The sequence below is a fragment of the Oncorhynchus clarkii genome, chromosome 14 (genome assembly GCF_045791955.1).
Source record: "Oncorhynchus clarkii lewisi isolate Uvic-CL-2024 chromosome 14, UVic_Ocla_1.0, whole genome shotgun sequence".
Taxonomy (NCBI): Eukaryota; Metazoa; Chordata; class Actinopteri; order Salmoniformes; family Salmonidae; genus Oncorhynchus; species Oncorhynchus clarkii.
The window spans coordinates 15686572-15758660 of record NC_092160.1 but is presented as its reverse complement, the minus strand read 5'-3'; the positions used below and the strand labels follow the sequence as shown (position 1 = coordinate 15758660).

The following is a 72089-nucleotide window of genomic DNA, read 5'->3' as shown; positions in this document are numbered from 1 at the left end:
TCTTGATGATGAGGCCTGAGGCAATTGCCTCTGGTAATAGTAAGTCTGTCAGTGCTGGTATAGAGCACTAACAGTAACAAACACCAACCAAATTCACTAAAAAAGTCAACCTTTCAAGCACAATAGGTGGCATTACATGCCAAGATATCACTACAAATCACATACCACCCTAAGTCTGTGCAAATCAGTAGAGCAAAATGTAAAATGATGCTAAATATAACGGTCGTCGGTGGAAGAAGGTGAGGACCAAAGCGCAGCGTGGTACGTGTTCATGTTATTTATTTAAACTGAACACTAAATACAACAAGGAACATAAGAAACAACCGGAACAGCTCCATCAGGTGCAAAACACACTAAACAGAAAATAACTACCCACAACTCAAGGGTGAAAACAGGCTGCCTAAGTATGGTTCTCAATCAGGGACAACGATTGACAGCTGCCTCTGATTGAGAACCATACCAGGCCAAACACAGAAATACCAAATCATTGAAAAAAGAACAAAGACTGCACACCCAACTCACGCCATGACCATACTAAAACAAAGACATCACAAAGGAACTAAGGTCAGAACGTGACACTAAAGGGATGTACTATGATCGTATAACTCAGCATAATTAAATCATGTTTCATATCCTTAGCTTTGCAAACTTTGCACTAGTGCAATAACGTTATCAATTTAGCCTTGACACTTCATTCTTCTGAGCAGTGTAATTCAAAAGAATATGCGATCCATTGTGATGCATGAGGAATAAACAATAACATTTCATGCTGGGTTGTTTTGGACTTTGGGAATGGATAAAAAAAGAAGTAGTAATCAGCAGTTGCTCCTTGACCCCTAGATGACAGAGAGTCAATGGGCATTATAAACTGGGTGAAAGATATGGTATATCAGACCGTATACCACGGGCATGACAAAACATTTAGTTTTACTGCTCTAATGACATTCGTAACCAGTTTATAATGGCAATAAGGCTCCTCAGGTGTTTGTGATGGATGGCCAATATACCACGGCTAAGGGGTGTGTCCAGGCACTCCGCCCCTTAGCCATTGTATATTGGCTACAGAGGTCATGCTCATGATTATATGACTGTTGCTTGACAGCAGAGAATGTTACCTTTCCGATCTCCGGCTATTATGGCCACATTCCTACAGGCCTGAATGCTGCTTAGCTTTAGTGGACATCTGCGCTCTGGCATTATCTTCCATTACAACCGTGAGAGATGAAACACCTCCAATGTATTGTGTGACCAGGGATTGTGCCCAAACATAATTGGTAGTTCTCTCCTAGATGGTGATTACTCAAAGGATCTACATAAGGGATACAATGTGCTGTGTGGCTCAATGAAAACAAGTTCTCTCCCGGCTCACTCTCGAACTTGATTACAAGTTTTTTCTGTGAACCGAGCAGTGCACCTGTCTTCTGTCTACACAGTTAAGTATATTGGAGGAAAGCAAAAGCTCACTTGAAAGAAAAACGGTTTTATATACAGTGCCTTGCGAAAGTATTCGGCCCCCTTGAACTTTGCGACCTTTTGCCACATTTCAGGCTTCAAACATAAAGATATACAACTGTATTTTTTTGTGAAGAATCAGCAACAAGTGGGACACAATCATGAAGTGGAACGACATTTATTGGATATTTCAAACTTTTTTAACAAATCAAAAACTGAAAAATTGGGCATGCAAAATTATTCAGCCCCTTTACTTTCAGTGCAGCAAACTCTCTCCAGAAGTTCAGTGAGGATCTCTGAATGATCCAATGTTGACCTAAATGACTAATGATGATAAATACAATCCACCTGTGTGTAATCAAGTTTCCGTATAAATGCACCTGCACTGTGATAGTCTCAGAGGTCCATTAAAAGCGCAGAGAGCATCATGAAGAACAAGGAACACACCAGGCAGGTCCGAGATACTGTTGTGAAGAAGTTTAAAGCCGGATTTGGATACAAAAATATTTCCCAAGCTTTAAACATCCCAAGGAGCACTGTGCAAGCGATAATATTGAAATGGAAGGAGTATCAGACCACTGCAAATCTACCAAGACCTGGCCGTCCCTCTAAACTTTCAGCTCATACAAGGAGAAGACTGATCAGAGATGCAGCCAAGAGGCCCATGATCACTCTGGATGAACTGCAGAGATCTACAGCTGAGGTGGGAGACTCTGTCCATAGGACAACAATCAGTCGTATATTGCACAAATCTGGCCTTTATGGACGAGTGGCAAGAAGAAAGCCATTTCTTAAAGATATCCATAAAAAGTGTTGTTTAAAGTTTGCCACAAGACACCTGGGAGACACACCAAACATGTGGAAGAAGGTGCTCTGGTCAGATGAAACCAAAATTGAACTTTTTGGCAACAATGCAAAACGTTATGTTTGGCGTAAAAGCAACACAGCTGAACACACCATCCCCACTGTCAAACATGGTGGTGGCAGCATCATGGTTTGGGCCTGCTTTTCTTCAGCAGGGACAGGGAAGATGGTTAAAATTGATGGGAAGATGGATGGAGCCAAATACAGGACCATTCTGGAAGAAAACCTGATGGAGTCTGCAAAAGACCTGAGACTGGGACGGAGATTTGTCTTCCAACAAGACAATGATCCAAAACATAAAGCAAAATATACAATGGAATGGTTCAAAAATAAACATATCCAGGTGTTAGAATGGCCAAGTCAAAGTCCAGACCTGAATCCAATCGAGAATCTGTGGAAAGAACTGAAAACTGCTGTTCACAAATGCTCTCCATCCAACCTCACTGAGCTCGAGCTGTTTTGCAAGGAGGAATGGGAAAAAAATTCAGTCTCTCGATGAGCAAAACTGATAGAGACATACCCCAAGCGACTTACAGCTGTAATCGCAGCAAAAGGTGGCGCTACAAAGTATTAACTTAAGGGGGCTGAATAATTTTGCACGCCCAATTTTTCCGTTTTTGATTTGTTAAAAAAGTTTGAAATATCCAATAAATGTCGTTCCACTTCATGATTGTGTCCCACTTGTTGTTGATTCTTCACAAAAAAATACAGTTTTATATCTTTATGTTTGAAGCCTGAAATGTGGCAAAAGGTCGCAAAGTTCAAGGGGGTCGAATACTTTCGCAAGGCACTGTATGTCGCACTAACACAAGCTTCTATTTAATAACTTGATGGAACCTTGAACCTTTGATGGCAAGAATAGATAACACCAAGAGAGTGTTGATTTGTTTTGCTCCTGTTGTGGGGAGACTGTCTTCCAGAAGAATTCTCTGCATTGATTTTCTGCAGGATGCCTTGAAGACCAAATGATTGGCTGGCTTGGATAGAGGATGGGAACAGTGTTTTTTAAATATTTTTTACGTGTTGGCCCCTGAAGGGACGATTCACAAACCGCAGGAATGTGACAAGTCTCCCGAAAATACATTTTTGCAGTGTACTATTTTGTGTCTATAAGTGCAATACTTGATCTTATACGGCTTTATCACATTATACATGTTCAACTATTGTGATCACAATATTGGTATAGCAATGCTCATTTTCAATTGAGCCTTTTTGAGTGGACTGTCATCATAGTGCTGGGTCTAAACAACACAATTCCTCCTAGAATACAAAAAGGAGGGTTTCCCTCATTAACTTTCTCTATGCAACTCCAAGATAGGAAGTTGACGCTGTCATAACGTCGCCATTAGGTTATGAACCCTAAAAGGACTTGCTCTAAATGCATATTCTCACTCTTTAATTGAATGTAGTTAAAGGGGACAGTTCACCCAAATTACAAAATAACATATTGGTTTCGGTTTCCTAAGCAGTCGAAGGGCAAGATATGACAGCGATCCATGCTTGGGTTTAGTTTCCATTGCACTGTTTCCACATGCCTGCGTTTTAGCATTTGAAGCACAAAAGTCAAGGGACACAGATTAGCTTTTTTTCGTGCATCATGTTCAAAACACCTATAGTGACTTTGTTTAGCTTCACAATCGATTTAAGATACGTTTGGATGATACAGTATGCAGATACAGTAATGGGAAAATAAAACTAATACTGGTCTTGAGCCGCAAATGCTAAACGTTAGCATAATAGAAAGCGTACCAGGGAAACTAAACCGAAGCGTGGGTCGTTGTCATACCTTACTCTGTAAGCAGTCTATGGTGTCAGGAAACCAATGAGTCATTTTGTAATTTGTGTGAACTATCCCATCAAACAGCGTAGAGATTATAAAGGACTAGCTAGTAGCTTGGATGTTTGAAATAAAAATGTTATGCAGCCTTGTCTGCTGTGTGGCGCCAACACATCTAGTGTCTGATTAATCTGTTGTAGTGCACTTTGTACTATGCATTAATTAATGCAAAATAAGCAAGACGTATTGAATTCATGAATAATAATCACAATAGAGGAAATGGTAGTCTTCCCTAACAATCTATTCCGGCTATCCGGTAACAGTTTTTTTTCAGGGTATGTCAATAATAATAATAATATTCATTTTCCACTGTATTTTTGTTTTGATCTTATTCTGGAAACGTTGTTATGTTTTAATTGAACACAGCCCACATTTTCAAACGTGGGGCAAGACCAATCATTTCCATAATGTATTCTTGATTAGCCAATGTACTAGTAGCTGAAATCACAAGTCTCTTATTTCCCGCTATTTTCCCCTGCTCTGGTCTCCTCTCCATTGGTACCTCCAAAGTTGTTTTTTTAAAAACAGGGTAGGTTTAAAAAAAAACATTACGCCATGCTAACACACAAGGCTAATAGAATGTTGGCAAATCGACTGTTTACGCTTTCAGTCCTTGTACGAAGCCCGTCTCGTTCGATTTCTTCCTGAGTAAGCGTAACAGGAAAAGGCCCGAGTCAAATGGCAAGATAAGTCGATGCCATGTTTGTTTTGGTTTTTCACAGGCCCTCTTGTACAAAGTCAGTAAAACTCTTTCCAGCCGTACAGTCGATGTGTGGACGTGCTGTGGTGCACTGTGCAGAGGAATAGCCTCTCTGATGTGTGGACGTGCTGTGGGGCACTGTGCAGAGGGATAGCCTCTGATGTGTGGACGTGCTGCGGAACCCTGTGCAGAGGGACAGCCTCTCTGATGAACACAATAGGGATTATCCTCACCAGTCTGTGCTAATTGCTGGACTGGGCTGAGAGAAACAGGCTGATCCCTGAACTGGGCTGAGGGATGAGGGAGAAACTAAAGATGCTGCACCAAGATAAAGGGCTGCTGGGTGGTGGTTGGTTGTTTTCAATGAAATCTGATATACTGCCGATTATCTAGCTCAGGGAATGGGCAACTTTATTTGTATTTTTTTATATACATATCTCTAAAAAAAATGTTACCCCTTTTTCGACCTTGTCTCATTGCTGCAACTCCCCAATGGGCTCGGGAGGCAAAGGTCGAGTCATGCGTCCTCCAAAGTATGACCCGCCAAACCACGCTTTTTAACACCCGCCCGCCCGCAGGGTTGGGGAGTAACGGATTACATGTAATCTGTTACATGTAAGGGATTACAAAAAAACGGGTAACTGTAATCCGTTACGTTATCAGCAAAAATATTGTATTCAGATTACAGATCATTTTGAAAAACTAGATGATTACTTCAAGATTACGTTTAAATTCTGAAAGGATGTTTGCTAAAAAGAACTTGGGACAATTCTCTCTTGTTTTCTTAATGACATTCAAATCAGCATTGAAAAAGGCACAAGTTTAAGTGTGTTCTATCTGAGTGAGTCTGACCACAAGTCAGAGACACTATGATGACACAGCAAATGTGTTTGATGGACGGCGGGAAAAGAGCAGGAATAGGCTTTTGTAAGCTATAGTACAAGCTATGTCTTCCAATGGTGCGACTGCTGTCGGCATCCAAAGATTATCCAACTTGAATAAATGCTTGGAGGTAAGGATGACAGCAGTGGTGTACTCTACAGTGATATGGATATCACTTATTATTGATAACTACATAGTGCATTATTGTGAATCACACTGCTGCTCTCTCTTTTAGCTATTTGTGGCTTACAGATTGTGGTTGTTGTGGATGCCTGTTCACAAATCTAAATGTGTATTTGAACCCAATAATGGTGGAATTCAAGAAGTTTAAGCTGCCTATCAATCATTGTTTTTGAATCCAGTGGACAGCCAGTGAAAAATGCGCTCTTGCAACTGGCCACCCGGCCAAAATGAGCAATCGGGGGCAAAGGGACTTGGTCAGGGACGTGACCAAGAACCTGATGGTCGCTCTGACAGAGCTCCAGAGTTCCTCTGTGGCGACGGGAGAACCTTCCAGAAGGACAACCATCTATGCAGCACTCCACCAATCAGGCCTTTACGGTTGTGTGGCCAGACAGAACCACTCCTCAATAAAAGGCACTCAACAGCCAGCTTGGAGTTCTGAATGCCAGGAGTCACGCCTGGAGGAAACCTGGCACCATCCCTACAGTAAAGCATGGAGGTAGCAGCATCATGCTTTTGGGATGTTTATCAAGTCTCTGAATGTCCTTGAGTGGCCTAGCCAGAGCCCGGACTTGAACCCGATCTAACATCTCTGGAGAGACCTGAAAATAGCTGTGCAGCGACGCTCCCCCCATCCAACCTGACAGAGCTTGAGAGGATCTGCAGAGAAGAATGGAAGAAACTCCCCAAATACATGTGTGCAGAGCTTATAGCTCATATCCAAGAAGACGCAAGGCTGTAAATGCTGCCACAAGTGATTTAACAAAGTACTGAGTAAAGGGTCTGAATACTGAATACTTGGTGTCATTGGGGACCATCATCACACATTGACTCTTTTCTATTATCTGAACTCTTAAAACCTCTTAGATGTAAAGTCCCCTGTTTCGGTTCCGACCAACATTTTCACTTATCAAAATTGCATTGAGTGATAGCCCTGGTTCCCGCAGACATAATAGTTTTGAGCCTGTGTGATGTAAGATGTGAAATCTGAACCACCTAAAATTCTGGGATGTCCCTCCTACCATTTCATTCACTCTCCCGACTGTCCATCAACTCCTGGCTGAACACTATGTCACAGCCACTGACAAAGCACATGCCTGCAATCCTTACATCGTAGCGCAGTAGGACAGAGTGGTTTAATCACTATAGAACATTCAGCGGTCAATGTATAGCCAGTAATCTAAACAAAATCACAGATTTTAAACAAACACTTCTGTTTTTAATACACTAGATAGATATACAAAAGTATGTGAGCACCCCTTCAGATTAGTGGGATTGGCTATTTCAGCGACACCTGTTGCTGACAGGTGTATAAAATATAGCACACAGCCGTGCAATCTCCATAGACAAACATTGGCAGTAGAATGGCCCTACTGAAGAGCTCAGAGACTTTCAACGGGACATCGTCATAAGATGCCACCTTTCTAACAAGTCAGTGTGTCAAATTTCTGTCCTGCTAGAGCTACCCGGTCAACTGTATGTGCTGTTTTTGTGAAGTGTAAACGTCTAGGAGCAACAATGGCTCAGCCACGAAGTGACAAGTCACACAAGCTCACAGAAAAGGACCCCGCTGAGTGCTGAAGCGCGTAACGTGTAAAAATTGTCTGTCCTCGGTGGCAACACTCATCGCCGAGTTCCAAACTGCCGTTGGAAGCATCAGCAGCACAAGAACTGTTCGCTGGGAGCTTCATGAAATGGGTTTCCGTGGCGGAGCAGCTGCACACAAGCTTAAGATCACCATGCGCAATGCCATGTGTTGGCTGGAGTGGTGTAAAGTTTGCCGCCGTTGGACTCTGGAGCAGTGGAAATGCATTCTTTGGAGTGATGAATCACGCTTCCCCACCTGGAAGAATCTACGTTTGGCGGATGCCAGGAGAACGCTACCTGCCCCAATGCATAGTGCCAACTGTAAAGTTTGGTGGAGGAGGAATAATGGGTTGGGGCTGTTTTTCATGGTTTGGGGTAGGCCCCTTAAAGGGAAATCTTAACACTACAGCATATAATGACTTTCTAGACGATTCTGTGCTTCCAACTTTGTAGCAACAGTTTGGGGAAGTTGATTTCCTGTTTCAGCATGACAATGCTCCATGCACAAAGTGAGGTTTGTCGAGATCAGTGTGGAAAAACTTTACGGGCCTGCACAGAGCCCTGACCTCAACCCCTTCGAACACGTTTGGGATGAATTGAAAAGCCGACTGCGAGCCAGGCCTAATCGGCCAACATCAGTGTCTGACCTCACTAATGCTCGTAGCTGAATGGAAGTAAGTCCCCCAACCAGAAGAGTATAGGCTGTTATAGCAACAAAGGGGGGACCAACCTCCTATTAATGCCCAAGATTTTGGAATGAGATGTTCGACAAGCATACTTTTGGTCATGTAGTGTAGATTTACATAATTACTGTGAAATGAAAGGCGAGTTCCTAACAAGTTCAGGAAGCCAAGCTAGAGCTCTGTGTGGCGTTCACAGTGATGGGGGCAGACTTTTGTTCAAGACAGAACTTTAGAAAATATGCACTTTCTCTAGCACTAAAACATACAAATACTGTATGTATTTTATAGGTATAAGGAAGGTGAAATCTTATAGTGGTTCTATAAATTGGATTATACTATTTTTAGATAATGTAATTTCAAGCCTTATTCATACAGTTTTATTTAATAGGAAATATGTCAAAATATTTCATATTTTTAACATATTTGTACTGTGTACTTAAGCTTGTGTTCTCAAAAGTGACTACACCTCAGCAACTTATAACTATTTCTACCAGAACTGTGAGATTTGAACCTTTCTTGGATTATGCAGCGCAATTAGTTATTGTTTCCTCTCATGATGAATAATTACTTCTGTAGATTACATGAAGTTACATTTAAGAGGTGAAATGACCTTGGTTTTCACGATGCAAGTACGATCTGTCCTTGAGCAAGACAGCTAACCCACTGTTCCCTGGGCCCCCGAAGACATGGATGTTGATTAAGGCAGCCCCCCCCCCCCCCCGAACCTCTCTGATTTCAGAGGAGTTGGGTCAAATGCGGAAGACACATTTCAGTTGAAAGCATTCAGTTGTACAACTGACTAGGTATCCCCATTTCCCTTTCCTTTCTATATTGAAATAATATTGAAAAAGACCACTTGCGCGATCACACATCGCAGTGTTACCTCATCGGTTGTATGCACATGCAGAGAATTGGAACTGAAAGTTTGGCCTTTGACTGTATGTGTATGTCTTAAATGATCAACCTGATTATCATGTATGATGCCAGTCTCCTTACCCCTCTACATATCTACTTCTAAAGAGGCTGGTTAAAGACAGTATAATGCTCATTTAAAGTGCTTTGATGTGAAGAAACAAACTGTCTGACGTTCATTTTATACCTGCCCACACATCTCATTTGAACTCAAGTAGTGATTTCCCAAGGGTTAGACGGATGTCTCGAAGCTCAACAATATAGCACGTGACGGAGCTATTGTCGAGGAGTCACATCATCTCAACGTTTGTGTCGGCGAACATTGTAGAATACCATGTTGTAGAATACCAATTGGGATATCATGATTTAGTTTACATGGGCTGAGAACGTGTCAGATTGAACTCGAAACAGCTCTTACATAACTTATTCTTTAAGATTTGATGAATTGATACAGGGAGGAGATAAATCTATCAAATACTATTAAAGCGGATTTAAAAAGCAGCCTTTTTGCCTTAAAGATTTAACACCAACTGATTTACCCTGACACAAAGCACTCTTTCTTTGGCCTTTCCTGTTTCTCTTTGTAACCAGTTCATAGAAGGAAGATGCTGCCAGATTAAAACTGAATTGCTCTTTGTAGGCGATTCTGAAAAGGACCGGGAGCAGTGGCACCCCCAGTACCGGAGGAGTCCATAGACGCCTCCATGCAGTGATTTGCCAGCAAACCAAGTCGGTGTGCACTTGTACTTTTAATTTGTTTGTGGCAGGAGAAAAACACTGACGCTGCCCCCATAGCTCCATAGGATGATCTCTGGTACTCCCTTAGACCCAGCTGCACGCTGACACAGACAACTCCCTGGTAAGTATGTGAGCAGAGAATACAGCAAAACCTTTGCCCAAGTCTGTCCACGCACACCGCTACGCTAGCATCTGTGAATTAAGCCTCTGGGAAGATCTGACACTTCATAATTTATCTCCCTCATGGCCTACATGGGAAGAGATGCAAGAAATACAAGAGTGCCCCCACCTGGTTTTTGAAAGCTACTACACTTCGGGTTGTTTTCCCTCTTTTCGGGCTCAGGGAACAAGAAAAAGGGGTGAAAAAGCTTGTGTCAGGTTTCACATGCTAATATGGGAGCGAGTGACATTTTCTCAATTGGATTTGCACAAATCCAGCATCCTCTCTCCTCTGTCCTCTCTGGCCTCCCTTTGAAAAAGGTCAAAGGTAATCCAGGAGAGGCGGCGAGGAGAGGGAAAGTGGACAAATGCACTTCTATGAAATGAGACTCCATCTCAAATTGTTCGTTATCAGTTAAATGGCGGTGGAATCCCAAAATAAATGTATAAGGTGATAAAAAAACAATGTAGCTAGTTGCGCAAGACATTTTATAGATACATATATAAGTGGCATATAGTTGTAAATGCTTTTCTCCTTCGAGAAAACAACTGCTTCAAAGGGGGTGTGGCATTTTTCAAAACTCTTCCGCAAAGGACTCGGGTAGGATACACATGTTTCCTCGCCAAAAGGAGCCAACGAGGCTCCTTTTGTCTACTAATGAATTACATACTCCTTGACCACTCAACCACTTATTGGTTTCCAGGTCACTGAGGAGAGGACTGAGGAGAGACCAAATGAGAAAAGGCCAGTGTCAGAACATACTGGAGGTGATTTTCAAGGATTATCATACGGCTAGAGTGTGGACGACATTTGTTGCAAGGTCTGCATAACACTAAAGTTACAATCAAGGTGTTCTGGGCTCTGAAGGAATTGGATCTGTCCCTTTGAATTCCAGTAGGAATTGGCTTGTCTATTTCAGGGCTCATCGGACTAGACTCGGATGAGCACTTTCACATTATTTGCATGTCCAGTGGGTGGGTTAGGCTTACATAAAGTAAGGATGGATGAAAATTGTGTTTTTAAATACAGTATTAATATATGGTGTGATATGACATACAGTAAATTACATTTTCCAAAACAGGCAATTCATCGGACAATGCTGTTCTCTGTTGTTGTGGATGACATTTTCCCCAGACCACATGACTGAGTCACCTTTTTCTATCGCCTAAAAGCTATCACTTTTCTCTCAACAGGATGTGGCAAAACAGGATGTGACTAGGGTGGGTGTTCTTTTTTCTATGGTTTTGTATTTCTTTGTTTTTGGCCGGGTATGGTTCTCAATCAGGGACAACTGTCTGTCGTTGTCTCTGATTGAGAACCATACTTAGGTAGCTCTTTCCCACATGGGTTTTGTGGGTAGTTATTTTCTGTTTAGTGTGTTTTGCACCTGACGGAGCCGTTTCGGTTGTTTATTTTGTTCCTTGTTGTATTTAGTGTTCAGTTAATTAAAATAAGGATGAACACTTACCACGCTGCATCTTGGTAAGATCCTTCCTACTCCTCCTCAGAAGAGGAGAATTGTTACAGAACTACCCACCACCAAAGTACCAAGCAGCGTGGTGAGGAGCAGCAGAGCTATCTGGAGAAATGGACATGGGAGGAGATACTGGAAGGCAAGGGACCCTTGGCATAGGCTGGGGAGTATCGCCGTCCACAGGAGGAACTGGAGGCAGCTAAGGCTGAGCGGAAACACTATGAGGAGTTGGCACGGCTGGCAAGGAAGCCCGAGAGGCATCCCCAAAAATGTATTGGGGGGGCGGCACACGGGAAGTGTGGCAGAGTCAGGAGTCAGACCTGAGCCAACTCCCCATGCTTATCGTAAGGAGCCAAGGACGGTGAAATTTGAGGTGAGCGACAGAAGCGAAGCAGAGACAGTGAAGGAGTTAATGGGGAGATTGGAGGAGAGAGTAATGAGGGAGTTGCTGTGTTGGTGCATGAGGCACGACATCCGCCCGACGGAGCGTGTCTGGGATTTGATGTCACCTGAGTCAGCTCTCCATACTCGTCCTGAGGTGCGTGCTAGCCGTCTGGTGAAGACTGTACCAGACCCACGCACCAGGCCTCCTGTGCGCCTCCCTAGCCCTGCTACAGCTCTCCAAGACGTGCTTACCATGGCGGGCATCGTACTGGTCAGGCACCGTGTTATAAGGTGGAGCACACAGTGTCTCCAGGACGTGTTCTTAGCCCGGTGCGCTACATCCCAGCTCCCCGCATCTGCCGGGCTAGGGTGAGGATCCAGCCAGGACGGATGGTGCCAGCCCTGCTCTCCAGACCTCCAGTGCGTCTCCTCGGGCCAGGAAATCCTGCGCTGCGCACTGTCTCCCGTGTGTCTGCACAGCCCAGTGCGTCCTGTACCTGCGCCCCACACATGCCAGGCTAAAATCACCATCCAGCCAGGTTGGGTTGTGCAGGCCCTTAGTTTGAGACCTCCAGTGCACCTCCACGTCCCGGTCTATCCTGTGCCTCCTCCAAGGACCAGGCTGTCTCCCCGTCTCCTTCCTCCAGAGTCTCCCTCCAGCCCGGAGCTGCCAGAGTCTCCCTCCAGCCCGGAGCTGCCAGAGTCTCCCTCCAGCCCGGAGCTGCCAGAGTCTCCCTCCACTCCGGCGCTGCCAGAGCCTCCCTCCACTCCGGCGCTGCCAGAGCCTCCCTCCACTCCGGCGCTGCCAGAGCCTCCCTTCACTCCGGCGCTGCCAGAGCCGCCCTTCACTCCGGCGCTGCCAGAGCCGCCCTTCACTCCGGAGCTGCCAGAGCCGCCCTTCACCCCGGAGGTGCCCCTCAGTCCAGAGGCGCCCCTCAGTCCAGTGGCTCCCTCTACGAGGGTCTTCAGTCCGGGGCCCGCTGCGAGGGTCCACGCTCCAGAGGCGCCACCTAAGTGGGCCAAGACTGAGGTGGAGCGGGGTCCACGTCCCGCACCCGAGCCGCCGCCGTAAGAAGGCCTACCCGGACCCTCCCCTTTAGAGTCAGGTTTTGGGGGGGTACTGTCCCGCCCTGGCCATAGAGAGGCTTTTTATTCTCTATTTTGGTTAGGCCAGGGTGTGACTAGGGTGGGCGTTCTATGTTCTTTTTTCTATGTTTTTGTATTTCTTTGTTTTTGGCCGGGTATGGTTCTCAATCAGGGACAGCTGTCTGTCGTTGTCTCTGATTGAGAACCATACTTAGGTAAGCTCTTTCCCACATGGGTTTTGTGGGTAGTTATTTTCTGTTTAGTGTGTTTTGCACCTGACGGAGCTGTTTCAGTTGTTTATTTTGTTCCTTGTTGTATTTAGTGTTCAGTTTATTAAAATAATGATGAACACTTACCACGCTGCATCTTGGTCCTCACCTTCTTCCACCAACAGCCATTTCAAAAGCAAAACATTTTCCTCCAGAAAACAAAAATTAGTGATTCTTATTGGAAGAGTTCAAATAGGACCTCAGAGTTTCACTCCATTTCAGTGTTTTTTTCCCCATTTCGTGCTTACTGATGGCGACCCTGAATGGATCCTTCCCAGCCAACCCAGAACCGAAACAATCAGCACGTCAATACCATGCCATGTGTGTCCACAGAGCTTTAATTCTCTTGTGATTGTTTCTCTCGTCACCTTTCAAGACTTAACACAGTATCTTGCTGACAGCATTTCGAAAGTGTTGAGCACCTATGTTGAGACCAGCTGAAATCTCAACCCCAAACTCCCTTGTGATTTAGTTGTTAGGTCTGGTCACTCACGGCTCTCACTCTTTGTGGCACCCAAATTACCTCCCTCGTTTCTCTCTCTATCCCTCTTCATGTTCTGTCAGTCTCTTCTAAGCCGTTTGATACTGAGCTCTCTGCTCCATTTGATAATCCAACACCGTCTACCTCGCCTCCAGTTTCCCTCTGGCACTGTGTGGCAGGTGTGCCATGCACAGAGAAAGTGTTGACACAAGACTCCAGCCAGGAGCGCTCTAAACTCCCAGTCGCTTAGAATAACTTGGAGAGAGCTAATTGTATTACCTGCATCACAGGGGTTGAAGAAAACCAGGAGTCTGTTGATAGTGGCGTTGCTCAGAAGTGCAATCCACAAGGCATAGGTTTATCTACTTTATATATGTGGAGGATGGATGGATGGATGGGTGGATGGAGGAAAAGTATGAAAATGTATGCACTCAGTACTTAAAGTCACTCTGGATAAGAGTGTCTGCTAAATGACTAAAATGCAAATGTAATATGGCTGGATGGATAGATGAGTGGCTGAATCAATCGATCAACACCTACCTGCTTAACTGTGAGAGATGCTGCCCCCCCCCTTTCTTTAAGAGAAGGATGATCTATTTGGCATCACATAGTAAAGATGAAGGCATAAAACGAAGGCTGGGTATGAGCTTGACATACAGTAACTGTCAAACTGCCAGCTCTGAACTCAGTCCTCTTATCTCGCAGCATCACTGTTTATGGTGCCTTCAGAAAGTATTCATACCCCTTGACATATTCCACATTCTGTGGTGTTACAGCCTGAAATCAAAATGTATTAAATAGATTTTTTTCTAACCCATCTACACACAATACTCCATTGCAGCAATTACAGCTCTGAGTATTTCTTGAAGCTCTTTGCACACCTGGATTATTCTAAATTATTCAAGCTTTGTCAAATTTGGTTGTTGGATCATTGCTAGACAACCATTTTCCATTTCCATACAGATTTAAGTCAAAACACTAATTTGACTGCTCAGGAACATTCACTGTCTTCTTGGTAAGCAACTCCAGTGTAGATTTGGCCTTGTTTTAGGTTATTGCCCTATGAAAGGTGAATTAATTTCCCAGTCTATGGTGGAAAGCAGAATGAACCAGGTTTAGGATTTTACCTGTACCATTTAGTTGATTTTTTTATCCAGAAAAAACTCCCCAGTCCTTAATGATTACAAGCATATCCTTAACATGATGCAGCCACCTATATGTTGAAAATATGGAGAGTGGTACTCAGTAAAGTATTGGATTTGCCTGAAACATAACACTTTATATTCAGGACAAAAAGTGAATTGCTTTGCCAAATGTTTTTTGCAGTATTACTATACTGCCTTGTTGCAAATAGGATCCTTTTCACTCAGTCAATTAGGTTAGTGGAGTAACTACAATGTTGTTGAGCCATCCTCAGATTTCTCCTATCACAGACTTTAAACTCTTTAAAATTGTTTTAAAGTCAACATTGACCTCATGGTGAAATCCCTGAGCGGTTTCCTTCCTCTCCGGCAACTGAGTTAGGAAGGACGCTTGTATCTCTGTAGTGACTGGGTGTATTGATACACCATCCAAAGTCCATTACAGTGATAAGCAACGGAAATGTCACATTTAGTCTCCATTTAATGTCATGCTACCCAGAGGTGTTTAATCACTTAGAAATGTCACATAATTTGCTCAATTGGCCCAGCATCATCTAGTAGTTAGGGTTTGGCTGGGTAAGGCCGTCATTGAAAATAAGATTTTGTTCTTAAAAAAATAAATATTTAACCTTTATTTAACTAGGCAAGACGGTTAAGAACAATTTCTTATTTACAATGACGGCCTACACCAGCCAAACCCGGGTGTCTGTGGTGACACCTCAGCACCGAGATGCAGTGCCTTAGACTGCTGCGCCACTCGGGAGCAAAGTCAGTTCTTAACTGACTTGCCTAGTTAAATAAAGGTTAAATTAAAAATGAATTTCGGGGTCAACTAAATTCATATCAAGTCAAACCAAGTATATTTTAAAGTGCATTTCTTATGAGTTTCAGTCCATTACAGTGATAAGCAACGGAATTGTCACATTTAGTCTCCATTTAATGTCATGCTACCTAGAGGTGTTTAATCACTTAGAAATGTCACATAATTTTCTTCTTTCCTTTAAGTTAAAAGCACACATATCGCCACTCCATAATCCTTAGAATTCCCTACGGCGGTACATTCATAATATACATTTTCCCCCACGTTTTTTCCCCCACATTTTTCCACACACTTTTTTCCAGGATTAGCTGCAAGGTGACTTGAATGTGAATCATCAGAAATCAACAATAGATTGCACTCTCAAACCCACAGGATTTTTAAATATTACAAAGTATGCTTTCATCAAAGATTTGAAGCATGCATGAGTGAATATGCTAAATATATAACGTAGATTTTACAAGTAGGCCTCTTTGTGAACTGTAACTACACCAACCTAGTGACATGATTCATCCTTCTGTATATTTATAAATTTATTAAAGTGGTTGAAGTGACAACCACATTTCAAAGACCACTAACATGTTTGGCTAATTTTGTCCACGAATGCAGATTATGCATATTTCATGACACTCAGGATAGGTTGAGTCATCCGAGTTTCTCAATTATCAATCTTACGTGCACATCCATACATGCAACAGCCTCAGGTCAATCCAACAACCCTCTCATTGACCCGAACGTCCAGCAAATCCTAATATATATTTAACAGAAATATAAACGCAACATGTAAAGTGTTTGTCACATGTTTCATGAGCTGAAATAAAATATTTATTTAAAATTGTTTACATCCCTGTTAGTGAGCATTTCTCCTTTGCTAAGATAATCCATCCACCTGACAGGTGTGGCATATCATGATGATCATGCTGTGTAATGATCATGCTGATTAAACTGCATGATCATTACACAGGTGCACCTTGTGCTGTGGAAAATAAAAGGCCACTAAAATGTGCCGTTTTGTGACACACCGCAATGCCACAGATGTCTCAAGTTTAGCGGGAGCGTGCAATTGGCATTCTGACTGCAGGAATGTCCACCAGAGGTGTTGCCAGATAATCAAATGTTCATTTCTAACATAAGACACCTCCTATGTAATTTTAGAGAATTTGGCAGTACGTCACACCGTCCTCACAACCTCAGACTACGTGTATGGCATTGTTTGGGCAAGCAGTTTGCTGATGTTAACGTAGTGAACAGAGTGCCCAATGGTGGTGGTGGGTTTATGGAATGGGCAGGCATAGGCTATGGACAACGAACACAATTGCATTTTATCGATTGGCAATTTGAATGCACAGAGATACCATGATGAAACCCTGAGGCCCATTGCCGTGCCATTCATCACCTCATGTTTTAGCATGACAATGCACGGCCCCATGACGCAAGGATCTGTACACAATTCTCGGAAGCTGAAAATGTCCCAGTTCCTCCATGACCTGCATACTCACCAGAAATGTCACCCATTGAGCATGTTTGACATGCTCTGGATCTACAGATGAAGTCGGAAGTTTACATACACTTAGGTTGGAGTCATTAAAACTCGTTTTTCAACCACTTCACAAATTTCTTGTTAACAAACTATAGATATGCCAAGTCGTTTAGGACATCTACTTTGTGCATGACACAAGTAATGTTTAAACAATTGTTTACAGACAGATTATTTCACTTATAACTCACTGTATCACAATTCCAGTGGGTCAGAAGTTTACATACACTAAGTTGACTGTGCCTTTAATGCCTTTAAACAGCTTGGAAAAATCCAGAAAATTATGTCATGGCTTTAGAAGCTTCTGAAATGCTAATTGACATCATTTGAGTCAATTGGAGGTGTACCTGTGGATGTATTTCAAGGCCTGTCTTCAAACTCAGTGTCTCTTTGCTTGACATCATGGGAAAATCAAAATAAATCAGCCAAGACCTCAGAAAGAAAATTGTAGACCTCCACAAGTCTGGTTCATCCTTGGGAGCAAATTCCAAATGTCTGAAGGTACCACGTTCATCTGTACAAACAATAGTATGTAAGTATAAACACCATGGGACCACGCAGTCGTCATACCGCTCAGGAAGGAGTCACATTCTGTCTCCTAGAGATGAACATACTTTGGTGCGAAAAGTGCAAATCAATCCCAGAACAGCAGCAAAGGACCTTGTGAAGATGTTGGATGAAACAGGTACAATAGTATCTCTATCCACAGTAAAGCGAGTCCTACATCGACATAACCTGAAAGACCGCTCCGCAAGGAAGAAGTCAATGCACAGTACCAGTGGAGGCTGGTGACTTGAAACATTGAGGAGGATGGGAGACCCACGACATAGGCGCTGAATGCACAGATGTCAAAGTGTGTTTCAAAAATTGTCAAGGAGTAATTATTTTAACCTAAAGCATTTAATAAAGACTTTTATAGTTCAATATTATTGGGAATGGGAATGAGAGGGCTACTTGCAGTGTTGGGAAGGGATCACAGCAGTGATTGAATGAGGGTATGAAGCATGAGTTGATGTGTTCAGAGGCTTGACTTCAGTGCAGGACAGGATTTGTCGGGGATGACAACAAACGATAACACAACACACTACATAGTTAGACCAAAGAGCTAAGAATGAGTTAGTCCAAGCAAGGAGTGTGTAAAATCATTGATGTGTAATAATGTAATTGTGTGTGTATGTGATTGACTCTACATAGAGTAATGAGAATAATTGATATGGGTACTCACAGTGCTTGGAGAGGAAACATGCAATGTGCCAGTGGATGAGTGCACACATGAGACATACATGTAGCTTCAGTTCATGTCAGGACAGAGTTGACAATGGTAGTGGAGTGGAGTGGTCATCACCTATTAATCAGGGAACCGGATGGTTTCTCTGTGAAGTTAAACACAGAGTTGGCATCTCACCCACTTGACACATCAAAGTAGCCCAAATAACAATCCTGAATAACGCCCTGATCATCCACATACCTGACGATAACTGACAACTGCAAGCAGACTGGTGGCACCATAGGTCTCAGAGTGGGTAAGCAATTTTTTCCCCCTGGGGCCCAGAGTTTTTCCTTATCTGTTCACCTAACCAGGACATTTCTGGATAACAGTATGGTATGGTAAGGTATGACAGTGACTAATTAGTTGTAAAAAAGGTTTTATAAGGCTATGATGGGACCAGATTTTGCTAATTAGGTCACATGGCTTTAAAAAAACAGAGAGAAAAAAAACTCCTGGCCCTGGGGGGTTGAAAACCCTGTCAAACTGCAGCTACCTTATACTTGTTCATATTCATTATATTTAGACTAGATTAGGAAGGGGATTCCCTCTACCCTCATTCAGTTCTATAAAACTGTAGGCCTTATAAAAAATGTATTCACATCAGTCATCACTATTATGTTGATTGATTCATTCCAGTTGATAACTTTGGATTGAAAACGTATAGGCAGCATAGCCAGCCCAATTTTGACTATAAACCAAGTTTGATCACATTCACATTTTCTCCTGACACACAAATGGACTATAAATACATAACGTTGCCAATTAGTTTACCCTCACCAAATGGATAGCGCACATAGGCTGTATGCGTCTGCTCTTATTAGTAGCCTACAGTTGATCAGACTGAAAAAATTGTCTAGTTTTCCCATACAACATGTCAGATCTATAATGTTTAAGTGTAGCCTAGGCTTCTGCAACAGTCATATCATGAGTTTTTACTTTTGTCTGTCCGGAATGATGCGTTTTCATCTTTGTTATTAAATAAATTCCGGAGGTAAGCGGAAAGCCTCTTTGAGCGCACGTGAAAATAGGTTGACACAGCGCATCTCTTTAATCAAATTTTAAATGGATGATGCGATGGAAGCTATCAAATAATTCGGAATTTATTTCGACATCCCAGAAAGTTTGATATGTTCAGCAAGTAAAGCATTTTCCTCGGAAATAGCCCCTCTCGTAGTGTCCTCTAAAGGCACATTCTTGCAAGTCCAAAAACGCAGTGGTGTTTATAATCAGCTTGAGAACATCCCCGTTTCTTCTAACTTTCTCGTTGTGTCGCGCAATTTGAATACACAGACATTCGTCATGATCGATGGAGCTTTTTCCCAGAAGCTTGAATCTGATGTGGGCATTTATATGCTGCCAACTGAACGATCGATGTTCTTCAGGTCACTGTACCCCTCTTTCGCCCAAGCCAAGGCTCAGACTTTCCAAAAATGGAGGCAAGATCAGCAATACAGGCGGCTTGATGAAAGACTCCTTGTTAACCAGCTATACTTTTGATACCAGTTGGTATGGATCGCCCTCACCTTTTCATCCTTCTTCATGAAACTGATCTTCATGAAACATCCTTCTCTGAAACTGATCTCTTTTCATTTTCACTGTGTACCCCAGAGAATGAAAGGGGTTCTTCAACAAATAGAACCCCCATAATGCTCTGTGGCACAATCCCAATACAACTCACTAGGTTTGTTCTCTGATCCTAATTATATGATTGGATGGACAACATGTCAGTACTGTAAAAGCTTTGATTGGTTGGAGGACGTCCCCCGGAAGTGGTCATAATTACTATGTATGTCTATGGAAGGGGGTGAGGCCTACGAGACTCTTAGGTTTTGTATTGAAGTCAATGTGTCATGCCCTGATCTGTTTCACCTGTCCTTGTGCTTGTCTCCACCCCCCTCCAGGTGTCGTCCATCTTCCCCATTATCCCCTGTGTATTTATACCTGTGATTTCTGTCTGTCTGGCGCCAGTTCGTCTTGCTTGTTCAATCCTACCAGAGGTTTGTCTCAGCGCCTGTTTTTCCACCTAGTCTTGCTTTTTCTCGTCCTCCTAGTTTTTGACCTATGCCTGTCCTGACCCTGCCTGCCTGCCTGACTACTGCCTGTCTCTGACCCTGAGCCTGCCTGCCGTCCTGTACTTTAGCATCTGCTCTGGATTATCGACCCCTGCCTGCCTTGATCTGTCATTTGCCTGCCCCTGTGGTTACAACAAACATTGTTACTTCACACAGTCTGCACTTGGGTCTTACCTTGATACCTGATACAATGTAGCCGGAGGATGGAAGCTAGCTGTTCTCAGTCTTCACCATGATGCTACCCCAGACTGTGTTGTTGAAGTTACTGTAGACCTTCATTGCAAAACAGTGTATTTTACTCAATTATTTGGTGACATATGAATATATTTAACACAGTTTTATCTATAAAGAATATATCTTTTATGTTTCACTATTTACGTTTTTATAAAATTTCACTGAGGAGGATGGTCCCCCCTTTCTCCTCTGAGGAGCCTCCACTGCACAGTACACTCTCTCACACATACATACATCAACGTGTGTGCGTGCTTATAGAACATCCAAAAGAATAGCCACACCAGTGGCGACCCGTCATTCAGGGAAGGTTTTGCATGTTGTTTTGGCATTAATACGTGTCACATCAGTTTGCAAGCAATGTATGAATATGTATTGAGTTAATAAAGCCGCATACAAACATGGTCTCGTTTTTGTTTTCTTCAATAAGGCTGCTCCAAAATGCAGGTGTTTCTGCCTAGCTCAGTGCTTTTTGTGGTGGGACAAGCCAGCAGAAGATATGGGGCGTCGCGCCGTGATTGGCTCAGTGTTCTGTCACTCATGGGGACTTCACGTTACTGCCAAGTGTAAGAGGAGACATTGAAAATTCTAGCCTTTCGGGTGCTGCCGTAGAGTTACATTCGAATTGCCCACCGTTTTTCACCGTTATAGTGCAATTAATATTGTTTCGTGTTGTGTAGTGGCTTTGCTGGCAGGCATTCCGTAATTATTATTTATTTTTGCCCCTCCAAGATTTACATGCTAAAATCGTCATTGAGCCACACGGACAGACGCACACACTCATACAAATGCTCTAGAAAATAATAAATGAACTGGCATCCCGCTACGACTAGTCACCATATGATGCCCCGCCAACTCAAATGTGATTGTTTTCCTCCTTCCGCCCGTTCACAAATGCTAATCGAAAGTTGGCTTCCGAGTGCTTATTCTGCTTGAAAATAAAACGTTTATTTTCTAATTATGTGCACGTTATTTAATCGCTTTGATCAATTTAATTCATATTTAACTAAGTTTTGCTTGTTTGTGAATGGCCCGGGAGGAGGAAAACAATAGCAACAAATTGGATGCGCCCTTGTTGCCAGGCATCATATGGTGAATAGGACAAAAAGGACACCAGCAGAATTCCATCATTTGCCCCATATACAGATCATAACAGTTACTAAACAATAGACTGTATTAACTGAATCAATTCCCAGGGTTAGTCAGAAACAGACAGACCAACATCTTCGCAAGAGGTATTTCTTCCTGCCTGTACCCCTGTCAGTGTCGTTCATTCAATAGCTGTCAGTCAACCTTCCTAAACCCTCTACCCCCTGCCCCCTCTTGTCTGGTTCAAGGAAAAGATTGAGACCACAATTTCCAAACAGCCTCTGTACGATGATTGGCGGATGTCACTTTAGCAACCACTCCGAAACAGCACAACTTTTTCCTCTCAGTATCCTATAGAGAGAATTGGATTCCATTTGAGCTCTGGTCAAAGGTAGTGCATTATATAGGGAATGGGGTGCCAATTGGGATGCACACAAAATCTGTTATTGTGCAGTGTGGGAGTCAAGATGCCCACCCAGAAACATCCTGTGTTTCTGAACAGTTTTGTGTAGAGGGAAATCCAGTCTGGTATTAGAGGGATTACTCCTCCAAAGCAGAGGGTCTAGTTCATACGTCTCCCTCAGGCACCGTCAACTAACTCCACTCTATGGTTATTGAGTTGCAGGTTGCTATCTTGCTTTTATGGTCACCCCCAAGCTAAGATAACAAACGGCTTCCCATTGAACCTGGCCCCGTTGCTGAAAGCCCCTGGATTGAGATGCACGTTATCTACCATGAGATAGAGGGAGCAGTGGGGTGTAGGGCATTGTGATTAGGTTATGTGACAGACTTCAATTCAAAACTCTATAGTAGCAGAAAGATTAGTCTAGGCAGTAAAATGCTAAGCTGTGCAGGGACATGCAAAGTAATGAAAGTCTGTTCATGTGATGTTAGCGATTGATAAAACAGGACACAGGAAGTCTGTTAAAGTATTTTAAGAACTGTTAGGGTATGATGGTAACACTTGGCAAGTAGCTATCATTACAAAGCCTTACTTTACAACCAGTTAACCTTTAATGTGGGCGGCAGGGTAGCCTAGTGGTTAGAGCGTTGGACTAGTAACCGGAAGGTTGCGAGTTCAAACCCCCGAGCTGACAAGGTACAAATCTGTCGTTCTGCTCCTGAACAGGCAGTTAACCCACTGTTCCCAGGCCGTCATTGAAAATAAGAATTTGTTCTTAACTGACTTGCCTGGTTAAATAAAGGTAAAATAAAAAAAAAAAAAAAAAAAAATGTAATATGGTTGACAGGAGCCATGATAGCATTTCTAAGTACTTTTTTATTAACAGATAAGTATGTAGCCTTTCTGATAGTAAGGACCTGTCTTCCACCAGCCTTTTAATTTTCTCAACTTGTCACAATAAATCCATATAAACGCAATCAATCAATTACGTTCTCTACGTTAAACAGTCATCACATCCCCCTGAAATGTACAACTGAATCTGCATGCGTTCTAAAAAGACCTCTGCACCGATAAGTTTCCTAAATGATTGCTGTGTCCTCCTGTAGTATATGTATTTGAGAGACAAACCACAGGTGGCATTTCAGCTAATCCATGTCACATGTTAGCACACACACATAATCCATGTCACATGTCACATGTTAGCACGTACACATAATCCATGTCACATGTCACATGTTAGCACGTACACATAATCCATGTCACATGTCACATGTTAGCACGTACACATAATCCATGTCACATGTCACATGTTAGCACGTACACATAATCCATGTCACATGTCACATGTTAGCACGTACACATAATCCATGTCACATGTCACATGTTAGCACGTACACATAATCCATGTCACACCCCTTTACTTTTTTCCACATTTTGTGCTACAGCCTGAATTGAAAATGTATTCAATTGAGATTTTTTTGTTGTTGTCACTGATTTACACACCATACCCCATAATGTGAAAATAATACTAATCAAATTCATTCAAAATCAAAAGCTGAAATGTGGGGAGTCATTAAGTATTCAACCCATTTGTTATGGCAAACCTAAATAGGTTCAGGAGAAAAAAAATGCTTAACAAGTCACATAAGTTGCATGGATAGTATGCAACTATGTTAGTATTTAACATGATCTTTGAATGACGACCACCTCATCTCTGTAAACCACACAATTGTATGTAAGATCCTTCAGTCGGGCAGTGAATTTCAAACACAGATTCAACCACAAAGACCTCAATACACCCAGTCACTACAAAGATACAGACGTCTCTCAGGATAAGGTAAGACCCAGATGCAGAACGTGTCGAAGTAACAATGTTTTTTACAGCAACAGAGGCAAAGGTACAGGATTACAGGCAAGCTCAGGGTCAGGTCAGGCAGAAGTAGGAAATCCAGATAGGGGCAAAGGTACAGGATGGCAGGCAGGCTCAGGGTCAGGGGCAAGCAGAGTGGTCAGGCGGGCGGGTTCAGGGTCAGGACAGGCAGGGGTCAAAAACCAGGAGGACGAGAAAAAGAGAGGCTGGGGAAAAGACAGGAGCTGACAGGACAAATGCTGGTAAGCTTGACAAACAAGACAGACTGGCAACAGACAAACAGAAAACACAGGTATAAGTACACAGGGTATAATGGGGAAGATGGGCAATGCCTGGAGGGCTGTGGAGACAAGCACAAAGACAAGTAAAACAGATCAGGGCGTGACAGGTATCCTTCCTAACTCAGTTGCGGGAGAGGAAGGAAACCGCTCAGAGATTTCAGTTATAGAGTTTAATGGCTGTGATAGGAGAAAACTGAGGATGGATCAACAACATTGTAGTTCTCCACAATACTAACCTAATTGACGGATTGAGAAGAAGGAAGCCGGTACAGAATAAAATATTCCCCAAAAATATTCCAAAGCATGCATCCTGTTTGCAACAAGCCACTAAAGTAATACTGCTAAAAATGTGCCAAAGTAAATAACTTATATTTGGGGAAAATTGAATTCAACACATTACTGAGTGCCACACCTTTCTAGCATAGTCATGGTTGCATCATGTTATGGGTATGCTTGTAATTGTAAAGGACTGGGGAGTTTTTCAGGTTTGAAAAATAAACCGAATGGAGCTAAGCACAGGCAAAATCCCAAAGGAAAACCGGTTTCAGTCTGCTTTCCACCTTTCAGCAGGACAATAACCTAAAACACAAGGGCAAATCTACACTGGAGTTGCTTCCCAAGAAAAGTTTCAGTTTTGACTGCTTGAAAATCTGTGGTATGACCTGAAAATGGTTGTCTAGCAATGATCAACAACCAATTTGACAGAGCTTGAAGAATTCTGAAATAAAAAATTGGCAAGTGTTGCAAAATCCAGGTGTGGGAAACTTTTAGAGACTTACCCAGAAACATTCACAGCTGTAATCGCTGTATTGACTCAGGAGTATGTTTCTGTATTTCATTTTCTATACAATTGCAAAAATGTCTATAAAACGTGTTTTCAGTTCGTCATTATTGGGTATTGTGTGTAGATGGGTGTGAAAAAAATAAAATGTCATCCATTTTGAATTCAGGCTGTAACACAACAAAATGTGGGATAAGTAAAGGGGTATAAACACTTTCTGAATCTGTATGCATAATGCATTGACAAAATTGCATCCCTGTGAAAGAGTCCAATGAGAGGACTCTATTTTTAGTATGCACCTGGCGCCAGGACCCCCCCCCCCCCCCCCCATCTTGATATCCTAGAGTCAATTGGAATTTGGTGCATCCTATGATGATCCCGTGTTGAAAGTCACAGCTCTTCAGGAAGGCCATTCTACTGCCAATGTTTGTCTATGGAAATTGCATGACTCTGTGCTCGATTTCTTTACACATCAACAGGTGTGGCTGAAATAGCCGAATCCACTAATTTGAAGGGGTGTCCACATACTTTTCTAAATATAGTGTATAATAATTGGGATGCCTGTGTAAATGCAGTCAATGGCTTTAGTACAGGGTTGAATGGGTCCCTTTCAATCAAATTAAAGAAAAATATGAGAAATTGGTAGTGTTACACTGAGTAACATCGACTTTGGCTCAGAAACATTTTGCTGCCAAAAATGTTTAAAGCTATCTTACCTCATTGCATGGCATTAATACAGGCAGCTAGTTTGACTGATATTTTCTTGAACCTGTGCGTGTGTGTGTGTGAGTGCACGCATGCGTGTGTGAAACAATGACTCCCCGCTTCCAGGAATGCTCTATTGACATTTGCATCATTTAGGTACCTAATTTTGTTAACTACAGTGCCTCAAGTACTGCAAGGAGACTGTGATATTAATGTATCATCTCATTCCCATTGAAGGGAAGGTATCAATGACTGTGTATGGTGATGATCTATTTACTGATTGACCCTGTTTGGTAGAAAATTAGAGGGTTTCAGTATTTTGACATCCCTAAATAAGACTATTACTCTGGATAATGTGTATTAAACTAGTTGGTTAGCCAGCAGTATCTGAGCATGGCAAGACCGGCTGTGAAGTGAAAAAATATCAATATGATTAAAACACATATGTAGATCAACATCAATTGGTAGGCATTGGTCTGAAGCTGAAAAGGGAAAAAATATGACGAGCACCACAATGCCTTTTCCATCCATGCTCTACCAAGGTTTTCCCGCACACAGCTTTGACCTACTACAGTAGCTACAGTGAGCTCCAAAAGTATTGGGACAATGACACAGTTTTTGTTGTTTTGGCTCTGTACTCCAGCACTTTGTGATATGTTGGGAAAGTTACAGATTCACAAATATCATACCCCCCCCAAAAAATGCTAACCTCCCCTGTTGTTGTAATGGTTAGAGGTTACCGTGTCTTGGGGGTATAATATTTGTGAATTCTCACTCATCATTATTCATGATTGATCCAGGACTATCCGTAATCATCATTAATGTAGAAGCGTTTAGAAACATTTTCTATTCTTATTTACAATAAAAGTGACTGTCACGATCGTTATAATGAATGTCGGACCAAGGCGCAGCGTGCGTAGAGTTCCACATGTTTATTAAATGTAACTCACAAAAACAATAAAGAGTAACAAAACGTGAAGCAAATGCAGTGCTCACAGGCACTACATAAAAAACAAGATCCCACAAAAACCCAGTGGGAAAAAGCTGCCTAAATATGATCCCCAATCAGAGACAACGATAGACAGCTGGCTCTGATTGGGAACCATACCAGGCCAACATAGAAATAACAAAACTTGAGTACCCACCCTAGTCACCCCCCGACCTAACCCAATTTGAGAATAAAAGGCTCTTAGGTCAGGGCGTGACAGTATTCCCCCCCCCCCCCCCCCATCCCAAAGGTGCAGACTCCGGACGCAAATCCTGACTCTATAGGGGAGGGTCCGGGTGGGCATCTAGACATGGTGGCGGCTCCGGTGCGGGACGTAGACCTCGCTCCGCCCGCTTCGGTGGCGACTCTGTTGCGGGGATCATCGCCTGATGCTCCGGACCGTGGATCGTCGCCGGAGGAACCGGAACGTAGATCGTCGCCGGAGGAACCGGAATGTAGATCGTCGCCGGAGGAACCTGACCAAGGATTGTCGCCGGAGGAACCGGATCGTGGATCGTCACCAGAGGAACCGGATCATGGATCATCAGCGGAGGAACCGGGCCGTGGATCGTCGCCACAAAAACTCAGTGGCAAAAGGCTGCCTTTAATATGATCCCCAATCAGAGACAACGATAGACAGCTGCCTCTGATTGAGAACCATACCAGGCCAACATAGAAACCCACCCTAGTCACACCCCGACCTAACCCAATTTGATAATAAAAGGCTCTCTAAGGTGAGGGTGTGACAGTGACTCCAAAATGACACAATACATTATATACCATTCATTTTTATTGGTCACAAAATAATCTGAAACACAAGCAAAACAAAAAGTAAATACATCAAACAAGTTTGTAGAGTCACAAGTTTCATGTAATTGTTGCATGCTAGGAAAATGGGACCAAATACAACATTTTGACTACTTTAATAAACATAAGTGAATTTGGCCCAATACCTTTAGTCCCCTGAAATGGAGGGACTATGTACAAATTATTCTGTAATTTCTAAACAGTTCACCCAATACAGTATGAAATACTTACCATCTGCACTTTAACCTCATAGGCATTGTATAAGTTCAAATCCAAAGTGCTGAAGTACAGAACCAAAGAGTGTACAAAGCTGTGTGCAAAGCTGTCATCAAGGCAAAGGGTGGCTACTTTGAAGAATCTACTATATAAAATATATTTTGATGTGTTTAACACTTTCTTTTGGTTACTACATAATCCCATATGTGTTATTTCATAGTTTTGATGTCTTCACTATTATTCTACAATGTAGAAAGTAGCAAAAATAACGAAAAACCCTTGAATGAGTACTTTGGTACTGTATATATATATATACTGTGTTGAGAAATTGTACTCGCTGATTTGGCCTAGCTTTTTGGCTTGCTCCTTACATGTGTCTGTGAACACATACACAATCACAGTTCAATTACCAATGGCAGTTAAGATAGTACCTGTTTGTGTATCAGATATTACCTACGTTGAAGTTTGAACACTTTAGATAAAACCTAGCCAATTATGGTCTCCACATCAAAAGACTGAGGCTGGCAAAAGCATCTCCAGTCCATCTGTAGAAATAGGCAGAGTTGAGGCACAGTTCATCAGTGACACATGGAATGAAAAGCGTGTTGCTTTACTGGACATTTCTGCTATACTGTGTTATTAGTAATCACCTTATTGTGGATGTGTTGAGAGCCAGGTATCTCTGCATCTCATGCATCCACGAACACACACACAGTCACTGTACTATTACCAATGGAAGTTAGAGATAGTATATGTTTGTTTATCAGATATCCCCTATGTTGAAGTTTGAACAGGTCAGACTAAACGTACCTAATTATCTTCTCCCCATAAACAACCATTGGTGAGCAGGCAAGAGGTGAGGCTGGAGGTTAGGTCTTTACCAGAGCCACATTGATGGGCATAGCAGTGTAGATCAGTTCCTGGACTCTCATCATAAAGGTTGGTCACAGACACTGAAGAGGGCCCACTTGCTGGTCTTCACTAAGGTGCATATTCAGCTGCAAACTGGACATCTCTCAATCAACTGGTGGTGTTGACTGGGAGGGCCAGGGTGATTTAGTAAACAGCCAAGTCGTAAATATAATTTTGTTCTAAAAAAAGGACAAAGCTTTTTGCTAATGCACTTCACAACTAGTTTTTATTTTATTTAACCTTTAGTTAACTGGACAAGTCAGTTAAGAACAAATTCTTATTTACAATGACGGCCTACCAAAAGGCAAAGGCCTCCTGCGGGGACAATGTTTTGTCCTAAAAATATAGGACAAAACACACATCACGACAAGAGAGACAACACTACACAAAGAGACACCTAAGACAACAACATAGCATGGCAATAATACATGACAACACAGCATGGTAGCAACACAACATGACAACAACATGGTAGCAACACAACATGGTAGCAGCACAAAACAGTGTACAAACAGTATTGGGCACAGACAACAGCACAAAGGGAAAGAAGGTAGAGACAACAATACATACATAGTCAACAAATAGCCACAGAGGTCAGTAAAAGTGTCCATGATTAAGTCTTTGAATGAAGAGATTGAGATAAAACTGTCCAGTTTGAGTTTTTGTTGCTGCTCGTTCCAGTCGCTAGCTGCAGCGAACTGAAAAGACGAGCGACCCATATGTGTGCTTTGGGGACCTTTAATATGACTGGCAGAACGGGTGTTGTATGTGGAGGATGACGGCTGCAGTAAATATCTCAGATAGGGGGGTGTGAGGCCTAAGAGTGTTTTATAAATAAGCATCAACCAGTGGGTTTTGCGACTGGTATACATAGATGACCTGTTTACAGAGGAGTATAGAGTGCAGTGATGTGTCCTATGAGGAGCATTGGTGGCAAATCTGATAGCCGATTGGTAAAGAACATCTAGCCGCTCGAGAGGACCCTAACCTGCCGATCTATTAAATTATGTATTACGTCTCAGGGATCTAGCATGGGTAGGATGGTCTCTGAATCAGGGTTAGTTTGGCTGCTGGGGTGAAAGAGAAGCAATTACGATAGAGGAAACCAAGTCTAGATTTAACTTTAGCCTGCAGCTTTGATATGTGCTGAGAGATGGACAGTATACTGTTTAGCCATACTCCCAAGTACTTGTATGAGGTGACTACCTCAAGCTCTAAACCCTCAGAGGTAGTAATCACACCTGTGGGGAGAGGGGCATTCTTCTTACCAAACCACATGACCTTTGTTTTGGAGGTGTTCAGAACAAGGTTAAGGGCAGAGAAATCTTGTTTGGCACTAAGAAAGCTTTGTTGTAGAGCGCTTAACCCAAAATCCAGGGAGGGGCCAGCTGAGTATAAGACTGTATCATCTGCATATAAATGGAAGAAAGTGCTTCCTACTGCCTGAGCTATGTTGTTGATGTAAATTGAGAGGAGCTTGGGGCCTAGGATCGAGCCTTGGGGTACACACTTGGTGGCAGGCAGTAGCTGAGACAGCAGATGTTCTGACTTTATACACTGCCCTCTTTGAGAGAGGTAGTTAGCAAACCAGGCCAAAGTCCCCTCAAAGACATCAATACTCCTTAGCCGGCTGACAAGAACGGAATGGTCTACCGTATCAAAAGCTATGGCCAAGTTAATAAAAATAGCAGCACAACATTGCTTACTATCAAGGGCAATGGTGACATCATTGAGGACCTTTTAAGGTTGTAGTGACACATCCATAACCTGAGTGAAAATGAGATTGCATACCAGAGAGAATACTATAGACATTAAGAATGCCAGTCAGTTGATTATTGACAAGATTTTCCCACACTTTTGATAAACATGGAAAAATAGAAATAGGCCTATAACAGTTAGGATCAGCTTGATCTCCCCTTTAAATAAAGGATGAACCGTGGCTGCCTTCCAAGCAATGGGAACCTCCCCAGAGAGGAGAGACAGGTTAAAAGGGTTAGAGATAGGCTTGGCGGCAACCTTAAAGAAGAAAGGGTCTAAACTATCTGACTTTGGGGTCAAGTTTAAGGAGCTCCTTTAGCACCTCGGACTCAGTGACCGCCTGCAGGGAGAAACTTTGTAGTGGGGCAGGGGAAAAAGAGGGAGGAGTATCAGGGCGAGTCGCATTAGAAGGGGTGGGAGATGAGGAAATGTTGAACGGGCAAGGAGGCATGGCTGAGTCCAATAGGAATCCTAAATGAATGAAGTGGTGATTAAAGAGCTCAGCCATGTGCTTCTTGTCAGTAACAACCATATCATCAACTTTAAGGGACATGGGCAGCTGTGAGGAGGAGGGTTTATTCCCCAGGTCTTTAAACCATTTTCCAGAACTTTTTGGAGTTAGACCCACAGAGAGAGAACTGCTCCTTAAAGTAACTAACTTAAGGCCTTCGGGATAGCCTGAGTGCACTTATTTCTCATTTGCCTGAATGAGAGCCAGCCAGCCTGAGTATGCGTGTGCCGAGCCTTCACCAAATGCAATTCTTGAGGTGGAGTAACTCTGCAAAATCATGGTCGAACCAGGATCTGAACCTGTTTTTAATTGTAATTTTCTTCGTGGGGGTGTTGGTTAACACTGAAAATATCAAGAAAAAGGTCCAAGTGTCTTTGACAGAGGGGATCAAGCTGATCCTATACCAATTTACAGAGGCCGGGTCATGAAGGAAGACTTGCTCATTAAAGTTTTTTACCAAGCGTCTATGACAAATCAAGGCAGGTCATTTTACTGAGCAGCCATTACGAACACAGGCTGTAAAACAATGATCACTCATTACAGTATCACAGTATTTTTTATTTTTTTATTTTAATTGAACCTTTAAGTAAACACCAGACTGATACCTACCAGGATTATTTGAGAGGATAACATCGAGGAGAGTAGCCTTTTCTGGGTGTTTGGAGTCATGTCTTGTGGGATTGGTAATAATCTGAGAAAGATTTAGGGAGTCCCATTGCTTTAGGACATGGTCAGGTGGTTTAAGCATGTCCCAGTTTAGGTCACCTAGCAGGACAAATTCAGACTTAGCGTAAGGGGCCAGGAGAGAGCTTAGGGAAGGGTAGGATACAGGCCGGTGCTCATGGAGGACGATAACACCCAGCAACAGTCAACGAGAGCTATTTGAAAGTTTAATGCTTAAAACCAGCAAATCAAATTGTTTGGGGACAAACTTGGTGGAGAGAACCGAGCACTGAAGGTGATCCTTGGTAAAGATTGCCACTCCCCACCTTTGGAAGATCTCTCTTGACGAAAAAGGTTATAACCAGAAAGGTTAATATCAGTATTCAAAACACTCTTCCTTAACCACGTCTCAGTAATGACAAACACTTCTGGATTGGAGCTGTGAACCTACACTTTCAATTGGTCCATTGTAGGTAATACGCTTCTAGTGTTAACGTACAGAAAACCCAGGCTTTCACGAGAGCAGAAATCAGTGAAGCAGATATCAGAGCTAGCAACAGTAGATGGGTCAGGGTGTACATGCACATTTCCAGATATCATCAACAGTAAAACAATAAAGGCATGGTGCAGGACAGATGCAGAGCTCTGCAGTTTTAATTTATGACATTTTAATGTGCGTTAGATCATATTGTACAGCAATTTCATCAGGTAACATGAATACAAAGCCGGTGAGAGGTGGTTAGAATAGGACGGGAGGCCAAAAGTCTGTCTAACCAATAGAGAGTCAGAGTCCCGAGTGTGGGAACCAACATAGTCTGTCCCACGGTTGGGTAAACAAGAAAGTTCATAGTCAACAAAGCATGCAGGAGTCATGAGGCAAATAGTAAAATAGCAAAATGCACAAGAGAAAAAATATAACGACTTGGGGCTAGCCATTGTAAGTTCAGAGTCACTCACCCCAGTAGTGCCTGTTTGCTGGAGGCAAGCAAAAGCTCGGGAGAGAGAGGGAATGTGGTGGGGGTACCAGTACCAGACAGGGCGAGACAAGCCAGGGCAGGCGGTGATCAGATCGTCAGGTAGAATCCAAGCAGCAGTGCAGCAGGCAACGGGAGAAGGTTTCACACCCACTTGGGAGAAGCTTTTATTTCTGGAGGCTAATTTATTGTAGAAAATGCCAGTGGATTGTCTCTAGAGCACCCTCTGTATATCTTGGAAAAAAGAATCCTTGGTAGTAGTAATCTTTCCAGGTAATTCTGTCCAAAATTAGGTTGTAGGTCTGGAGTTTTGATCTGGAGTGAAGGTTATGCTGTGGAGGGTAGTAGTATATGTATATATGTAGTATATGTAGTAGTATATGTATATGTCCCTGCCAAAAAATCCAAGTTTATCTAACTCCAACATGTTGAAAAATGTGAGAGCTCACTTGCAGTTGTCTCTCTCTCTCCCTTCCTTTGTGAATAGTTGTATCTACTTGGCTGTGGAAATAGCCTACACGTCTATCAAGCTGTGCATTTTCGAAAACAAATGTTCAAATATACACTGAACAAAAATATCCCATAAATGTCCCATACGCACAAACACTTTTTTCTCTAAGATGCTGTGCACACATTTGTTTACGTCACTGTTAATGAGCATTTCTCCATTGACAATCCATCCACCTGACAGGTGTGGCATATCAAGAAGCTGGGGACAATAAAAGGCCACCCTAAAATGTGTAGTTTTGTTACACAACAAAATGCCACAGATGTCTCAAGTACTGAGGGAGCATGCAATTGGCATGCTGACTGCAGGAATGTTCACCAGAGCTGTTGCCAGATAATTTAATGGTAATTTCTCTACCATAATCCGCCTTTAACGTTGTTTTAGAGAATTTGGCAGTATGTCCAACCAGCCTCACAACCGCAGACCACGTGTAACCACATCAGCCCAGGACCTGCACATCCGGCTTCTTCACCTGCGGGATGTCTGAGACCAGCCAGCCGGACAGCTGATGAAACTGTGGGTTTGCACAACCGAAGGTGTTCTGCACAAACTGTCAGAAGCCGTATCAGGGAAGCTTGTCTGTGTGCTTGTCGTCCTCACCAGCGTCTTGACCTGACTGCAGTTCAGCGTCATAACCATCTTCAGTTGGCAAATGCTCGCCCTTAATGGACACTGGCACGCTGGAGAAATGTGATCTTCACGGATGAATCCCGGTTTCAACTGTACCGGGCAGATGGCAGACAGAATATATGGCGTTGTGTGGGCAAGCGGTTTGTTGATGTCAACGTTGTGAACATAGTGCCCCATGGTGGCAGTGGGGTTATGGTATGGGCAGGCACTACCGACAATCAACACAATTGCATTTTATTGATGTCAATTGGATTGCACAGAGATACCGTGACGAGATCCTGAGGCCAATTGTCGTGCATGGAAGAACTGGGACATTTTCAGCTTCCAGGAATTTATACAGATCCTTGCGACATGGGGCCGTGCATTATCATGCTGAAACATGAGGTGATGGTGGTGCCTACTCACCAGTAGAGGTCGACCGATTTAAAGGAATGGCAGATTAATTAGGGCCGATATCAAGTTTTCATAACAATCGGAAATCTGTATTTTTGGGCGGCGATTAAAAATATATATATATATATATATATATATATATATATATATATATATATATATATATATTACTTTATTTAAATAGGCAAGTCAGTTAAGAACACATTCTTATTTTCAATGACGGCCTAGGAACGGTGGGTTAACTGCCTCGTTCAGGGGCAGAACGACAGACTTTCACCTTGTCAGCTCGGGGGATCCAATCTTGCAACCTTACAGTTAACTAGTCCAACGCAATAACGACCTGCCTCTCTCTCATTGCACTCCACAAGGAGACTGCCTGTTACGCGAATGCAGTAAGCCAAGGTAAGTTGCTAGCTAGCATTAAACTTATCTTATAAAAAACAATCAATCATAATCACTAGTTAACTACACACTAACTACACATGGTTGATAATATTACTAGATATTATCTAGCGTGTCCTGTGTTGCACATAATGTGACTGAGCATACAAGCATACAAGTATCTAAGTATCTGACTGAGCGGTGGTAGGCAGAAGCAGGCGCGTAAACATTCATTCAAACAGCACTTTCGTGCCTTTTGCCAGCAGCTCTTTGTTGTCCGTCAAGCATTGCGCTGTTTATGACTTCAAACCTATCAACTCCAGAGATGAGGCTGGTGTAACCGAAGTGAAATGGCTAACTAGTTAGCGCGCGCTAATAGCTTTTCAAACGTCACTCACCCTGAGCCTTCTAGTAGTTGTTCCCCTTGCTCTGCAAGGGTAACGCTGCTTCGATGGTGGCTGTTGTCGTTGTGTTGCTGGTTCGAGCCCAGGGAGGAGCGAAGAGAGGGACGGAAGCTATACTGTTACACAACAGTCAAAGGTTAATGAAATACAAACGGTATAGAGGGAAATATTCCTATAATTCCTATAATAACTACAACCTAAAACTTCTTACCTGGGAATATTGAAGAGTCATGTTAAAAGGAACCACCAGCTTTCATATGTTCTCATGTTCTGAGCAAGGAACTGAAACGTTAGCTTTCTTACATAGCACATATTGCACTTTTACTTTCTTCTCCAACACTTTGTTTTTGCATTATTTAAACCAAATTGAACATGTTTCATTATTTACTTGAGGCTAAATTGATTTTATTTATGTATTATATTACGTTAAAATAAGTGTTCATTCAGTATTGCTGTAGTTGTCGTTATTACAAATAAATAAATAAAAATCGGCTGATTAATCGGTATAGGCTTTTTTGGTCTGCCAATAATCGGTATCGGTATCGGCGTTGAAAAATCATAATCGGTCGACCTCTACTCACCAGACATGTCACCCATTGAGCATGTTTGGGATACTCTGGATCGACGTGTACGACAGCATGTTTCAGTTCCCGCCAATAACCAGCAACTTCGCACAATCATTGAAGAGGAGTGGGACAACTTTTCACAGGACACAATCAACAGCCTGATCCACTCTATAAGAAGGTGATGTTTCGCGCTGCACGAGGCAAATGGTGGTCATACCAGATACTGACTGGTTTTCTGATTAATGCCCCTACTTTTTTTTGGGGGGGGGGGGTGGTATCTGTGACCAACAGAGGCATATCTGTATTCACAGTCATGTGAAATCCATAGATTAGGGCCTAATGAGTTCATTTCAATTGATAGATTTCCTTATATGAACTGTAACTCAGTAGAACCAGATACATAAGCAGAAATCTATGGTCTAGCTACCACTGCACTGGGAACCAACAAACTCGAACCACCTATTCTGCATGGGCTGAGGGAAGCTGAGGGTTGGGATTTGGAACTGGAGACAAGTGGGAGTGAAGTTGCTGGGCGGGGCTTAGAATGACGGTCAAAGATAAAAGTAAAAAATAAAATCAACATTTAAAAAAAAAAGTTATACGGACACTAAAAAGGAACATTGTTAGGTTACATCCAATACCTGCTTGCCTGAGGTTGATGACATGCAAGCGCTTTCGCCCCCCACAATGTGACAAAAAAATCCTTCCTCGTTAAAGAAATAGAGAACAGCTCAAACTCCTGGACGGGTTGGAATATCATGTCACACGCAGAGCCTTTGCTCCCTTGTTGTAGGGAGAACCGTTCACATGCAATTAAAGTCTAAATAGATTGCATTGCAAAACAACCGTCCCCATTTAATTCCTGGATAATGACATTGCAGTTAAGTGGACCCATTCCTCTAGAGGTGTAGTGCAGGAAAAACCTCATTAACTTTTTTTGTATTCCGTTAATTTCTTTCACAAGAATCCCGCCCTTATCTGTTGACTGATTAAAAGTGCACTGAGGGAAATTTTGTACAGATAACACACAGAAAATCTCAGCGGGGACACCTCCCGAGATATGCAAATCATTCTATTTTACAGTGATGAAAGAGGCAGAATGAAAGAAAAAAAAACATTGTGGCGTTCCACCAGACCTGGGTTCAAGTACTATTTGAAATCGTTCAAATAGATCTACCGTTTGCTTTAACCTGCCTGGAGTGTCAAGTAAGCGCGTTTTTACAGTTTTTACAGTTTTTATTCAATTGCAGCAGACAAGCTGAATTAAGTTTTTGAAATGAGGTCGGCGTTTCATGTTAGATTATGGCCTGGAAGAAGGTCACACTTTATTTGGATAGTCCGATGTAGAAGGTCAAACTGTCAACACACTATCTGTTGATAAGCAACTGCTTGCTAAGGTTACGGTTAGGGTTGGGTTTAAAATAAGGGTTAGGGTAAGGGTTATAGGCTAGAGTAAAGGTTATGTTTAGGGATAGGATAATGGCTGGGGGGCTAGGTTTTGTAGATAGTTAGTTAAAATGTCACTGATAGTCCATCTGTAGATGCTCTACAGACTATCCAAATCAAGTGTTATCTGGAAGAATGCTGGTGATCAAGTCCCCGACCAAAATGCAAAATGGCTGCCATGAGTACAGGAGACAAATGCTTATCAAAATGGGTCTGCATGTTGTTTTTCTCCTCCCTGTCCTGGTCAATAATTCATCCATGACATGAATGATTTATGCTCCATGTGGTCGGAAAATGTTTGTTTCAGCATGGGTCAGGTATTGTTTTATGGTATTAACTGGGGACAGCGGTGTCGGATTTAATTGGGGAAAGTATGTGGTATCCGTGTAGCTTTGGTTTTTGCTTATTAAGTTAAAGCCCTTATGCATGTGATTCCATTGTTTTCTTACATGCATGTACTAGCATATTGGCTAAACAGTACATGTATAGTCACTGGAGGTTGGTGGCGGTGGTTAGCATGCACACAGTGTCCATATTGCGACAGCTACACGTTGGTGGTGGATGAAGTGAGTAATCTATTTAAGACATGAAGTGCTTTGAGACTCAACAACATGTGCTGCTAGACAAATACATTTCATTGTTTTTTTTGTTTTTTTTCTCTAAAGCAACTTCAGTGGCATAGACATGGATCAACAACACAAAGTACCAGGCACCATCTGTTGCACAATTCAAGTACGGCAACTTTAACTACTGTGAGCAAATCTTTTTAAGCACACCCAATTGATTTAATGTGACGCCAGCTGAAATATATATATGTATCTTCTCTTCTACTTGAAGATGTGGCAGTGTGTTTTGCTTCACAGGGTAACTAATTGCCAAGGGGTTTTGCGGCTATAAATAAATGCTGATATTTTAGTTTTTTTAGTTCCAGGGTGTGGAAGTGAAAGAATCTAATCCTCGTCTTCATTCTCAGAAGAGGTTCTTATCGGGAAGCCCTGGGGGCACCAGTGTTTATCCCACGGAAAAGATGACATCAGACAGAAGCAGAGCGTAGGATTATGGGGGCTTGTAGGACGTGCTCAGCTGCCACTCAAGACAGCCGGGTTCAGAGGGGTGAGTCTTAAGAGGAGTCTGCCAGGTGAAAGCAAACATAATCCAAAAAAGCCCATGCGCAGTGGGCTTACCCATGAGTTAACCATTGCAAGTAAATGCTCTCCTATTGCAAAGCACAAGAAAGCCAACATAGTAGCACCTCCAGAGAACCATGACAACATGAAAGGTTTCACATTTTAATTGGCAAGACTTCAAGTTGGATAATACTTTTTTAAACAGTCCTACTGACCGTGTAATTTGTAAAGTAATGTACACATTCTTGATGCAAAATATTAGTATGTTGTCCCTACCCTCGGTCCTCTTGCACCAAATATACCATGAATCAATCTTTAACAAAAGCGCTGAGGGGTGCAATCGTATCCCGAAAAGTCTGAATTAAAATTCCCCTCATGAAACTGATTTAACTGGCAGGGGCACATGTCAATAAATCTTTGTGTTTAGTTTCTTCTAATTACAAATGAATGGAATCACGCTGGCTGCATTCTGTCACAGCTATAGCAGTAAATAAAGACCGTTAAGGAGAACTCAGGAGATGTTCTTGACTTTCTGCTTCTTGATATCACATGGAGTAATTCTGGACCCAGTGAGGACATCTCCTCACGTCAACTCAAAGTAAGGCTTTTGACAGTCTTTTGAGGACCGATCATCAGGCCTCCCACTAATCCTGGCACTCTGTACATTCTGCAGCACTCAGACACTGAGGGTAATAGAAATGTACGAATCCATTGGTAAACAAGGTCATATTTTTAGTGTGCAGCACTATGGTAGCCTACATTCCATTTTCTCTATCCGTAACTTAGTTGGCTATGAGTGCTTTTCAGTGAAATGCCTCAACAATATTGATAATTTCACATTTCATTTGATTGTCATCTTTCTGAGCACACAAGCTTACCATATGTCAGTACATGCACTAAGAGATGAGGTGAAGGGTGAAAGGTGACACATCCAAGAATAATCTCTGTTAACTAATTGGTCAGCCTCTAGATTTAAGTTCTGGGTCCATACATGTTAACCACTCTGCTCTGTTTCTCCTGGTTAACCACTCTGTTCTGTTTCTCCTAGTTAACCACTCTGTTCTGTTTCTCCTGGTTAACCACTCTGTTCTGTTTCTCCTAGTTAACCACTCTGCTCTGTTTCTCCTAGTTAACCACTCTGCTCTGTTTCTCCTGGTTAACCAGTCTCCCCTTTTCTCCAATACACTGAAATTGATTCCTTGACCCACTTGTTACAGTAAAGCATCCTTTAATAACTATAGCTCTATGTTTATCGGAGTGGGGTGCACCTACTTTGATTATTTTGACAATCAATATTGCTGTGGTAACAGTAGTTCTTGTTAACCCTGGTTGTGTATGAGGTCAAAGTACACAAGTGGGTCTGAACAATCAATTATTTCCAGCGAGGTATCATTACTTAAGGAGGTGCCAATTTTTCAATCAACAACCTACTTTACAATCTCACAGGAATGGAGCTCAAACCTGTATACCGCTGTATGAGTGAACCAGAGATCTGTGTGTTCACACGTGCATGTGTGTGTGTGTGTGCCGTCACTGTTAATCACTTCCTCCACCTTTCAAAAATGTGAGGGCAGCCAAAAGCCCCCTGCCAGGCTTCCTCATAGAGCTACGCCACAGGGCCAGCCAGGTCTCATCAAGGAGCTGCGCCACGGGGCCAGCCGGGCCTCATCAAGGAGCTGCGCCACAGGGCCAGTCAGGTGTCGTACAAGACACAGCGAGGACCCAAATTGATTTCAAAAGCCAGGGGGACTTACACGTTTACCTCGTCAAGCGAGCGGCAGAGCAAAGAGCAAACACAAAATGAAGTGGAAAGTAAAATAAAGCAGAGGAAAGGGTTATGGGGTTGTGTGGGGGTCCCACGATAATGACATTCTCTCCCTCCCAGCTGCACCTTGCCAGTGTTCATATCCCCCTTATCCGAGACGGGCAGAGGCTGTAAAGGGGCCACCGACTGATACAATTCCTGGCACTGCTTTTGCTTCATGCTTCTCTCCTCACAATTATCTTCCCCTGGCAATCATTTCTCCCTCTACTGGCGGATGTAATGGGCTCCTCTCTCTCCCCTTTAGATTGGTCTCCCTGGTGACCCTGGTAGCCCGGCTATGTCGGAAATCATCCCTCCTGTAAGCATTACTTGCATTTTCTGGCTGGTTGATGCTATCTCTTTCTTCAAGATTGCCCCAAAATGGCTGCAGGTATGACTTCAGAGACCTCGCAGTGACTCTAGGTATACTCTAGATTTCCAGATACAACTGGGAATTACAAAAAGGTGAAAGAAAAAACCTCAGGCAACAGTTGTGTCTATGTCAAATGGCTTTGAAAAATGTCTGCAGGCTGGGGAAATAGAGGGGGGTGTATCTATGTGCAAGTGGGGGAGGAGAAAAAATACATAGTGATGTGTTCTTTATCATATAGTTATTTATTGTCATTGTCAAATGGCAGCATACACACTGAGCAACTCAGGTTTGGTTGGCACGAACACAACTGAGTAAATGATCGATCCTCAAAAGCAATGCAAGTCTATGTGTATAAAACATATACAGTACAATGAAATCACACACCGTATTGCAAACATTCATTATCAATAATAGCAGAAAGTAATTTGGTGCCCTTGCATGACCATTGGTTGTGCTGGTGGGAATGGAGATCTGGGGAGGGAGAGGGCCCAGTGGGTTGACAGTGGGGTTGAGGGGTGGGGGAGAAGCTGGAGCTCATTCTAGACTCTGGGCCCAGGTGATTGGCCCGATGGTGAGGGGGTTGATGGAGACAGACTTGGCCACAGAGCGGGACCTCCTCCTGGAACACACTAGAGAGCAGGATGAGCTTCTGTGGTTACACAGGCTGAGGCGGCAGTGCAGGAAGACGTCACGGTAGCCCCCATACAGAAGAGCAGAGAATCGAGCCTGGAGGGATGAGGCGCTTTCCTAGACTGTCACGTGGGTACGATTGCTTGGACAGCTGTCCTGAATTATGTAGTATCGAAGGAGGTTGTCAGTACTGGGGGATTCCGTGGTGAAGCAGTCGTCTAGAACGACCACGAAAAGCTCCCGGTCTGACTCGTCTACGGACACGCCCACATGCAGGGTGGAACCCACAAGCAGAGTGACTGCCTGACCAGCTGGGTAAGGCTCTGTGTAGTTGGAGTTACGATACAGAAACATGGAGGCTCTGGCCTTGGCACCGACTGCGACAACTGCATTGTCAGTTGGTAGATGGGGTCTGATGGGCACATCCAGGCTGCTCTCTATCTCCAGAGGATAGATACAGGAGAAAGGAAAGCTAAGAGGAGAATCATTTTGTGCATCTACTAGATAAACGAATATGCTGTTGGAGTAGACAGTATGAGTGCCATTTGTCTTCACTGTGTTTCCACAGTGTCCCTCCCTGCGCTCCACCTGGTACCTCACCATGTCATTACGATCCTCGTGGGCGGAGCAGCGCCGGTCAGCCAGATGGTAGCGTGGTAGCGTTTATACCAGCAGCCTCCAGATGAGCTCTGCTGAGACCCACCTGTAGGAGGCTCCGCCCACATACCAGCTCTGGAGCTTTCCTCTCACATCTCCAGTTGATCTTATCCTCACTCACACAAGTCTGATCACTTCCACAGGTAGCACATACCATAGTGTTGACGTCTGCACAATAGGCAACGGTGCAATACATTGGACTGATAAACTTGTAGACATAGTAGTTTCTATAGCAGGCTTTGACATGGATTGGGGTTTATTTATATTGGCAGCAGCTATCATAGCTCCCACAGACACCCCGCTGAACCACTCCGTCCGACAGCTGGGGGTGGGGATCTGTGAGCCACATCGGGCTGTTGGTACCACATGTGTGCTTTTGCACACACCTCTCTGGCATCTGAACACTGGTGTCCCCCAGGAACATGGGATACTAGCCCCGAAAGTTGATATCCTTGTCGCAGTTCCCTATACCCCTGTAGTTGGTGGCACGCCAGGCGTCATTCAGTACAGAGTAGTGCTAGCAGGGGTCTGCACAACGAGATGTTCCACCAATACTGATACAGTCCTGTCCCACTGGACACTGTGTCCCCACACATAAACTGGACAGAGTGGGGGTCCACGTTTGGGCTGGTGTGCTGGACTGAGCGGAGGTTATCGTCAGAAGGCACCAGGCAGTTGAAGGACCCAGGGGTGTTCTCACAGACCTGTGGGGCGAAGGGCTGGTCAGGAAGGGAACACTCGTCAACGTCCACACAACCCAGTATAGAAGACCAGCGGTAACCTTGACGACAGCAGGAGCCGCTTTCGCAGATCTTGGGGTCATAGCAGGTGATGCCATTGCCAGCAAAGCCGTCTTGACAGGTGCAGGTGAAAGGTACAGGTGAAAGGTACAGGTGAAAGAGCAGCAGAGCCCCTGATGTCATCACTAAGAACCCCATCATTTAGATCAAAAGAGCCTACACACCATTCACAGGAAGTATGTGCTGGCTTCTTCCTGTGAACTTGAGAATTTATATTTTTCCAGAGACATCATGTGACTATCGGTAAAATACTTTTATGTTGTGATTACGTGCATGGAGTTACTTATTAATCACTATGAAAACTGATAACTCAAGTACAAATGAAAAACTCTTCATCTGAAAAATATGGCTCCGCTTAATCTGCGTCATTCTTGTCCCATGTAAAATACAACTTTGGAGATTCTAAAATTGTTGAACCGATAAGCTTAACTTAATTTACAATTGTACATCTGACACTGACACATTTATTTGATTAGGATTTGATTGGGTTATTTTCCCATAATAGTCCCCCTGCAGAATGAGTCATGCAAAGTAAACTTCCCTAGTGAAAAGTAAACGTCCCTAGTGAAAAGTTAACTTCCTGTCACGGCCGTCCTCCTCTTCATCTGAAGAGGAGAGGCGAAAAGGATCTGAGGACCAATACGCGGCGTGGTAAGTGTCCATGGTCAATCTTTAATAAAGAAAGTAGTGAACACTGAACACTATACAAAACCAGTAAACAAAATAACAACCGTGAAGCTAATCATATGGACTGTGCTGAAACAAGCCATCAACATAGACAATCACCCACAAACAAACAGTGCAACCCAGGCTACCTAAGTATGATTCTCAATCAGAGACAACTAATGACACCTGCCTCTGATTGAGAACCATACTAGGCCGAAAACATAGAAATGCCCCAAAACATAGAAAAACAAACATAGACTGCCCACCCAACTCACGCCCTGACCATACTAAATAAATACAAAACAACGGAAATAAAGGTCAGAACGTGACACTTCCCTAGTGAAAAGTAAACTTCCCTAGTGAAAAGTAAACTTCCCTAGTGAAAAGTTAACTTCCCTAGTGAAAAGTAAACGTCCCTAGTGAAAAGTAAACGTCCCTAGTGAAAAGTAAACGTCCCTAGTGAAAAGTAAACATCCCTAGTGAAAAGTAAACGTCCCTAGTGAAAAGTAAACGTCCCTAGTGAAAAGTAAACGTCCCTAGTGAAAAGTTAACTTCCCTAGTGAAAAGTAAACGTCCCTAGTGAAAAGTAAACATCCCTAGTGAAAAGTTAACTTCCCTAGTGAAAAGTTAACTTCCCTAGTGAAAAGTTAACTTCCCTAGTGAAAAGTAAACGTCCCTAGTGAAAAGTAAACGTCCCTAGTGAAAAGTTAACTTCCCTAGTGAAAAGTTAACTTCCCTAGTGAAAAGTTAACTTCCCTAGTGAAAAGTAAACGTCCCTAGTGAAAAGTTAACTTCCCTAGTGAAAAGTTAACTTCCCTAGTGAAAAGTTAACTTCCCTAGTGAAAAGTTAACTTCCCTATTGCATAATTGTCCCTATTGCAACAGCACACGTAAAAAAAACGGCACAAACAAAAGAACAACATGAATGACCTTAACTTGGAATCGGATTGAGTCGTGATGCTTTGTGGTTTTAAATATCATTTGTTTGGCATATTGGAAGTTGTCTTTCTGTTGCACTATGCGGCTACAAGTTGAAAGCCACAGAATATTAAACGTAACATTTATAATTAACGAATTAAAGAGTCACAATATTCTGAGTGAGAATCCGTATCAAACCCACCAAACAGATCAGTATGTAAATAGACAATGTTCTAATAGCTAGTTTTATTGCTGTTCTGATGTCCTTGGGGAATATATAATGGCCTCCAGAACCTGCAAAAAAAATCCTTGAAATCCATCATGTTAGATGTTGCTTCTTGGATGTTAATCTGACTTGAAGTATCTATTTACGCACAACAAAAGCAGAGCTGGCTATCACTTTGCTTTTTGTATCACATTTCCACAACGCATGTAAAGAAAAAATTATGACCCCATTATCTAGGCCGTGCAAGCATTGGAATAGCTTGATTTGTTTTATTTCTTCATTAAGACCTATGTCCAAAATAGATTTCCAAATGAGGAGTGAGCTACTCATATTAAAAGGGAAACTTCACAGTTTTTTAACTTCATCTCCAGCATCACCCCAACATCAACATATGTGAAAATTGCACATTTCTATGTTTTGTTGAAAAGAAGATAGAGGAAGTTAAGTGTTTCCAATGTCATCATCAACCAATTAGTAGGCAATGGTTGCTCATAATTGGTTCAAATCACACAATGCACACCGATGATGTCATTGGAAACACTTATCTTCCTCTATCTTTTTTTACTACAAAACATAGAAACGCACCATTTTCACACATGTTGATGTTGGGGTGGTGCTTTTTTAAATGTCCCTTTTAAAGCCACTCACAACATTAACATTCTCATTGCAAAGGAGGCCAGACGTTGGGGTTGTGCTTTGTCGGCCTGTAGTATTTATTACCATTGGCTCGGAAGGTTTTATCAGCGTTCATTCAGTGCAGCACTTGCACACATGACAGTTCATTTTCTGCATGATGTCACAAAAGTCGATACCGTCTTGTAAAGACAAATACCAGATAACGCTGGCTAACTGATGCAATTTGGGGGAAGACCCTTAATCATGGGGTCATAGCAGGTGGTGCCTTCATGAACCATAAACCACTTCAAATCTCATACAACAAGACAGGGTGTCTATCTAATTAGCTGGACTGGAGAAATGTTTTGCTGGCTTGCCCTTTATTTGAGTATGTGTTTTGCTATAGTGAAGTCAATTACTTGAGCATATTGTATAATAGTTAAGTGCTACACCTGTACAATGTTGTGCATTGTATGTGATACATGTTGTATTTTTGTTAACTCCTGGATGCACTTTTTTTTCTAAACTGAAATGAACATCCCTTTGAATAGGAGTTGTTATAAAGTAAGCAAGGCAAGGGAGGTAGGTAAACCTGCCACAAAGCAGCCAACAACTGCCCAGTAAGGAACTGAGAAGTGGTACAACACAAAGGAGCCATCCCCTGCCCAGTAAGGAACTGAGAAGTGGTACAACACAAAGCAGCCATCAACTGCCCAGCAGGGAACTGAGAAGTGGTACAACACAAAGCAGCCACCCCCTGCCCAGCAGGGAACTGAGAAGTGGAAGCAATACAAAAGACCACCATTAGTTTGAGAGTATTTGAACTTTTTGTATTGTTTGTTGGTTTGGCAATGCCACTGTCAGCCAGAGAAATATGCTGAGAAAGATTATCACCACAGCAAGCAAGATACTTGGAGTCAAAAAGACAGGCCTGGATGAGATCTTTAAGGTCAGGGGCCTCCGAAAGGCTCACAAAATAATTTTAGACCCAAGCCACACCCAGTACCCGGACTTTGAACTACTCCCCTCTGGGCGCAGGTATAGGGCACCCCTCGGCAGGAAAAACAGAACTGGACAATAATTTGTGCCAGGTGTGATATCTCTCCTAAATAGCTCGGACTAATGTTCCTATCGACCCAGTAAGGTCAGCAGGCTAGTCTCTTTTTATTGGTATGTAACTGTTATGAAAGTTGTATTGTCAAATTGTTTTGTATTTAAACGCCACTTTAAACGTGTACATGACACGGTAACAAAATTTCCCCATGGAAAAAACAACATGCAAAAATCTTCCTAATAAGGTCAATGCTTTAAGCTTGAATATTTTAGTGGGTCACAAAAGTTTTCTTCCCTTGTGTTAAGTGAGCTAAGCACAGATTGAAAGCTTGAGTGAGTCAGGTTTTTTTTTACCTGACTTTGTCTGTTAAGATTCTGAGATAACTGTATGGTGTCCATATTAGGACATCCTTGGTCTCAGACACTGTCGTACATACAACATGTTGGCAGGGAAGATACAAGGTCATAATGATGTGGATTTACCACAATACAGGTCTGATTCAATCAATTTGTTTAACGTATACACGATACACTGTCCACAACATGTTTGGTCATCTTATATTACGGAGATGTAATGACGTATTAAACGATAGGTTCGCTCATTTATCTATATCAGGACTAATTAGGGCTCTGAATTCAATTGTTAACTTGTGAAAATGTATTATGTGCCTAAATTATGTGCCTAAAACATGCATGTTCCTCATTAAGCTCTTACAGAATGTAAAGTAAACAACACCATTAATTACTCTGAAGGCAAGGACATGGCAGTAAAAGTAACATGGTAGTAAACACATACTGTATGCAGATATTAACCGGCAATGATACACGTTCAATTTACAGTGAATCCCCTACACAGGACAATTGAAGTTTTAGCGCTATTTATTTTTTATCGAAGTTAACTTTCCGGACCCCCTGCACTGACTGAATGCCTGATGTAATGTTAATAGCCAGTACCATATTGCCGCTTAGCCTATCACTGGTGATATCAACTATGAACACTGAAAGGTCCTTTCTTCCTCAGAGAGATAAGCATTACAGCATGAGATGAGAATGAATGTCTCCATTCTGGAAGTGTTAAATCACCCAAAAGCGGCTCTTAATGTGGGCAACTCTTGGTGATATGATATACTGTATAACGAAGTCCATTATAAGAATTAAGCTGTAGCTTTCACGTCTCAGCATGGACCTTCAGATAAAGTCGGCCCTCAGAATAGGACAACGAAGGAACACAGAGAGACGTTGTCACACCAGACTAGCATGGCTTTTTACTTTGCAAATGGCTGTTTTATATCTCTATCTGAAAGAGGGAAAGAGAATACTGGGAGGGCAATTTAAATGTGAAACTAGTTTTTTTGGTTCAGAAATTAAGCTGTAATATGTGACGGCTTTGCTTGGTTAAAGATTAATATGACGAAAAGAGGGAACATGTTCTGATCTCTATGGATATTCTGGTCTCTCTGGTCTCCTCGCCCCCACATGTTTTTTTTTAATCTCTTATTTCTTCCAGATGAACATCTCTGTCTGCATAATGACAACAGCGTTGGGGAAAGCTGTCACAAAAATTCTCTCCAGAAGCAATTGTTAAAAAAAAAAAAAAGTTGAATGATGATATACTGTAATTGGCCTGATGCCCCACCGAGACCTCTCCATAACCTAAAGAAGAATACATGCTAAATAATTCTCATGGCATGTTTTTGCATAAACTAGTCCTTAGGCTGCCCTGTGCCTCTTAGATACAGTCCAGACTTCTTCTAAATCATTCTTGTTAAATCAGTTAGCAAACACTTAATCTATACCCCCGGATGCTTTAGTCCATTCACAGAAGAGGCAGGTGGCTATTGCTATTCGGGGGTTTATATGCTTTTGGAAGAGTTCGTTAAAAAAAAATCTGCCTTATCTCTGAAGGGTTCCTATCGTTTGAAATATGCCTTATTGTTGAGAGAAATATCAATTTAGAAGTACATTTTTACAACACACTCCACCACACACTCTCTTTCTTCTCCCTCATTCTCGCCCCCTCCCATATGCGGAGTGTGATCACCATAATCATAAGTGACTAGTTTGATTTTCTGAGGAATAGACTTTTGTTTTCTCTAGATATTCTGGCAACACTGTCCATGCAAATTAATAACTCCCAAAACATTCCACATCGTCATCAAACACACATGCATGCATGTTCACACACACATAAACACACACAATTCTATAAACACTATACAGACAGAAATATCCAGAAGAAGTGCATGAGTAGTTAAAGAGCTATAACCAAATATCCATATTTTTACCAGAAGGCAGTTATTATAATTTGTGCAGTGTTGTCTCTAGGGAAAGAAGCTATGGTTAACTGGTCTGTGTATACAGTAGTATTAGTCCTACTGTGACAGTTACTTCCTTATTACCTCACAATGAACAATGCCCATGTTGGATTGATGTGTACAGTATGAGTATAATGTTCCATTGCACTCATTATTGCTTCACTGTTCTAGCCTGCAATCCTCCCACCATGCAATCTAAGACCGTTATCTGCAGCATGAGGGATGGAGGATAAGTTATTACCATGCTTAGGAACTAAAATGGACAGCTTGCGGCCTCGCAACATGAACAATATTTACAGTTGAAGTCGGAAGTTTACACACACTTTAGCAAAATACATTTAAACTCAGTTTTTCACAATTCCTGACATTTAATCCTAGTAAAAATTCCCTGTCATAGGTCAGTTGGGATCACCACTTTATTTTAAGAATGTGAAATGTCAGAATAATAGTAGAGAAAAGGATTTATTTCAGCTTTTATTTCTTTCATCACATCCCCAGTGGGTCAGAAGTTTACATACACTCAATTAGTATTTGGTAGCATTGCCTTTAAATTGTTTAACTTGGGTCAAACATTTCGTGTAGCCTTCCACAAGCTTCCCACAATAAGTTGGGTGAATTTTGGCCCATTCCCCTTGACAGAGCTGGTGTAACTGAATCACGTTTGTAGGCCTCCTTGCTCGCACAAGCTTTTTCAGTTCTGCCCACAAATGTTCTATAAAATTGGCTTTGTGATGACCACTCCAATACCTTGACTTTGTTGTTCTAAAGCCATTTTGTCACAACTTTGGAAGTATGCTTGGGATCATTGTTCATTTGGAAGACCCATTTGCGACCAAACTTTAACTTCCTGACTGATGTCTTGAGATGTTGCTTCAATATATCCACATAATTGTCCTTCCTCATTCTGTCCAGTGCACCAGTCCCTCCTACAGCAAAGCACCCCCACAACATGATGCTTCGGCTTGCAAGCCTCCCCCTTTTCCCTCCAAACAGAACGATGGTCATTATGGCCAAACAGTTCAATTTTGTTTCATCAGACCAGAGGACATTTCTCCAAAAAGTACGAGTCTGGCTTTTTTATGGCCGCTTCCTTGCTGAGCGGCCTTTCAGGATATGTCGATTGGGGACTCATTTACTGTGGATATAGATACATTTGTACCTATTTCCTCCAGCATCTTCGCAATGTCCTTTGCTGTTGTTCGGGGATTGATTTGCACTTTTCACACCAAAGTACGTTCATCTCTAGGAGACAGAACGCGTCTCCTTCCTGAGCGGTATGATGGCTGCGTGGTCCCATGGTGTTTATACTTACATACTATTGTTTGTACAGATGAACGTGGTACCTTCAGGCATTTGGAAATTGCTCCCAAGGATGAACAGTCAACTTATTGTATGTACACTTCTTACCCACTGGAATTGTGATACTGTGAATTATAAGTGAAGTAATCTGTCTGTAAACAATTGTTGGAAAAATTACTTGTGTCATGCACAAAATAGATGTCCTAACCGACATGCCAAACTATAGTAAGTTAACAAGAAATTTGTGGAGTTGTTGAAAAACAAGTTTTAATGACTCCAACCTAAGTTTATGTAAACATCTGACTTCAACTGTAGATGCAGTCTATCAATTCTAATTTGTCCATTTCATCCTTGAAATAAAGTAATACATTGCTGCCATCTGCTGCTTTAGGTAGAGCAAAGCATCACATTTAATTTCCCATTTCTAATTGCCATTGTGGAGCTAAGGAACATTTGATTTGTAATTCCACACTAGATGCTATGTTAATGGTTCTTAAAGGGATAGAGCGAGATTTTGGCAATCAAGCCCTTTTTCTATTTTCTAAGAGTCAGATGAACTCATGGTTACCATTGTTAAGTCTCTGCATGCAGTTTGAAGGAAGTTTCTAATTAGCGTTAACATAATTGCTACGTAACTGGAAGTCTATGGGAACAGTCATTGCACTGATGCTAGTTAGCAATGGCTTGTGAAGCTACCTTCAACTTCCTTCAAGCTGCACGCAGAGACATACATTTTCCTCTGAATATGGGGAAGTAAAAAAGGGCTTAATGGCCAAAATCTGACACTATCCCTTCAAGACAGTGACAGTTCAAATATTTAAAAAATGTTATACATAGTAAATGTGTTACAAATATAAATTAATCTGTAAAAGGTGACACTGGGTTGACATTTGGATTAGATGGTGTCTCTTTGACTGTTAATGTACAGTCTAAAAGACACCTTTGAGGGTGGGGTCAATGCTTGGGTCTGTCATTTTGACATAAACATGAGAGGTAATGCCTCTGTGAGCTCTGACATAATGCATTGGCATCGTTGTATAAATTATTTCCACCTTCCATACCCAATCTCCACGCTTTACGTCTGAATCCACAAAGAACAGCTTAAAGACCTGGCAAAAGGGGCACAACCAGACCATTACCCAACCAATCCATGCAATCAATCAACCTTGACCTAATTGTTCCTTTATATAGCTTTACTCTACAAATTATACAGATGTAGGATCTTCATTTGAGCCAGTTTTGCTACAGCAGGAAAATAATCCTGCAGCAACAGGAAAAGTGAATTATTATGTGGATTAGAATTAATGGATATTTTTTATAGGGGTTGATACATATTTTTGTTAGGGCAAATCAAGTCTGACATTTTTAAAGTGAAAATTACAAACTTTAGGAGCCTTTTAAACATCGCATGCGCTACAAGTTTTCATTTCCTGCCCTGCAGGAAAATTCTCAGCAACAAAAGTGATCAAATTAAGATCCTACATCTGTAGCGTCTAATTACAGTCAAAACAGGGTGAATTATTAATAGACATATTAACCTCCCACTTAATCACACACCAAATGTTCAAACAGACCCCTGGACAGATACAGACCTTCGCCACTGAGTTTGAGCCCCTTATTGATGACTTCCTTTCTGCTATCCTCTCCAGCGTACACTGGGGAAAAACGTTGAATGGAGCAAGGACTTCAATCATCACACACAATGTCAACACCTGCATGAGGCCCATATGACTGTCTGAGCACAGATAAGAAAAGGTAGTTTAGCACACATAAAGAATTGTTTTGAAGTTGTGTGAACTGTTTTGACAGCATGGAACCTTGATTCTAAAAAGGTGTTAAATTAATAAAAGCCCCTCTGGGTTTCTTACTTCTCCTGCACGTGTTTTCTTTGTTTACCTTTTAAATTCATCATTGTTTAGTATTTTCTTGTATGCAAAACATTAATATTTCACCAATCATATACAAGCAGTCATCATGCTACATATAGGGTGATATAAAAGATAACAGTTATCATGCTACATGTAGGGTGACATAAAAGACAACCGTTATCATGCTACATGTAGAGTGATATAAAAGATCACCGTTATCGCACTACATTTAGGGTGATATAACAGATAACAGTTATCATGCTACATGCAGGGTGATATAAAATAGAACATTTATAACGCTAAATGTAGGGTGGTGTCATGACATGGGCCTGGGGGGTAGGTTTATGACAGTCATAAATAACTCTTCCCCCCTTTTTTCCTCTCTCTATGTAACATTCCTCATCTTCCTCTGATGAGGAGAAAGAGAGGTCGGACCAATTTGCAGCGTGGTATGTGTCCATTTTAATAAGAAAAACTGAACACTACAAAAATACTAAATAACAAAGTGAAACAAACTAAACTGTCTCGTGTGGTAACAAACACTAACACGGAAGATAATCACCCACAACTCAAAAGTGAAACCAGGCTACCTAAGTATGGTTCTCAACGATTGACAGCTGCCTCTGATTGAGAAGCATACCAGGCCAAACACAGAAATAGCTAATCATAGAAAAACTAACATAGACAACCCACCCAACTCAAGCCATGACCATACTAAAACAAAGACATAACAAAAGAACTAAGGTCAGAACGTGACACTCTACCCTACTGAGGTTACATTTGCAAAACCCTTGGTTAACATAGAGATTCTGGGAACATTAGTAGGTGGGGGGAAATGAACTATATTCTGGTAATCTGAACAATTGAATATATGCGGTGGTACTTAAGTCACCTTGAGTTTTCACCTGTGTGTTTCAATCAGTTTCTTTATGAAAATATTTTTCGAAATCCATGACAGTAGCTACAGCAAGAGGCTATAGCAGCACACAAGTAGACTACAGCAAGGGGCTATAGCAGAACATAGGTAGACTACAAATGCATGCTGGGCCAGGCATGCCCTGAGCTCCTGAAGTGAGCACTACTTAATAAGGATTGGACACTTTTTTCAATTTCCGCCTAAAATGACATTCCCAAATCTAACTGCCTATAACTCAGGACCTGAAGCAAGTCATTTGAAATAAACACTTTGAAGTTTGTGGAAATATGAAATTAATGTAGGCGAATAACACATTAGATCTGGTAAAAAATAATACAAACAAAACAGGCGTTTCCACATTTTCTCCCCATCATCTATGAAATGTAAGAGAAAGGTCATACATTAATATAGGAGTGTAGGTGTAATTTCGATTTTGGCCACCAGACGGAAACTAACCCTGTTAGCCAAGTAACAGGTAAGGTCAGAGTTTAGGTTAATGTCACAATTTGTTTACCCTGCTGTCCACCATTTTGTTCTACCATTTGAGAACACCAAATATTTTTTTCTGGATTTCACAATTTTAACAAAGAATTTCCAAATCCTGGGTTTTCCATTGCGTGGCAATTGTTATAAACAAGGGTGTGTAATGTGGGAAAGTTCTCACTATGAGGTACTTAAAGCACAGACCTTGTGCAGTCAGAAAAATAGACTGAAGCTGAGCAAGACCTTCTTGTAGAGTTTCTCCTTGAGTGAAGCACACCCTCGGGCTTCAACATGAAGACAGCTATTCTTCTGCTTACTGTAGTCCTCATAGGTGAAACTATTTGATCAATCCATTGCGATAGCTATCACATTGTCATATGGGTTAAATATATCAAATCAAGTAGCTGGTCAGCTCACACATGCAATTTGGTTCTGGGTGCTGTTGGTGTTCAATATTATTTGGGCATTTAAAGGTCCAATGCTGTTTTTTTTTTATCTCAATATCAAATAATTCCTGGGTAATAATTAAGCACTTTATTGTTATTTTTTATTTTTTTATTACCATTTTAACTGAAAACAAACTTAACTAAATGCAATTTCTCAGGCTGTTAAGGTTTTTTTTGACAGCACTGCCCCTTTAATATGAATGCCCTTTATTTAGTTTAGTGGAAAATAATATCAGCATAAAAGGGTTTCCTCCTCAGTCAACTTATCTGTTGTCCATTTAATCTCTAGCTGTGTTGCCAGAGTGTGAGATGGCCAAGTTTGGTCAACTGTGTAGCGAAAATTCCAGTAACAGGAGGAGGACAGAGGACAACTGGGGACAAGGACAGTATGGAGCAAGCAGGTATGGCAAGTTAATGTATACGTTTGGTTTAGCTTTATTTGACTGTCCGCAATTTGCGTCATAATTTAGTTGGTAAGATGGTAACCACATAATAAATATTTCTAAGAACCAAATAGTAAAATATTAATAATATCAATTTGATTTGAGACCCCTGCTCTGACTGTACACAGTACAATACTCACAAAACAACAAGTGAAAACATACCATAGTGGTCTGATTGAGAGACTGTGAATGCTTTGTGAATCCTTCTGCATTAACCCCTTCCAATCTCTATGTCCAGAACAGACCATGTGCATGAGGGCATTGACATCGTGTGTAACGACGGGGCCACAGTGTACGCTCCATTTGACGTGAAACTCAGCGGCAAAGTGACAGTGTACACAAACCCGAAGAAGGCAGCCATCAACGATGGGATCAACCTCAGTGGGGAGGGTCAGTGTCTACCCTGAATCATTTATTTTAATACCCTGGAAGGAGATCAATAGTCTATCCTGAATTATTTGTTTTAATTCCCTGGAAGGAGATCAATAATACTGTAAATGCTATGCCTATTTTAATAATGCATCCCAATGTAATGACTACTGTTTCACTGAGGTAGAGTACACACCGGCAACTAACGTGTCATGGCAGAATGAAATGGAAGAATATATGGCTAATTCATTGATTGACAGGTTGAATGATTGATTGAGTGACTCACACTGTGATTTTCTTTCTTGCAGGTCTGTGCTTTAAGCTGTTCTACGTGAAGCCTGACAGTTACTCTGGGGTGGTGAAGAAGGGCCAGAGGATTGGGACCCTGCTCCCCATGCAGTGTCTACCCAGGGATCACTTCTCACGTCATCTAAATGATCACAATGATAGGCCTTACTGTGTGAAAACAATTATTTATCCTTTTTTATTATTGTATGAAATACATAAATGTTGTAAACTTCTGAAATTACATTTTACGTTCATTCTGTATTGGAGTATAAACATAGCTTAAAGGGATAGTCCACCCGTCATGAATTGATCATATTCTGACCTCTTACCTTTGTGATACTCCCACAACAAACAACGTGTTGAAGTTTCAAAGAGCTCAACATGACATGTATAATTGATATGGGTTACTGGTTATACACTCCTATTCACTTCCTTGTTTATCTACATTAAATACATATCAGATGTCTTCTGATTGATATAAGGATATCAAGCAGCAAACCCCTTATGCTGCTGTTATTGTTTTATGGGAAGTACTGGAGGCACGTGAGAGATTATAAAGCTGTCTACAAGACAACGGTCTCTGGCAATAATTATGTTTACATTATATTCATAGATTAATTGTTACAAGAAGGTGCCAAGTAGTGTGTGTGTGACCTTTGGCAGTGTTTACACAGTCATCCTATGAACCCAATTCTATATTTTTTTTATATACAATATTTTTTTCTGACTGTCCACACTTACTTTTATGTGACCCATATCAGATTTGCACATTTACGCTGTGCCTTTGAAGTAGAATGCAGATTTAGCATGCACTTTTTGGTGGTTGTCATGGTAATGGCAGATCAACAGGCAGTTCAGTTATGATATTTTGCCCAATTATTGTCAAAAGAGCTGATCTGATAGGTTAAAATAGAAATTTGTGGGAAAAGACCAGAATTGGGCTGACTGTGTAAACACAGCCAATATTCTATCAAGATTGAGAACCACATACGAATGTGATATGAATCAGACCTCAAAAGATCAGATTCCATGTGTTTTTTGGTGTTTAGACATTAGGTGTGTTTGCACAGATCTTTTGACCAATCAAAGCATATCTTTGCCAATAATTTGGTCTCCTGTATAAACGCAACCATAGTTTCCCACAATTTTTATTTTATTTCACCTTTATAACCTCTTAAGGTATAGGGGGCAACATTTTCACTTTTGGATAAATAGCGTGCCCAATTTCAACTTCCTGCTACTCATGCCAGGAATATAAGATATGCATATTATTAGTAGATGTGGATAGAAAACACTCTGAAGTTTCTAAAACTGTTTGAATCATGTCTGTGAGTATAACAGAACTTATGTAGCAGGCAAAACCCCGAGGACTAACTGTTCAGAATTTTATTTATTTTTTGCCTCAGGCTGTACCCTCAGTTGTCTTTGCCAAGGGATATTTGATAGGAACCATTTTTCAGTTCCTACTGGATGTCTGGATGTCACCAGTCTTTGGAATTTGGTTGAGGTTATTCATTTGTGCAACGAAGAAGAAGCACATCCTGGAACAACGTTACACTATTGAGAGTTGCGCAAGACGTAAAAAGGAGCATGGTTTGTTTACTTGCTGTATTGAATGCAGATTGCCCTGTCTACAATTTGATCAATCATTAACGTTTAAAAATACCTAAAGTTGTATTACAAACGTAGTTTGAAATATTTTAGCAAAGTTTATAGGCAACTTTTGAAATGTTTTGTAGTGACATTGCGTTTTTGTAAGCTGATTTGTTTCTGGATCAAACGCGCTTTATAAATTGATATTTTGGGTATATATGGATGGAATTAATCGAGCAAAAGGACCAATTGTGATGTTTATGGGACATATTGGAGTGCCAACAAAAGAAGCTCGTCAAAGGTAATGCATGTTTTATATTTTATTTCAGCGTTTTGTGTAGCACCTACAGGGTTGAAATATGCTACCCTCTTTATTGACATTATGCTATCATCAGATAATAGCTTCTTATGCTTTCGCCGAAAAGCTTTTTAAAATCTGTCATGTTGGCTGGATTCACAACGAGTGTAGCTTTAATTGAGTATCTTACATGTGTGATTTAATGAATGTTTGATTTTATATCATTATTTGAATTTGCCGTGCTGCATTTTCCCTGTTTTTTTTCCATACCATAGGCTAGTTGAGAACAAGTTCTCATTTGCAACTGCGACCTGGCCAAGATAAAGCAAAGCAGTTCGACACATACAACAACACAGAGCTACACATGGAATAAACAAACATACAATCAATAATACAGTATAAAAATCTATATACAGCATGTGCAAGTGAGGTAGGATAAGAGCGGAAATGCAATAAATAGGCCATGGTGGTGCAGTAACTACAATATAGCAATTGAAACCTGGAGTGATAGATGTGCAGAAGATGGATGTGCAAGTAGAGATACTGGGGTGCGACGGAGCAAGATAAATAAATACAGTATGGGGATGAGGTAGATTGGATGGGCTATTTACAGATGGGCTATATACAGGTGCAGCGATCTGTGAGCTGCTCTGACAGTTGGTGCTGAAAGCTAGTGAGGGAGGTTGGAGTCTCCCGATTTAGTGATTTTGCAGTTCGTTCCAGTCGTTGGCAGCAGAGAACTGGAAGGAAAGGCAGCCAAAGAATTGTCTTTGCGGGTGACCAGTGAGATATACCTGCTGGAGCGCATGCTACGGGTGGGTGCTGCTATTGTGACCAGTGAGCTGAGATAAGGCGGTGCTTTACCTAGCAGAAACTTGTAGATGACCTGGAGCCAGTGAGTTTGGCGTCGAGTATGAAGCGAGGGCCAGCCAACGAGAGCATATTGGTCGCAGTGGTGGGTAGTATATGGGGCTTTGGTGACAAAACGGATGGCACTGTTATAGACTGCATCCAATTTGTTGAGTAGAGTGTTGGAGTCGTTGAAGTCAAGAATCGGTAGGATGGTCAGTTTTACGAGGGTATGTTTGGCAGCATGAGTGAAGGATGCTTTGTTGCGAAATAGGAAGCCGATTCTAGATTTAATTTTGGATTGGAGATGTTTAATGGGAGTCTGGAAGGAGAGTTTACAGTCTAACCAGACACCTAGGTATTTGTAGTTGTCTACATATTCTAAGTCAGAATGGTCCAGAGTAGTGTTGCTGGACGGGCGGGCAGGTGCAGGCAGCGATCGGTTGAAGAGCATGCATTTAGTTTTACTTGCATTTAAGAGCATTTGGAGGCCACGGAAGGAGAGTTGTATGGCATTGAAGCTCGTCTGGAGGTTAGTTAACACAGTGTCCAAAGAAGGGCCAGAGGTATACGGAATGGTGTCGTCTGCGTAGAGGTGGATCAAAGAATCCCCAGCAGCAAGAGCGACATCATTGATGTATTCAGAGAAGAGAGTCGGCCCAAGAATTGAACAATGTGGCACCCCCACAGAGACTGCCAGAGGTCCGGACAACAGGCCCTCCGATTTGACACACTGAACTCTATCAGAGAAGTAGTTGGTGAACCAGGCGAGGCAATCATTTGAGAAACCAAGGCTGTTGAGTCTACCAAAAATAATGTTGGGATTGACAGAGTCAAAAGCCAGAGCCAGGTCGATGAATACGGCAGTACAGTAATGTCTCTTATCGATGACGGTTATGATATCGTTTAGGACCTTGAGGGTGGCTGAGGTTCACCCATGACCAGCTCTGAAACCAGATTGCATAGCGGAGAAGGTGCAGTGGGATTCGAAATGGTCGGTATTCTGTTTGTTGACTTGGCTTTTCAAAGACCTTAGAAAGGCAGGGTAGAAGAGATATAGGTCTGTAGCGGGTTTGGGTCTAGAGTGTCTCCCCCTTTGAAGAGGGGGATGACCGCGCCTGCTTTCCAATCTATGGGAATCTCAGATGATACGAAAGAGAGGTTGAACAGGCTAGCAGTAGGGGTTGCAACAGTTTCGGTAGATCATTTTAGAAAGGGAGGGTCCAGACTGTCTAGCCCGGCTGATTTGTAGGGGTCCAGATGTTGCAGCTCTATCAGAACATCAGCTGACTGGATTTGGGAGAAGGAGAAGTGGGGGAGGTTTGGGCAAGTTGCTGTGGGGGGTGAAGGGCTGTTGATCGGTGGAAAGCCAGGTGGAAAGCATGGTCAGTTGTAGAAAAATGCTCATTGAAATTCTTAATTATAGTGGATTTATCAGTGGTGACAGTGTTTCCAAGCCTCAGTGCACTGGGCAGCTGGGAGGAGGTGTTCTTATTCTCCATGGACTTTACAGTGTCTCAGAACCTTTTTGAGTTTGTGCTACAGGATGCAAATTTCTGCTTGAAAAAGCTAGCCTTAGCTTTCCTAACTGCCTGTGTATATTTGTTGCTAACTTCTCTGAAAAGTTGCATATCACGGGGGTATGCAGAACGCCACAGGATGTTTTGTGCTGGTCAAGGGCAGTTAGGTCTGGAGATAACCAAAGGCTATATCTGTTCCCTGTTCTAAATTTTTTGAATGGGGCATGCTTATTTAAGATGGTGAGGAAGGCACTTTTAAAGAATAACCAGGCATGCTCTACTGAAGGGATGAGGTCAACATCCCTCCAGGATACCCAGGCCTGGTCGATTAGAAAGGCCTGCTCGTTGAAGTGTTTCAGGGAGCGTTTGACAGTGATGAGGGGTGGTCGTTTGACCGCAGACCCAATACGGATGAGGCAGTGATCGCTGAGATCTTGGTTGAAAACAGCAGAGGTGTATTTGGAGAGCAAGTTAGTTAGGATCATGTCTATGAGGGTGCCCGTGTTTACGGATTTGGGGTTGTACCTGGTGGAGGGCTGTTGATCGGGGTAAGGGTAGCCAGGTGGAAAGCATGGCCAACAGTAGAAAAATGCGTATTGAAATTCTCAATTATAGTGGATTTATCAGTGGTGACAGTGTTTCCAAGCCTCAGTGCACTGGGCAGCTGGGAGGAGGTGTTCTTATTCTCGATGGACTTTACAGTGTCTCAGAACCTTTTTGAGTTTGTGCTACAGGATGCAAATTTCTGCTTGAAAAAGCTAGCCTTAGCTTTCCTAACTGCCTGTGTGTATTTGTTGCTAACTTCCCTGAAAAGTTGCATATCACGGGGCTGTTCGATGCTAATGCAGAATTCCATAGGATGTTTTGTGTTGGTTAAGGGCAGTCAGGTCTGGAGAGAACCAAGGGCTATATAATTTCCTGGTTCTAAATTTCTTTAATGGGGCATGCTTATTTAAGATGGTGAGGAAGGCATTTTTTTAAATAACCAGGCATCCTCTACTGACGGGATGAGGTCAGTATCCTTCCAGGATACCCAGGCCAGGTTGATTAGAAAGGCCTGCTCACTGAAGTGTTACAGGGAGTGTTTGACAGTGATGAGTGGAGGTTGCTTGACCGCTGACCCGTTACAGATGCAGGCAATGAGGCAGTGATCGCTGAGGTCTTGGTTGAGAACAGCAGAGGTGTATTTGGAGGGCAAGTTGGATAGGATGATATCTATGAGGGTGCCCGTGTTTACGGCTTTGGGGTGGTACCTGGTAGGTTCATTGATCATTTGTGTGAGATTGAGGGCATCAAGCTTAGATTGTAGGATGGCTGGGGTGTTAAAACTTCTTGATTGTAGGGGGCAGTATTTTCGTTTTTGGCAACAAAAAAAACGTACACATTTGAAACTTCCTATTTCTCAGGCCCAGAAACTAGAATATGCATATAATTGTCAGATTAGGATAGAAAACACTCTAAAGTTTCCAAAACTGTCAAAATTTTGTCTCTGAGTATAACAGAACTGATATTGCACGCGAAAACATGAGGAAAATCCAACAAGGAAGTGCTGTTTTTCCTGAAAGCTCTCTGTTCCATTGGATGCCTTGCCTCCATATAAAGAGATATCAACCAGATTCATTTTCCTATGGCTTCCTCAAGCTGTGAACAGTCTTTAGACATAATTTCAGGCTTTTATTTTGAAAAACGAGTGAGAAAGAACCCATCGCTTCAGTGGATGGCTGGGTGCCAGCAGAGTTTTTCATGCGCAATAGCCATTTTCTCTCTCTCCCTATGGAAGAAGCTACATTCCGGTTGACATATTATCGATTATATATTGTAAAAACAACCTGAGGATTGATTATAAAAAACATTTGACATCTTTCTACGCACTTTACGGATACTATTTGGAATTTTCGTGACCGCTCGAGCCTGTGGATTTCTGAACATATCGCGCCAAACAAATGGAGGTATTTTGGATATAAAAATAATCTTTATGGAACAAAAGGAACATTTATTGTGTAACTGGGAGTCTCGTGAGTGCAAACATCCGAAGATCATCAAAGGTAAGCGATTTAATTGATTGGTCACGAAAGTCAGAAAGGCAATCTAATTGGCTGCTAGCTGTTTGCATTATTTTGTCTACTGAGAGAGATGTTCTTACATAAACGCTTGTTATGCTTTTGCCGAAAAGCTTTATTGAAATCTGACACACCAGGTGGATTAACAACAAGCTAAGCTGTGTTTTGCTATATTGCACTTGTGATTTCATGAAAATGTAATATTTTTAGTAATTTAATTTGAATTTGGCGCTCTGCAATTCAGCGGCTGTTGATGAAAATGATCCCGCTAACGGGATGGGTGCGTCAAGAATTAAGCATGTTCCAGTTTAGGTCACCTAGCAGCATGAGCTCTGAAGATAGATGGGGGGCAATCAGTTCACATATGGTGTCCAGAGCACAGGTGGGGGCAGAGTGTGATCTATAGCAGGCGGCAACGATGAGAGACTTGTTTTTAAAGAGTTGGATTTTTAAAAGTAGAACTTCAAATTGTTTGGGTACAGACCTGGATAGTAGGACAGAACTATCTCTGCATTAGATTGCAAGACCGCCCCCTTTGGCCGTTCTATCTTGTCTGAAAATGTTGTAGTTAGGGATGGAGATTTCAGAGATTTTGGTGGTCTTCCTAAGCATGTAACATAATAACGGTTATCTTTTATGTCACCCTACATGTAGCATGATAACTGTTATATTTTATTTCCCCCTACATGTAGCATGACTATATTTTATATCACCCTACATGTAGCATGATGACTATATTTTTTATCACCCTACATGTAGCATGATAACTGTTATCTTTTAAATCACCCTACGTGTAGCATGATAACTGTCATCTTTTTTATCACCCTACATATAGCATGATAACTGTTATCTTTCATATCACCCTACATGTGGCATGATAACTGTTATCTTTTATACCACTGTCGTGTCTTTGGCTATGCCGGATTAAGTGATATGATATGCTATTCTATAAAATAATTTATCCGTAATTAATATCACCTGATTGAGCTAATCATGTAAATGTACTTAACTAGAGAGTCGGGCACCACAAAATAATATTTATAGAGCTGTTCTTCCGAATAAAGTCTTAAAGACCTAGTAATATTTTACATCAATAGCAGTAAATATCAATCGTCATCTTACTTCAGTCTCATCTGAAAGTTGTAAATTCTTGGTTATCTGCACGAACCCTGGCTAACAATTTGAATCAGCAATACAAAATTGGGTTTAATTATTTATATTTCTAAATACCTAACTAATCACACAGAATTACACATACACATAATTAAATCATAACTTGATTATGAATTACGTCATAAAGGAAAACGTCCCTAGCGGCCGGAACAGATATGACAGCTTGTTACACAAAGGAAAAGGGGCTGGGTTTGAGTAAAGGAGCGGGAAGACTGAGGGACACAGGGAGAAGCTGTGCTATCGTAAATACAGTATCTTATGCATTCTAAATTACCGCCCATTTTGAAAAGGAAAATGCAATAAATATTTACCCTGAGCTGCGCTTCGGTAGGTTGGTGGTAGATGGAAGGCCGTGTTGACCAACCAAGTCCTTTGAAGAATGTCTCTGGTTGTCAATTGGATACGTTGTCGTAACGTCGTTGTGTGGTAGACGGGATACTCTGTCTGTTCCTTCCTAACCGTCATTGGCATCTGCTGTTGCTAACTCAACGGCTAGGAGGTATCACTTCTGTAGTGAATAAGAGTTAAAAGTTCATACCATTCGCAACCGAAGCTCATGCTGATGTTGGCTTCGTTCTGTAGTTATTATCTGAACCATTCTGACATAGGACTGTCGTCCTCACATCATTGGAACAGGAAGTTATGTTGTCGTCAAGGGCTTATATAGGAAGGGAGAGGAGGGCGTGTTTGAAAAGTTTTACAGCCCATGTCCCTTCACAGGGGCGGGCCACTGATTGAGCAGCCCTATCTTATGAAAACCCCAAATCTCACATTTTAGAGGCTAAAATCACATTTCATCCCATCACGAATAATTTCATATTCAAACATTTAAATAGAACAACAATTCCATGTGAATCCGATAACTCTGATGTGTAGACTTTCCACTGTAGAGTTTATGTCATCTTATCATTGATGAGAATGTCTCAGGTGACAACCGAACTGACATCATATTCATTAAAGATGAGGACCCAGAGCAAGAGCGTGAGTGTGGTGATGTAGTGTCCACAATTAAAGAATCATTGTGGAATCTGAAAAGACTGGTATACCGAAAGTATGAAAGTGTACTTATTACGTGCACATGCTAACAGAAAGGAACGAGGTGGGCAGCTAGCTAAGTGTGTCATTGTACCAAAGTATTTATAAACTAAAAGTAAATCTCTTAAAATGTCATTTTCGTTCTATTATCTACAGTTGAAGTCGGAAGTTTACATACAGTTAGGTTGGAGTCATTAAAATTTGTTTTTCAACCACTCCACAAATTTCTTGTTAACAAACTATAGTTTTGGCAAGTTGGTTAGGACATCTACTTTGTACATTACACAAGTAATTCTTCCAACAATTGTTTACAGACATATTATTTCACTGTTTCACAATTCCAGTGGGTCAGAAGTTTACATACACTAAAATTCCAGAAAATGATGTCAAGGCTTTAGAAGCTTCTGATAGGCTAATTGACATCATTTGAGTCAATTGGAGGTGTACCTGTGGATGTATTTTAAGGCCTGCCTTCAAACTCAGTGCCTCTTTGCTTGACATCATGGGAAAATCAAAAGAAATCAGCCAAGACCTCAGGCCAGGAAAAATATTGTAGACCTCCACAAGTCTGATTTATCCTTGGTAGCAATTTCCAAATGCCCGAAGGTACCACCTTCATCTGTACAAACAATTAAAAAAAAATATTTTACCTTTATTTAACCAGGTAGGCAAGTTGCAATAGGCTGAGAGAGGCTGGACTGAGGGCTTGTAGGCCTGTTGTAAGGCAGGTCCTCACCAGACATCACCGGCAACAATGTCGCCTATGGGCACAAACCCACCATTGTTGGACCAGACAGGACTGGCAAAAAGTGCTCTTCACTGACGAGTCACGGTTTTGTCTCACCAGGGGTGATGGTCGGATTCGCGTTTATTGTCGAAGGAATGAACGTTACACTGAGGCCTGTACTCTGTAGCGGGATCGATCTGGAGATGGAGGGTACGTCATGGTCTGGAGCGGTGTGTCACAGCATCATCGGACTGAGCTTGTTGTCATTGCAGGCAATCTCAACGCTGTGCGTTACAGGGAAGACGTCCTCCTCCCTCATGTGGTACCTTTCCTGCAGACTCATCCTGACAATCATGACAATGCCACCAGCCATACTGCTTGTTCTGTGCGTGATTTCCTGCAAGACAGGAATGTCAGTGTTCTGCCATGACCAGCAAAGAGCCCGGATCTCAATCCCATTGAGCACGTCTGGGTCCTGTTGGATCGGAGGGTGAGGGCTAGGGCCATTACAAGAAATGTCCGGGAACTTGTAGGTGCCTTGGTGGAAGAGTGGGGTAACATCTCACAGCAAGAACTGGCAAATCTGGTGCAGTCCATGAGGAGGAGATGCACTGCAGTACTTAATGCAGCTGGTGGCCACACCAGATACTGACTGTTACTTTTTATTTTGACACCCCATTTGTTCAGGGACACATTATTCCATTTCAGTTAGTCACATGTCTGTGGAACTTGTTCAGTTTATGTCTCAGTTGTTGAATCTTGTTATGTTCATACAAATATTTACACATGCTAAGTTTGCTGAGAATTAACACAGTTGACAGTGAGAGGACGTTCCTTTTTTTTGCTGAGTTTACAAACTGATATTTTGGCATACTGTTGTATTTCGTACTGTTCTTGATAGCTTTTTCATGTTCTCCATATTGTGGTTTGATATTTCAATGGAGTTTCAGAGTACCGATGAACAGAACTATTAACATGCTGATGGTGTGAGCTGGTTTTGATGTATGGCTGCTGTCTGAATGTTCCACAGCGAACACTTGGCCTTGTTGTTCTTTGCCCTCTGTTTTCCTGTGAACTGTGTATGCCTTGGCTCCAGAGTCGACAAGGAAGCATCCCTCTGTGTTTGATTTTGAACAAAAGCATTGTCATCAGATTAACAAAGGACACGTTTGGTTTCCACTAAAGTGATGACAGGGAGTTTGAGTGTGAAAAATATGTTTGGGGTGATACATCCTATAAAATTCTGAAGCACAAATAAAAGTCCCATCACTTAAAAAAAAAAGTCAATACAACTTTACGGAAAGGAAATTAACCTGTGGATATCTTGTAAGCATAATACCCCATACTTTCATTGCAAATGTTGGTAAACAAATACCAGTGGAAACAATACAAGTTCAAATATTCAATCAGAAACATTTACTGGGTGTTGTACATTTTTAATTACTAAATAAACGGTACACATTCTGACAAAGCCACATGATGTTTTAGTAACTAAATACTTTACCTTGAAAACATACTCTAGGATCTATAATTCATGAAGGAAATGTCCAAAACTTGAATTGGTTCCAGACATAAGCAGTCAGTCACACCTGGTATAAACTGAATGCATTCCAGACGCCTGCCCATTTTTACATGGACAAGCCTGAATTTGGCCAAAAAGTCTAAATAGAAACAAATGGTGGCATCACTTACGTGATATGCTATTGGTGACCTCACAGCTACAAGCTATGCAGTCTATATTCCGCAGACAATTGCCACATAGCTGTAATACTGTACTGCTGATTCTGTACTCTGAGATATTCTTGTCAGTAAAGAATCTATAGTAGGATATTCGCCTAGACAATACAAAACATACAAATACAAACATATCAAACTATATCACACCTGTCTAGAACCACTAGCCCTCACCCCTTACTTCTGTCATGACAAAAACTGTATCCCTACGTGATGATGATTCCGAAAGACTCAATCATTCACCTCCCTCCATTGACTGCTTGTTTATGGGAATGGCACGGAAATGGCAAAGGAAGACCATCCATTTGGAGTTGTCTATGACAAGTCCTCACATCTGGTATAGCTGTGTACACCGAGTCACTGAATGTATACATGAGATGTCTCACATATACCATAGGAAAACATTGCGTGCCACAACAATGGAGTGAGCCTGAGTCTGATCTAGGTGTCTATACATCTAGTCCTCTATTGCCTATTGGCCTCATGCTGCCTCCCCCTCTGACGTCCCCGGCCTCTGACTAGACATGGACAGCAGTATGACCTTTGACTTTTGTGTCCCCTTTAAGGAGGACGAATAGGCCACCTGATTCCCCGTGGACGAGTCTCTCCCATTGTTGCCGCGGCAACACAGCACCATTATGACCTTGTCCCTGAAGTCGTCGGAGATGTAGTAGAAGATGAAGGGGTCGATGCAGCTATTCAACGTGCTAACGGCTAGGCTAACCATGTAGGGCACATACAGATCCTCTCCATTGTCCACCAGATAGGAGTCTGAGTAGTGCATGAGGAGGAGGACGTTGCTGGGCAGCAGGCAGCCCACAAACACCACCAGGACCAACATGGTGACACGCATGGCGTGGGCGTAGCGCTGCCCTCCTGCCACCAGGGTGCGTATCACAGAGATGTAGCAGTAGAGGACGACCAGAAGGGGGAGCAGGAAGCTGAGAAAAAAGAGTGTGAGGAAGTAGGGCAGGAAGTAGTTCTCGTGCACCTCCTCAGGCAGTGAGTCATGGCAGGTGGTGATGCGCGGCTCATCCAGTGTGTAGGACTGGCGCGAGATGAGGAGAGGCAGCATGGCAGCCAACACCACCACCCACACACATAGGCTCATGTAGAAAGAGGTGCGGCGGCTGCGGAGGGTCTTGGCACCAAACGGGTGCACCAAAGCCACGTACCGGTCCACAGCGATGAATGCCAGACACAGCACCGAGCCGTACATGTTGCCGTAGAAGAGCGCCGTGACCACGCGGCAGAATGGCTCACCGAAGGCCCAGTTGTTGCCCTGTAAGTGGTAGACGATGCGGAACGGGAGCACAATCAGTATCATGAGGTCGGTGGCGGTGAGGTTGATGAGGAGGATGGTGGAGGGCAGCTTCTTGGTACGGAACAGAAGGACCCACAGTGCCAGGAGGTTAGCCGGGAGGCCCAGAGTGAAGGCAATTATGTAGAGGATGGGTACGTAGAGCACAGTGGTGGAAGCCTGCACCTCCTTGATCTGCTTGTCGTTCAGGGTGGTGAAATTACACTTGGACATCAGTGTAAAGGAGCGCAGCCCTGTCCAAGAAGGCACAGAAGATTTGAGGATTCATTAGACATTATACATGCTACAAGCATTATACAAGGATTCTCAGTATACTGTATTTCATGTACTGTATGTTGATTCAAGGATTTAGTGTGGGCTTACATTACAAGTTTGTCAATATATTTCATTTGATATAAACAGTTCGTACACATACTGTACTGATGTTTTATCCAGGAGAAACTTTGCAGCCAAGTCAAGCATTCAGACTCAAATTTCCTATCGACATGAATATGTGAATTGAGCTGGGCATATCTCAAATTAGGATTCAGCCCACTTTGTTAAGCTTGCAAGACTTTCACGTATTTAAATCATGTCGTGATGTCAAAAGGAGATTTGGGTGAAAATTTGAGTTACTCAAGAGGATCTCAAGCTGGGATTCAACACATTAACCTCGTTTCCATCCACAGTTTTAATGCAAGTAAAAATCATATCATATCATATAAAAACAATTAATGACAGCTGTGATGGAAACGGTCTGCTCAGGAAAACATCTGTAGCATCCTAAAGGTTTAGCCTACAAACTACAGACCCCTCTACGGTAAGATGACTCTCAGGAACACGACATGTCTGAAGGTAGCCCAGTACCAGTTTGAAAAATGAATCAAAGTATATATGGAAGTAGTTTGCCTAAAAAAGGTCTTAAAAATGTGTCACAAAATACCGTCTGGTGACATGATGATCAGTGCTTGACTGCCATAAAAATATTCTCGCGCATAATGTATGCTAGACTACCTGCACTGTATCTGCAAGCTGTTGACTAGAGCGCACATGCAAAACTAGAGTAGGTACATTTACTAAGTTTTTGTTGAAATGTGAGTTGAAAATGTGATGGAAACACATTGAACTTCAGATTTGTATTCTGTACATGAAAACTTAAGCAAAAAAATGTACAATTTGTGTGCAGTATGTTTTCACACAGTGATGTTGATCTGCAACAAGTCCATTTGGTGTAGTGCTGAGCGATTAACCAAAACAAAGGTTATTTTGTTTTTTAAATACTCATTGACAAATGTAAGTTGAGTATTTGAATTCCATCTGGTTCAGTTTGTTTCTGTGAGCTCAAGGCGCACATTGCAGTTTCTCTAGTACTCTGAAACCACATTGAAATATCAAACCACAATATGGAGAACATGAAAAAGCTATCAAGAACAGTACGAAATACAACAGTATGCCAAAATATCAGTTTGCAAACAGGAACGTCCTCTCACTGTCAACTGTGTTAATTTTCAGCAAATTTAACATTGTGTGAAAGCATGTGTTAAAGCAATGTTAATAAATGATGCTTAATAAGTGAAAAGCATTCATGTCAGTCACTACCATCATGGGACTTGTATTTATTGTTTCATTCTGTTACAGCATTCAACTCAAATAATCAAAACCGAAATCAAAAACCTTGATCATTTTTATATAATCTAACCAAAACAACCTCAAAAAGCTCTAATTGCTCAACACTAGTTTGGCGGAAACACACCACTGGTGGGAAAATGCACATCTTTTCTTTATATTCACATGAAATCTGTGGCCAATTTCAATGGAAACCTAGTTGTTAAGAAAACATGTGTCTCATCAGCTTCAAAAGACGCTAGGGTCATGGGAGGGATCTCGCAAGAACATTAAAGTGGTCTGTGGTGTGTCCAAAGGTCAGCTTGACTCATCACATCCTAAAGCAGATCCTCTAGACGCTGAACAAATAACCCCTTAACTGTGTAATTGACATTTACTCTGCAGCTGAAAGCTCATAATGACGACATGTCCCCTTTGAGACCTGGATGCTTAATAAATATTCATCTATGTGAGCTGGAAAGTTGAGCGTCAATGTGCATTAACCTAATAACAGCACTAACTGTGGTAAAATGCAAATGCATATTTTGGTATCCAGATTTAGCACTGTTATAGGTCTACAGTTGAGCATGTAGTGGCCAGGGTTGAGGAGTTACATGTCATCTGATTACCCCCCAAAATACTTAACTGTAATCAGTTACTATAACAATTGTTGTTGGAAGGATTGGACCAAGGTGCAGCGTGGAAGGCGTTCATCATGTTTATTTTTTTTATTTTTTTACCCCTTTTTCTCCCCAATTTTCGTGGTATCCAATTGTTTAGTAGCTACTATCTTGTCTCATCGCTACAACTCCCGTACGGGCTCGGGAGAGACGAAGGTTGAAAGTCATGCGTCCTCCGATACACAACCCAACCAAGCCGCACTGCTTCTTAACACGGCGCGCATCCAGCCGCACCAATGTGTCTGAGGAAACACCGTGCACCTGGCAGCCTTGATTAGCGCGCACTGCGCCCGGCCCGCCACAGGAGTCGCTGGTGCACGATGAGACAAGGATTTCCCTACCGGCCAAACCCTCCCTAACCCGGACGACGCTAGGCCAATTGTGCGTCGCCCCACAGACCTCCCGGTCGTGGCCGGTTACGACAGAGCCTGCGTGCGAACCCAGAGTCTCTGGTGGCGCAGCTGGCGCTGCAGTACAGCGCCCTTAACCACTGCGCCACCCGGGAGGCCCCCATCATGTTTATTAATGTGAACCAGCAACAAAACAGTAAAGACTAACTAAACTAATGTGCCGCTTTGACATGAAAAAAGTCTACAATACAAAAACAAGATCCCACACACACAACAGGTGGAAAAAGGCTACCTAAATATGATCCCCAATCAGAGACAACGATAGACAGCTGCCTCTGATTGGGAACCATACTAGGCCAACCTAGAAATGAAAAACTAGAATGCCCACCCACCCTAGTCACACTCTGACCTAACCAAATAGAGAAATAAAAGGATCTCTAAGGTCAGGGCGTGACAGTTACATTACCAGATAAAATATTATAATCAGATTACAGATACTTTAGAAAAACTTAACTTCTTGGATTACTTTTAAAATCAGAAATTATGTTTGCGAGAGAAAAAAAAAACATTATGACACCTTGCCGTTTTCTCAATGACATTCAATTCAGCATTGAAAAAGTTTAAGTTTGTTCCACCTGAGCGAGTCACAGACCACTATGATGACACACCATATGCGTTTGATGGATCTTTCTTGTCTTCTTCTTCTTAATGCCTCTAAAGGGAAAAGTAATCCAAAAGTAACTGAAAGTTATCAGATTACGTTACGGAGTTTGTGTCATTTCAAAGTTCCGTTACTAGTTACCTGTCCAAAATGTTTACCAGTAACTGTGTCAATCCACGAAATGAGTGCCTTTTGCATCCCTTTTGATATTTTAAGTAGAAATTGTCCAACAAGATTGGATTTTAACACAGAGAAATCAATCAGATTTTTTGTATTAATAAAGACTTACTAATGTGAGAAAATTCATCATTTTGTCATGCCCCTCCATGCACCCTTTGTGACTTCTAGAAAGATTTTAACCCACTTAACCCCAAAATGTCTCCAAGTTTCACCAGCATTGTAAAGCCCTAGTTATTTTTGTTGCTTTGACAGTCATTTCTGAAGATGATTATTTATTTCATGTGATTAGTGATTCATTTACATCTGTCCCTCATTTTAAGGTCAACACTTTCTCGTGAACTAGACTGTTGTTTTAATATGGTGGATATATTCCTTTTTAAATATTTCTTTCAAAAGAAACATTTTACATCTAAAAGTCAAATCATAGTGTAAAAGCAGGTGAGTTGGTTCTACTCTTTTTGGCCATTTTCTGGTGTTTAGTAGTGGAAAACTGTGTGGGTCGAGCATAGCACGTCAACTGTGTTACCCACTAGATAGTCAGGCTAGACTTGTTTGAACATTTATTCGAAAAAATTGTGAAGCTTGGATTCAATTGCCACTCTGTTGCACACAACAAGCTTACATTCCCCTTGTAACAAGGGTATTTATGGCTGATTTAAGATTAAATAGTCAACCCTGTTACTTTTTTTGGCACTTAATAGGCACTTACTATAATATTTGTTTTATTTCACCTTTTGAGATGGGAAAACATGTTTTTTTGTATCAAGTTGAACATGTGCTCTTCATGACCAAATGTAATATTAGGTCAAATCAATTGTGTATTGTTTTTTTTTTTTTTACCAAGTTCCAACTGTAACGGAATACGTTTCAAAATGTAACCTACCCAACCCTGGTAGTGGCTCAGTGTTGTGGACACATTTTTTCAAATCAGCCATGGAATTCATGCTTGCTGCTGTTAAGCCATAACAGCTAGGCGGCAGGCTATAGTGAAAGTTCCCAGAGAGCTCAGGCCCATTTCAGCGAACGCATTCCTACTCTGTAGATAAGAGGTATGTTCAGCTTGCATGCTGGTATCTTCAACATAACAAAAAAAACAAGATGAGTAAGATTGAACATGAACACCTACACACAAAAAAAATCACACACATTTTGAATGTTTTATGATAAAGCCTCGGTTAATGGTTTGCCTGATGGAAAAAAGACCTAAAGGAGTTTCGAATGAAGAAGAGATGCATCAACTTACGGACGCCAGTGCATTCCTCCGTGGTGGAAGATGGGGAACAGCCATGTAGAAGAGAGGAGAGAAAGAACAGCAAAAGAAGAGTCCCAGCTGGGGCAGAGAGAGCCATGGTTCAGTAGAGGATCTGTAAGTTGTGGCAAGGAGGTACTTCCGCAAGCAGAGACCTGCCTCACACGCTCCTCTCCCTTCCTTTATCTTCTCTGTGTTACACAGCCTCTCCTCCTATTACCACCTGCTCAGTAATATATTTTAGCCTCGGACTGGAGTTGTGTGAGTACTCTTATCCAAATCCACTTGATGAAAGGAGATGCAGTCTGGAATTTGAATCTGAAGTGGCGGTGTAGAGCTGGTTCTTTTCTTACCAAGTCCACTTGTATTGCAGTGACTGTCTCTACAGTGGCAGTCACACACAAACACATTAAAAAACACACAAACACATACTTCATAGGTAAGTGTCATTGTGTTCAAGAGCTCCATGCAATGACGGTCATTGAAATATCCTGTCCTAAGTAACGCCGACACACTCCTAATCCTCTCCCTTTTAGCAATCTTTTTTTAATCCATACTGGACTCAGTAGTGCATCTTCAGACACCATTTAAAACACAACCCACAAAAAGCCCCTCAGGTGTTGATGCCAGAAGAAAGACATTCCTGTCGTTCTTCGGAATAAGCTTACAGTATGTCAATAATCATGCACTGGGCATAGAGGATGTGCTTTCCACCCAAAGACAGAATGGAGA

General features: G+C 42.0%; 1 protein-coding gene and 2 pseudogenes across 1 annotated transcript; 1 reads left to right on the top strand and 2 right to left on the bottom strand.

Annotated features, from left to right (window-relative positions):
• Positions 1–40885: 40885 nt before the first annotated feature.
• Positions 40886–42561, bottom strand: LOC139365837 (uromodulin-like; annotated as a pseudogene).
• Positions 42562–53088: 10527 nt separating this feature from the next.
• LOC139365836 (leukocyte cell-derived chemotaxin-2-like) lies at positions 53089–54489 on the top strand (annotated as a pseudogene).
• A 10529-nt stretch (positions 54490–65018) lies between these two features.
• LOC139366001 (proteinase-activated receptor 4-like) lies at positions 65019–71550 on the bottom strand. Its single transcript, XM_071103073.1, has 2 exons — positions 71352–71550; positions 65019–66886 (listed from the first exon to the last, which is right to left on the bottom strand). Exons 1-2 carry the CDS (start codon positions 71455–71457, stop codon positions 65814–65816), a joined length of 1179 nt encoding a protein of 392 aa, XP_070959174.1. The 5' UTR covers positions 71458–71550; the 3' UTR covers positions 65019–65813.
• Positions 71551–72089: the final 539 nt, after the last annotated feature.

Excerpts from the sequence above, each read along its gene's own strand:
- LOC139366001 (XM_071103073.1), bottom strand. The coding sequence starts at position 71,457 with ATGGCTCTCTCTGCCCCAGCTGGGACTCTTCTTTTGCTGTTCTTTCTC. Across the intron at positions 66,887-71,351 it reads GGAGGAATGCACTGGCGTCC|GGCTGCGCTCCTTTACACTG; the intron begins GTAAGTTGATGC and ends CTTCTTGGACAG.